Source organism: Cryptomeria japonica, chromosome 8 (genome assembly GCF_030272615.1).
Source record: "Cryptomeria japonica chromosome 8, Sugi_1.0, whole genome shotgun sequence".
Classification (NCBI taxonomy): Eukaryota; Viridiplantae; Streptophyta; class Pinopsida; order Cupressales; family Cupressaceae; genus Cryptomeria; species Cryptomeria japonica.
In genome coordinates, this window is record NC_081412.1 from 466,594,678 (window position 1) to 466,666,766 (window position 72,089).

A 72,089-nucleotide genomic window follows, 5' to 3' on the forward strand; every position below is an offset into this window, starting at 1 on the left:
GATGCCACATTCTCCATGGATCATTCTACCTTTTCTTGTCTATTAATTTATGTTGACATATCTCTGGCCCTCCCCAAGGATGTGGTTCTTATGGTTGGGGAGAGGCCTTGGACTCAGCCGCTGGATTATGAGGGCCTCCCCTTTCGCTGTTGAATGTGCTTCTCAACAGGTCACTTAGCTTCGGACTATTCTCTCTCTCGCTGCAAAGGTGTTGCTACTTGGTGGAAGGGTGCTACTGAAGATCACTTGACTATTAATGCTTCAGACTCTATTTCGGTTGAATCCTCTCGAGATGAGGTGCCCCTTACTGTTGATGAAGCCTTTGTTGATATTACTGCTATCATGGACTCTTCTTCCCCCTTGGCTCCTACATCTATTGCTCCTGCACCTCTGCTTCGCTCTTCTCTTGGCGATTCTGGTCTTGTTGTTCTACTGCAACATTCTACTATTGTTCTACAACAACAGTCTGGCAGTGTCTTTGCGGGGTCTTCCTCACCTGATTATTTTTTGAATATTCCTAATGACAGTGGCTTTACTGATGGTTTACAAGTGGGATCCTTTCCACTTGGTCAATCCCCTGATGGCCTCGAGAGTAGTATCGCATGGACTATTGTTTGTCGTAGGCGGAAGGGGAAGTCCTCCCCGCCCCCCATGGATTGGGTGTCCACACCCCTTCCTGAGTTGGGTTTGAGTTGTTGAAGTTGGACAAGTTCCCTTAGTTCGACCTTGTTGGTCCTGAGCTTGCTCCAATGTGTTGTTTTTCGTACCTATGGGATTTTTAATTTTTTTTTAATAGTCTCTATCTATGTTAAGGGTCAATGTCCTAGTTAACGATGTTGTTTTAATCAAAAACAATATAATTTTTTATCTTTAGTTCTAAAAGATGTCATTTCCTCAAGTTTCTATTAGTTTAGAAATATTTGGGTTAAGAGATCAATGCAAACTATGTAATTCCTAGAATCTATGTCTCCATATTACAACTTGGCTATCAATGCCCATTTTCTTACCCTATAAGTGTTCTCCTCATCTGATGCAATGGGATTGTAGACACCATATTCCATACTTTTCATTTATATATGCTCATGAATACAAATAGTGTTCCAATATCCTCTCACACATATACAATGCTACATTAATCTAACCCATAGCTATCATCATATTCTTCAAGTTCTATCTTTGTATTATACATTATATGAAGAATCTATGGTTACACCTTCTTACTCAAGGTTGATAAGTGATCTAGTTGTACTAATGAGCTTCCTTATAATGTTTACATTAGATGAACTAAACTATGTTCCCAATTCATATGTATACAAGTAATGTAAATTCATACTTCTATAATGTCTTTAATAAAGATTGAGTGATAGCTCCAATACCCCCACTTAAATGATAATAATGAATTTATATTCTAATTCTTACATCAAATAAAAGTAATCTCATTATCTATGACTGAAATAGTAAATTACTTATGAACCTTATTCAACCCCCGAAATTCCTTTATATAGGTTAGGCTCTAAAATAATTCCCATTAACTATGTTGCTTACTCCAAATTTATAGCTAGAAGAAAAAGAATAGTGACAAAAGTGTTGGATTAATGTATAGAATAAATGGACTATAACAGTCATACAATGCTCTCATAGTTCTTATGAGAAGATTTTGGGAGGAGAGTGATGGTCTATAAGACTATATATAGATTATAATAGTCTCCATAGAAGCTAATTCTCTTTCTTTTTTTTGTCATGCAAGAATACCTTTGTTCCTCTGTGAAATTGCATTTCAATATACCACTCTACTTTCTCATGCAAACACTGCCCTAAAAATATCCTCCATGCATTGCTAACTTTGCGCACATAGATCTCTCAAACTGTATGTTAGATTTCAAAATTTTTTTGGGTTGTTTGCGTATACGACTTAACTGCTTATAACTAAGGATCCGGCTTCTAGGTAGTGACGATGCATGATGTGGAAATCATTATGTGTCGAAAGGTCAAAATGTGGTCATTTCAAAGTGTCTACCCATACATGAACTCCTTTGCGCCAATAGTAGATAACTCATAATTTCCATTAGTAGTCCAGTAGTAGTGGACAAATGCCCCAGTAGTTTTGCACAAATGTCCAATAGTGGTGCACAAATGAGCTAATAAAGGGCCAAAAAGTTAAAAAATTATCCACTATTGGTACATATGATATTCACTACTGGTGCACTATTGCTACATTTTTGGGGCTCCTTTACAATCTACTATTAGGAGGTTGGGTTGACAAAAAGGTGCCCACTGTTGGAATTATGTCCACTACTGGTACCCTTCCCCTAAGTTCATTTACTCACTCTCTAAAAAAGTCAAAACTCTAAATTAAAAATTCAAAGCCAAAATATGTGATTCCTTATTTCATTTGCTTTCTATGCTTAAAAAGCATTATGCCTTAATATAGCAGCCAAGTTTTACTTTATTTTTTAATAACATTGACTTCATACAGTTTACCTCGTTGGCTCAGCACCTGAAGTTGAAGAAATTGATGAAGTTTATCGGATGAGAACAACTGTTTTTATTAAAAAGATCTCAAAAGTTTTAGTTTTAAATATTGTTTTTTTTTAAAACAAAAGTGGCAAGCCACTAATATATATATATATATATATATATATATATATATTAATAAGAAAACTAATTCAAGAGCTCAATAGGGAAAGAACCAGGAAGAAAACCCTATCTCCTTGCTCAGATACAATGAACAAAGAGGAATCGAGGCTATAAGAAGGAACCCCCCAAAGATTTGAAGAGAAAGATAGAACCCGCCCATAGTACAAACCTCATAGAGGCCAAAATTGAGAGAAACGAGGCAGGACAAATCCAAAAGAAACCTTAAAAAACCACCCCCTCAACTGGTTGTCATGGAGACTTGGGAAGCGGAATACTGGTTGCCGGAACACTGTAGAGCTGCCACAACTGGTTACCGATTGTGTTATACCGGAACTTTGCTACCGGTATGTTGTCCTATTAACCTGTTCATAAAAGAGGCTCGATTATCGGTACTACCTTGCTGATTAACAAGATGTCTCCACTACCGGTTCTGTTATACCAGTGGAAATAAACGAAAAGACCAACATCGGTAATAACAAGAAGCAGTCAAAAAAATTTGGGCAATCGGTTGCCAACATATTTCCTTATACATCAAAATGGAGCATATTCTAATCAGCAAAAAACACAGCCAGAGTCATTTTACTCTTCCATGGCAGCATCACCCTGGATTTGATTTTCAAGGGAAGGTTGGAATATCTACCTCCCACCACACCGGCACTGCATCTTCTTGAGGGTGACGAAGGACCTCCTAGAAATTGACCTCCATGTATTGTCGCATTCTGGCATCTCTCAAAGGAGTTGATGCGATATTTTCCCACTCCTCAGCCACTTTGGGCTAAGAAGAGCTAGTCCATCTTGAGGCCCCATCCTGCACTAGTGCATTAAGGTCTGGCACCCTATTTGAAGCCCGTCCCCTTTCCATCGGTTGCTGAATTGGCAGACAGGGATCAACATTTTCTAGTTCTAAGATCACCATGAGAGCCCCAACTTTGATTCTGATTCTATGCACAATATGTTAATCCAATTATCTGCCAAATTGCTGCAGACCATTCTTCACATGATGAAAGTTTTGCCTTTCGAGGGTGTGCTTGATTTGGTCATAAAGAACCATGTAAGCATGGCTGGATTGAATATAATATCATGGAAACAAGCCCCTAGGAGAGCCAACCCCTGCCATAGATTATAATTGACCAGGGCTTCATGGAACGAGGCAAGTGCAAGCACATTCTGCCTTACCAACTTAAAAACACTAGTTCAAGCAGGGGAATCGATTGCAAGAGGTCAAGAGCGTTATTGAGAAGTTGATAGGGAAAAATAATTCTTTTGGCTTGAGGGGACAAAATCTCCTCACCAATGAAATCTTTGACTGCTCTTCTTAGTTGTGTCTTATGCAGAGGAAATAGTTGATCGAGGTCCCTATCATTGATTTGTCCATGAAAAGCTGTTGAGGGTTTTGTAATTCGTACTAGAACACGGTCGTTCCATGGCATGTACTCCCAATGCATTTGCCTGCACCCTTCGCAAGAGCCAATCTCCATATTGTTGAACACTGAGATACTTGAAAAATCAAAAACTTTGAAAACTTCCGCTGAGAACTGTGTATATAAAAACAGGCAAGTTTCCATTTATAAACAAAAACGTAATATCTCAAAATGCAATAATTAATCGGTCTTTAAAATCAAGTTCGAGATTTCTTGCATTAACATGTGACCGTAATGCAGTCGAGAGGATGTGTGAGAGGCCAAAATTTGTTTTACCCCGTGTGAAATGACATCATGAAAATCTCAGAGTACACGCACTAATCTTTCATTCATACCATCCGCAAACTACATTTAAATGCATAAATGCAAGTTTCCTGTCAGTCATCCTGTTCGCAGGCTTCAGGTTAAATGCATACATGCGAGTACTTATTAAGATGTAGTTTATAATTTAAGTGTTGTACTTTCCTTTTGTACCAATTCAAGCAATTCGAGAAGAGAAGTCAATTTGATGGGAGATGCAACCGACTCAACTGAAATGCCATCGCAAACCATATTTGCTAATTTGTCAGCTACAGCGTTGCCCTCTCTTAATGTGTGGCTGACAATGTAATCCGAATTTTTTTCAAGTAAATCTAAGATATTCTTTAAAACATACGATAGGTGCCAAGTCTTAGATCTTTTTAAGGTAATTGAATTGATGATAACTAATGAATCCCCTTCTATATGTATGTTGGAGAAATTGCATTTCCTTGCTAGACTAGGCCAGCTAGTAAGGCATTTGCCTCCGCCAAGTTATTGGTACCTGAAGGGATGGGAGAAGCTTGGAAAACACACATTTTGCCAAATTGATCTCGAATGCAAACTCCAATTCCCGACTTCCCTGGGTTTCCACAGAAAGAGCCGTCGAAGTTGATCTTAAAGAAATTAGGTGTTGGGGGTACCCATTTTATGGAAGACCTATCTCTAACATGAGCTAAGGACAAATTCAAAGGAATCCCTATTGGCAAAATAATACTATTCCATGTTTTTGCAATTACCTTATCCCACTAGGTGAATGACTGGATGTCCTTGGAATTAGTGAGAGAAGAATTTATAATTTCTGCAATCAAATTTTCCAAATTGATCAGAACTTGATCCAGAGAAGAGGATGTTTTTCTGAAAATTCTTTTATTCCTCTCCCACCAAATGGCCCAAATGATGTGAGCAGGAGCACATTTCCAAATGCCTGAGAAAGTTGATGAAAAAAATAAAAGAGGCCAAGAGTTAAACATATCCCAAAGTGATTTCGGGAAGGGCATCATAACTTGGAGTTTATTCATGATGAAGAACCAACATTGGGAGGCAAAAGTGCAATGTAAAAATAAGTGATCAGCTGATTCTTCCTCTAGGCCACAAAGTACACAATTAAAAGCTTGTGAAATGCCCAATTTTACTAGTCTATTTGTTGTTAGGATTCTTTTTTTCAATGTTAACCATGCAAAACAACCCACTTTTGGCAGAACAATATCATTCCAACAGAATGAGTATGCCTGACTATTGACCTTACTGCTGCAACCCTGTTGTATGGCTTTGTAACCTTCTTTAATTGAATATTGCCCTGATTTAGAAGCTACCCAAATTAACACATCTTCTCTGTTAGACATGAGAACTGTCCTATTCAATAAGATAGTTTCCAAGGAAGAAGATTGCTAGGTGGATATTGGGAGAAGAGTTGGGTCTTTCCAGATTATTTTACCTGAAAATATTTCTATAGTGGACACAGAGTCACTCAATTTTGTACCCCAATGAGCTATAGCTATAATCATAATATCTTCCATCTTTTCCATTTGAGCGATTGGAGGATGCCCACACCATGAGTCTGTCTAGAAGTTAGCACCGAGACCATTAATGACTTCCCATGAAACAAACTTAGATATTAGATTTCTTGAATCCATCATAAAATTCCAAATAGCTGACCCCTTTGGAGGATCCAAAATTGTCAATACTCTGGATGGTTGATTGTTGTCTAGATATTTAGCTTGCATAATCTGGCACCATTTGGAAGCAGGATTAGTGTACATTTTCCAAATCAGTTTCCCTCCAAAAGCCTTGTTGCGATGCTTTAGATTATGAAGACCTACTCCACCTTGGGATTTTTTACATGACATATTTTCCAGAGAGGCTAAGGGGATTTTCCTTTCATTTGTCATATTACTATTCCATAGAAAATCTCTAACATGTTTCTGCAATTGTTGAATGACAGATGAGGGAGCTTTGAGAAAAGACATATAATAGTTCAGAATAGCTGTTAACACTAACTTAATAAGAAGAATTCTACCTAATAATGAAAGCCACCTTACTTTCCAGGCTGAAATTCGAGCCTTGATTCTACCAATAACAACAGACCAATAAGAAGATTTGTTTGTTCCCATAAAAAAAGGAATGCCAAGGTAAGAAGATGGCAATTGATCCATTGGGAAGCCCAAAGTCTTGGATATTCTTAGTGACAAGGTTGGAGGTGTGTTGAAGATGAAAATCTTAGACTTAGCAGCATTAATTTTCTGGCCCGAAGCAGAAGAGTAGATTTCCAATGTTTGCTTAATGTGTCTGGCTTCTTGTAGAAAAGACTTACCAAATAACAATGTGTCATCAACAAAAATAGAGTGAGTTATTGCTATTGAAGTACTTGGAAGACTGGCTCCAAGCCAAAGCCCATTTGAAGACTGAAAATTGATGTATCTACTAAAGGCATCTGCCATAAGAATGAAGAGAAAAGGTGATAAAGGGTCACCTTGTCTTACTCCCTGTGTATCCTGAAAAAACCCTGAGGGATGTCCATTTATTAGAATTGAAAAGTGTGTACCTGAGACATAAGTTTTGATCCATTTGCACCATTTGTCTGAGAAGCCAAATTTAGATAATACCTTAAAGAGAAAATCCCACTTAACCCAGTCGTATCCTTTCATCATATCAAGTTTGACAATAAAATTTGCTTGTTGGTTTTCATGGATAGAGTGCAAAACCTCGTGTGCTACTAAGGCTCCTTCCATAGTCTCCCTACCTGGGACAAAAACCCCTTGTTCTTGTGAGATGATCTTAGGTATAAGATAATGCAATCTGAGGTAAATGGCCTTAGTTACTATTTTATAGATTGTGTTACAGAGTGAAATAGGTCTGAACTCTGTGAATGTTGATGGGGAAGGTGTTTTTGGGATGAGAACAATATTTGTTGCATTAAAACTTTTTAGCATTGCTCCCCTTTTCCTGGATTCTTCCATGACTGCCAAAAGGTCAAAACCAATCACATCCCAACACTTTTGGAAGAAGAGGGCGGTGAACCCATCTGGACCTGGAGCTTTATATGGGGAAAGAGAGAATACCATTTTGTGAACTTCCTCCAGAGTGAAAGGGGCCAGTAGGAGTCTATTATCCTGGTCGGAGATCAAAGGAGGGATAGACTGCAATAAAAGCTCAACATTATCCTTCCAAGAAGGATCTAAATCAAAAGGTACATGGGCTAATAGATTCTTGAAAAAATTTACTCCTTCATCTTGAATATCTACTAAATTTTTAATCAATACCCCTGTGTCCACATGCTTGATTGAGAATATAACATTTGATGCTTTTCTTTGTTATGTGGATGCATGAAAGAATTTTGTGTTCTTATCTCTCTGCTTCAGCCAGAGCTCTCTTGATTTCTATCTCTAGTATTCTTCTTCTCTCTTACAAGCTTCTTCCCACTCACTTTGAAGACCCTTCTATGTAGAATGTAGAAGCTGATTGAGTCCCTTGGATATTATATTTTGGTTAACTTCTTCCAATTGTTGTGCAATGATTTCTTTTTGAGCAAAAACATTCTTGAAGACCTTTATATTCCACTCCTTAGCCTGAACCTTAATAAATTGAAGTTTCTTAAAAAATTGGAACATCTTTGTTCCACTACATGCAGGGGAAGATACCCACCATTGTCTTAATAAAGCCTAAAAGTGTGGATTTCTAAACCACATGCGCTCAAATTTGAAAGAAGAACCAAAACACGGCATGGGGTTCCGATTTTGCCATTCAAGAACAATTTGAACTGGAAAGTGGTCTAATTCTAAAATAGGAAGAATATTTGAACAATAACTGAACTAATTAACGCGCCATTCCAAAGGAATAAAAAACCTATCAATTCTCTCTACAATCTTGAGGAAGCCCGATCTCCTGTTAGTCCAAGTGAAGAGACCATTGTTGGGAATCACATCCAATAAGTTGTTTTCTATGGTGAAGCTTAGAAAATCCTGCATAGTTCATGGGGGTGGGTAGATTCCTCCTCATTTCTCATTATGAGACAAGATTGCATTAAAATCTCTCCCAATGATAAAATTATGTGCTTCTTCTTGTTGGAGCAAAAGAGTTAGTTTGTCCCATAGATCTTTCTTTTCCTAATAGGGGATGGGGCCATAAACATTGAATACCATAAAGGTCATGTCATAGCATACTAATTTCAACATTTTCCAATTATGATCTTGATCTAATAGGTGAGATTGAACTTTTTAAGGATTCCATAATGTAAGCAATCCTCCCGAGGCCCCAACACCTTGCATATGGGCAGATCCGAATTGTGCCCATTTAGCCACTATTTTGTGATGCAATTCCTGTGATAACTTTGTTTCTTGAAGTATAAGGATGTCAGCCTTTGAAGAATAAATATGTGACTTGATTCTCCCTCTTTTGTCAAGAGCATTAATGCCCCTGACATTCCAGGAAATCATTTTCATTGTGAACAAGGAGTGCATTTTGCACTCCTTGTAATTATTTTTGACACCTTGAATTTTCTGTCTAAAGTATTCTGAACACCTACCTCTATTTCTTCTTGAATCTTCACAGAGTTTGGTTTTCTACCTCTCTTTTTAGGAGTTGAAAATACTTCTGATTTCAAACTGGGGTTGTGCTCAACTGATAAGGACTGTGCATAGTCAAAATAAATTTTCTTTGTCTCACCATCTCGTGGAGGGGCTTCCATTTCTTCCTGCCTAATTTCATGCAAATGGAGATCTAAGTGAGGGTAGATCAGAGAGAAAATTTGGTGGATCTTGTTTGGAGGATTTAATTCAATAGGTTTGCTCAGAACATGAGGTTCATTCACCAAGGGAAGTTTCTATTTATCTGAGAAGTCAATAGTTGAACAACAACACCTTGCCTTTCATAAGGGACACATTACATTTGTCATACTAACACCTTCCACCTCTGCGATTTCCTCAATCATAGTGGTAGCTAAAGTGGACAGGATATCATCTGCTAATTCCTGAATATGACCTTCCTTATTTGAAACAACTACCCCTCAAACTGATAAATTCTGCATTAAACTCTGAATATCAATCGGGGATTCATTAAACATTAGGTCTTGAACTAGAACTTCTTTGTCATCAGATGTTTTATCACATAATTGGAGAACCGATGTGGGCGTGAAGGAAGATTTATAGCTATATAGAATCCAGCTATACATGATAAAGAAATTGGTCAACTAAAAAATCCACTGAATGTAAGTTGGCTCAAGACTTAAGTCATCATGAAGCTCAAAGGGGACATTACATGGTTGTACAGAGTCAGAAGACAAAATTGTCTCGTGCTAGTGGACAGTTCATAGTAGAGGGTCTAAGCAATGATTTTTACAGACTAAAAGTTCTGAGCACTCGAGACCACTACAGGCATTAGTAAAATCTCCTAGTTGGTGTTGATATTTGCAAATGACCTCTGTGTTATCCATAACAATGTTTTGATACCATGAACCCCATTTTGATGTGATAGAGAAGTGCCTTGGCAGGGTTTTATCTGAGGCAAGAAGAAGACAAACTCTAACATCTCTTTGGATTATTTCAAAGGGTATAAGATCATGAGAAACAAAGATTCCTAGTTGATTAGCCATGATCTCAACAATATCTGGATCTCTATATTCCAAAGGCAAGCTCGGTAAAGAAATCCAGTGAGGGTAAAATCTACATAGATTAGCATCTAGTTTAAAGTTTGGAATCCAGGCCAAGGTAAAAAGACCAACCCCTTGACAAAACCAACCTTTGTTTTTATGAACTACATCTCTATCTTTAGATGAAGAAAATAGAGCAATAAAAAACCCCGAGTGGCTATCACTAAAGAAAAGATCACAAAGACCCGACCAGTGACTGCTAGCCCATGAAAGCAAAGTTTGAAGAGGGATCGATGAACTAAACTTACCGATGAGAGCCTAATTTTGGAGAAAACAGACATACTAAGAGAGAACATGATCAGGAAAGGTTATCTTGATGGCGGAAGTATTCTCTGCTAGGACCAGTTTGGGAAAAGAGGTATCCGCCTCTTTGAAATTTGCCTATTTTCTTTTCCACACAAGGTGCACTGGTTTTAACTTGAGGGGGTCTCCATGATCACCTTGATGATCTGCTTCATTATCCCCTTCGGCAAAACAATCCTTGAGAAAAGATTGTTGGGATACAGATGGAGATGCTTTACAAATGTCAAAAATCGGTTGTTTTTCTTGATGTTTTGACCGAAATGCCGATGAAGGTGGAAACTTTTTGGCAGGGTTTTGATTTTTTTTTTCCCGCCCAAATGATTTTTGAAATGGGCCAAGGTTTTGAAAGTTTCCTTTGGAATCCTTACGAGCCCCATGGTTGTGTGAAGCTCCCCAAGCATAGGTGTTGAAGTTCAAATAGTTTTGCGGATTACCTTTTTCTTTGTGGGGTTGTTAATGAAATGAGTGGGCCGGTTGAACAAAGGGTCGATTGAAAAAGTGTCGGGGCTATCTGACTGATCTTGGAGACATGCAAAACGATTCAACCATTGGTTCCCTGGAGGTAAGTCTGAAACCGGTTTGATAAAAGGTTTGTTTCTGAAGATTTTGGTAAAGGGATTGATATCAAAATTTGAATATTGGGGGGATCAGAGGGCACCCTTAGTCCATCCTTGACGATCCTGCTGAAGATCACTGAAACCTTGTCGTCATCTTCCATTTCCTACAACCCTACTTTGAAACTCTGTTGCTCCCTGCAACCCTGCACTGACATCATGCTGCCATCTTCCATTTCTTGCAAACCTGCTTTGAAGCCCTACTGTACCCTGCGACCCTCCTCCCATTTCAATCCGAGATTATTTAGTTTTAAATATTAATATACTTCACTTTAGTTTTAATAAAAAAAAACTTACCTCCTCATTAACTCGATTCTTTTACTTTTATTTTTTTTTATTTTCCTTTTTTAAAGAGAAACCTTAACTTTTATTTAAAGTTTATTTAAATTTAAATTTTATTTTATTTAAAGAATGCAATAAAGATATTGATGTATATATAATATAATTTATAACATTTAAGTTATAAATTTTGTTTTATTTAAAGCATGCAATAAAGATATTGATGTATATAATATAATTTATAACATTTAAGTTATAATTAAAATATATATTTTAAAACTAAAATTTAAACATGCATATATGAAATATATATACATGTGTAAATTTATTTTTTTACGGAAATATAACATATTATTTTTATACAGTTTATGAAATAGGGTCATGACATATTCAGGGGAGGGATCGAGGGGGTTGCATGAATTAGGGGTATCTTCTCTATTAGGATTTGGCCTTGTTTATCATAGGTTACTATCTCTAAAGTGTAAGAAGTAGTTTCCCCATCAATAATTTTGTAATGTCAACCATTATGAGACCTAAAGTGTAAGAAGTAGTTGAACCCCATCAATAATTTTGTAATGCCAACCATTATGAGACTATTACTAATCACTTTTATCCTACCTGTTTATTCAATTTTTTTATACAAACCAATTTATGCATTGTGCAAATTTTTCATTCATTGTAGCAATGATTATGTTGGTATGTGTTGTGGTTTAGCGAATCTCTACTCAAGTGTAATGTAGGAAACATGATTATTACTATTAAGAAATTTAACATAATTCTCTTTCAATTTTTTTTACTTGGGAGACTATTTGTTCTTGTAGTTTGTCATATGTTTCATATTTAAATGATGTGTTTATTTAAATGACTAAGTCCAAGAACCGATTCCAAGATTGGGTGTAAGCTTTAATAATTGGATTAAATTTTGAAGGTCCTGATATGATGATTTAATTTATTTCATAAAGGGATAAGCATTAGAGTGACATCCATCTTTACATTAATGAATGTACTACTACATTTAATGTTTTTTGATGAAGATGCTACTTGAGAAGAGGGGTTGGGATCTTCAATATTTTTCTTGAAGTAGTTCAAGGACATTGGTAGCGAAAAATACAAGTGAAGGTAACCTTATTTGGATAAAATATAAACTTCAAGTAATTAGAACTGGTAGGTTATATGCAAAAATAAGGCCTCTCACCTCATTCCTCTAATCTTGGCCAAAAAAAATTAGGTGAATAAAAAGTTGGAGAGTTTTATATTATGTGAAAAAGTATCACTAGTATGCTAGGAAGTTTGAAAGCCTTTGGTGGTATAAAGGGGAGGGGAAAAGGGGGTAGAAGAATTGGCGGCATCTTCTCTATTAGGATTTGGTCTTGTTTATTATAAATCACTATCTCAAAAGTATTAGAAATGGTTTCCCCACCAAGCATTTTAATCACTAAATAACTCAAAATATAGAGAGTTTAAGATAGATAAAATCAAACCTTAAGGATAATGTGCACCAATTGATATCTTCTAGCTTTTATAGAAACCAACAATAAATTCATCTCTGAATTATAAAAAATATCTTTTTATGATGGTGAAGTTCTGTATGAAAAATTTGTAGTTCATGTGTTCCTTAAACAACAAGATGAAATACATTTCCAAACTATTTTCTATTATAGATTAATATAGTACATAAAGATGTATTGTCACTAGTTTATCATGTCTCTTATGTTATTATTCAATTTTCATTTAAAAATTACTGGTCTCTTAGAGTTCATTTATTCTCTTCAAAAGAAATTCCCTCATACAAATGCAATAATTCTAAAAAATGTGACTTTTTATCCCTTTAATTGGGTGGGTTACGAATACTTCAAACAATATTGTTTCTCTTCTACTTTCCCACTAAAAACATAAAATATGGGACTCAAATATTGATTTGTTGGATAAATAAAAGTTTTGAGGCATTAAATGGGTCCCAATAGGAATGGAAAAAAATGTGTTGCTTAAATAATGCAGTCACCAATTACAATGGAAGGATGTACTAGGTGTCAACGACATATAGAGAGGAAACAATTTTAAATCCTATGAGTGTGGGATTTGACTCAAAGAATAATCAATGGGGTTTAAAGGTTGAACCCTTGAAAGATATTCAATTATCTATCAAATACCATTTGTGAAGGAAATGGGAAAAAATAATCACATGCATAAATGTAAACCATAAATTATAGGTAGTGATGCAACAAGAGAAAGAAGGTTTTCCATGGTATAGGGGTTAAAAGATATTATTTGATTACTAATAGGAATGAAAGATACATATAAGATGAAAGAGAAGAGTATGTTTGGTTACTACATTTATTTTAGTTTAGTAACAACATTAAAATAGACTAGCACATTTTACAGAACCAACTTAAAGCTACCTAAATGAAACAAAAACTAAAAGTGGAGAAGACAACTAGAGAAAACATGAAAATAGAAGGAATTAAAATGTGATTGTAATTCATTCGATTTCAAACAATTATGGTTAAATTGACCTAATTAGGGAAATGTAAGTGTAACTTTGATGAAGGCTATAAAGGAAGTTAAGGTTTTCATTTCAACGCCAATTCCTTGCAACTCATTCAAGGTAATAATTAGGGATCAAAATTGAATGAATTACTTGAAAATCTGAAGTAGATGCCAAATTAGATGAAGCAAATTTTAATTAGACCTGTCAACCAATTTAGAAGTAGATCACTGAGGTGAAATCTTGTAGAAAGATGTGTGAACCAGACCTGAAATGGTCAATTTCCAAGTTGTACAGAGGGTTTTAGGAGGTTCCTAAGGAGAAGTAATTATTGACCAAGAGTTGTTATGCATATTCTTTAGAGGTTTTTAACATTAGCTAGGATCGCAAGCATTTGAATTCCATATTTATCATCATAATCCCTTTGCATTTTGCTAATATTGGTTCTCATCAGTGATTAAAATTTATAGTATTTTCTTTGTCCTTGTAGGTTTGATGTACAATGAATGATTTCAAGGAATTGAATGGAAGGATGAAGAGGGCTCAACCAAGTGGATGAAAGATTCAACAATTACATGAAGATGAAAGTGCAAAAGGAATCCAAGTTCATGAATTTCAAGATAACCAAATCATGCAAATAATGAAACAATGAATGAGCTCTATTTCTTCACCACCTTGCAATCTCACCTTACAACTTTGTAGTTTCCCTTTCAACAATTGAAATTCGGTCAAGTGTTTATGACTTGCAAGATGCAAAGTGATATTGCATAGGGGGAGAGCACAATCACACCTCTACGTTTCAATTTGGTCGTTAAGACATGCAAATTTCCTTTCCACATGGGAAATGAGCTCAAGGTTTTCAATAAAAAAATTTATTCAAATAAAAAAAGGCAAAATTCCTTCATTAGCTTGCAATTGTGATCCAAGAGAGTGATAGGTCAACATATTCTTGAGATATCACCCATTAATGAAAGTATATTCAATTTGAATCAATCAAGTTGGTCTTGGGAGAAATTAAAATGATAATGCAGTAGAGTCGGCCTAACCCAAACATGTAAACAACATCGTCTGAAATAAGGAAGTGAAGAATGAAAACCAAAACCATGAGGAGGAGGATGTAACTTGTAAGGATATCAATAGATCAACACTTCAAAATATTGCAGTTATCCCTTGAAGGAATCATGACAAGGAGAAAGTAGATGAAGCAAGTCCAACATGAAGAAGGACTTAACCACTTATAGGAAGATTCAAGATATTACAACAAGAGAAATATTTGACATTGCAATGATGAAAGATATTTTACAATAATATTGATTTTTCTTTGACCTAAAGTCAAGGTCAAGAGAAATTCAAGGTGAAGGACTTCATAACATGAGAATAAAAATGTGAGCCATAGGGGCATCACAAAGAGGGATTCCCAAGCATAGAGATGTGAAGATGAAACTTGATCATGATGATGTAATTTGGGAATATGGACCATCACAATTAGTCAGAGGATTGGATAATGTTGAGTATCATGAGATATTAATTGCAATAGGATATCATGTCTACAAGGCATGCAAGTGGTTTAGTTGGGGCCCAATAATGATCAAGCCAATAAAATCATGACACTGTCAACATGTCCAAGTTTAATGAACCTAACTCATGTTACGAGGCAGACAACTACACAAGTGACATCTGGCACTACATCAAATATTGTTCAATATACCTAATCTCATTTTCCATTGGTCTATATTCTAAGAAGGACATGTATCCACAACATTGAATATTTGCAATAACAAAATCATTCACTACCTTATAAAATCGCTTAGTTTTGTGTAGTTGTTATCATGATGAATGAAAGCTTGGTTTGAAGGAGTTTGTGTATCAAAGAATTATTCATTATCATCATTGTCCTTAGGTGTTAACAAGATTAAATTTCCCTAAACCTTATCCATTTTGATCTTTCTTTTTTTTGAGAGAAGTTAGTTTTCAAGTTCTAGCTATTATTCATAAATATAAGTTCCTTTGTGATACCAACATATGGCATCATTACAACTAAGTCTATCCATTGCATTGTTAGAACGTAACTAAAGAAACCTTTGGATATCCTTACTTGATCGTTACTATTTTTAATTTAAGGTTTCCTTGTTCAAGAGAGGATAAAACACTTATTATTTTATTTTTTATTCAAAGTGTCATAAAAAAATACATTAACAAATAGTCTTGTCCTTGTCAGGAAGTACAACCTCAATGCACAAAGTGGAAGACTAGGGGATTGACACAAATGGAACACTTGTCACACAACCAAAACTAGGAGAGGACATCATAAGAAATTCCTCCACACTAGTGTTCCTAATAGACACAATACAAGAACAACATGTGTACGCTTCTCATTGACCACACCCCTGTTTACCCAAACGAGCTTCTAACACAATCTCAAGGAGAAGCTTATCCTCCTCAATCTACTTATTCTCTCAAGCTTATTCCTTTGTGTTATCATAAATGTCATTTCCTCCATCTTTAATAACAATGCCTCCATCACCAAAAGATCTGCAAATTTTATAAGAATTGTTGTTGCAAAGGAAATCCATACCCTTTGAGCTTTAAAAATTCGACACCGCCACCTTAGAGCCTACAATCTCATGCACCCAAATTGCTAGAGCAAAGGAGCCCTCAACATCAACACTATCTGTAGCAAAAGTATTTCCAGCACCATTGACATGACCACCATCACCATTGATAGAGCCTAGATGTTACCTTCTTTAGATCTTCCATAGCCATTATATGAGGAGGAGGATGTGACTGGGAATTTTTTCTTCTTTTCAAATTCCTTTTCCTTTCCCACTCTCGTGCTCATTTTTTATTATAAGAATACCTTTGTTACTTGAAATATTTGACCAAATTGATGATATATTCAAATTTATTATTAGGATCCAAACTTTCATAAATGGAAAACTAAGTAAAACATCCATTCATCTAGATACAATACACTCAAACATTTAATTAAATCTCATTTATAGAATCCAAAGAAAGAGGCTAGAATTTTAGCTCATATATAAATTCAAGGATTGTCGATTATTATCAATAAGGAGTTTTATGTACACTTCAATCATTTGATTTATTCGCAACTTGCATGCTTCTATTATATCTCAAATATATCAGTCAATATACATTTAGCTATAAATAAGAGTTTCGTTTAACATTATATTTATCAACATCAAGAACAAGCATGTTCTCTACAATCCACTCCCTCGTACAACCTACTAGAGGCCTATCATGACCATGATACGAAAAATTATTAGATGAAACATTGAAATAAAACCATTTAAAAAAAATAAAAAAAACATTACTGAACAAAATAATATCAATTCCAATAATAAGGCATAGAATGAGCTTAGTTTCAATGCTAAATCAAAGGTGAGAAGATAAACAATTTCCAAATTTTGGTATCCAAAATTCTAAAAAATAAACCAAAATCATCCTTCATGAATACTCAAAGAACTCATTAAAGATAAGAAGGAATATCAAGATCCACAAGGCACACTCAACATGTACCATGTGACTAACTCTAGCCATAAACAAGGAAATAAGCCCTTGCACTACATGTAGATCTCCAAAATCTATAATGAATTAGAAAATATTTTCAAGATTTACAAAGCAAATTAGCCTTTCAATCACACTTAAGAGATACATAAATGTCACATATTTCTAAAATTTCATGATTAAAAATTATGACAAAATAAGGTTAAATCGTCATTGATTATAAACTTACATTTTTCTTTTAGTAGAATTTCCTTCATGATGTGCATTAGTTTAGGCTTTGAGGTCTAGTGTTTGAACCAAATACTCTAATGTCACAATGTATGAACCATCCAATTTGATCCTCAAATTTAATGCAACAATGAAGGATAACAAATTAATAACAATTTAATAGTATATGAAATCAAGAACGATAACACGTTAATAACTAGGCCCAAATAATAAAAATAATTTTTTAATCTTTCAATATAAAACAATAATCCATGAAACTCTAAAGTCCATCTAGCTAGTTCATCAAAGAAATAATTTTTTATTCAATTATTCTCATCTGAAGACTACATCATTACATAATATTATTTAATTGATAAGATAACTTTTAAACTGGACTATTTTGAAAATTCAACTAACCAAGAATTTAAACTATATCTAAAATAATTAGAATATCGTGAATACTGACCATCCAAGAGAATCTTAAAGAGATTCCTATATAAAGGAGGAAGTTTTTTCTTAAGGTATATTCTAGTAGGGAGATGTACAACACTATGAATGCAAATGGGAATGGTATCTACAACATTGCACAACAAAACTTAATTGAAAAGACATTAGAACTTCCATGCAGAAAAAGAAGAAGAATAAAACTAATATTTACGCCCTATAAACCTCTTGTCTAGGTGAGATAGAAGCGTCATATAATCATAAAAGATAGAGAATATAGATAAAAGTGATAGAGAATATAGATAAAAGTGCAGTGTTGTAGATATCTACATATGTTATAGCATTGCACAATAAAACTTACTTGAAAAGCCCTTAGAAGTTCCATGCAGAACAAAAAGTGCTTAAATCATATTTATTCTACCTTTCCTAGATTATCATAATAGATAAAAAATTTAAAACGTGAGATTATATACTTACGTCTATATCACTTTGAATTGAAAACTCTGGACTATAATAGTGTATATATAAATATAGGGGTTTTCTAGAATTCCTAAAATTATTAAATGCTTCTATAAAATTAAAAAATTTGAAAATTCCAACTTTCTAAATTTTCTTAGTAATATATAAGTAAACTATAATAGCAAACACTTAGGAACTTTAATAACTTATTAAGGTATATTTTCATAGAGCTAGGTTTTTGAGCTATTATAAACATGGTAACTTTAATGATCAATTGTATACTACTTCAATTATTTTATCACTATATGATACAGACTGATTGATGGAATAATTATTTTCTGAGAAATCATTAGGACCAATCTTACAAAAAAATGATAACTTAATATCCATGCAAAATGATAATTCAAGTTTATCAAAATGACAATGAATTAACAACCTAATGATGAACAGTAACAATATTAATATTCCTAATTCAATTCACCATTTATGGTCGCTTCTTTAGTTCGACAAGAATCTAAAGTTTCTCATTCACTTGAATAAGAATCCCATCAACTTTTTATGCATAACTTTGATTGACTCTACAAGCCTAAAGTGATCGTTTCTCTTTTATCTATGGTCATTCTAAGAAAACAAGATAACCATACACGGTTGCAATGAAAGATATTGATATAAGATATCATAAATTCAAAATTATACTAATTTCATTTCCTTCTAACTTGAATAATTTATGCAATAATAGATAACTCTAATGTGAATGACTTCTAGTATAAAAAGATTATATCTAGACAAATCTTATCCCACAAATCAGTAGAATTTTAATCCTTGAGCTCTCTATCATCCTCATGATGGTTCACAAGAGTGTGATCCGAAACGTCGATGCAAAAAAATTCAAACACAATCGTATCCAGAAAGAACAGCGAGAAACATTATTGCAACGAAAAAAATCATATTTTTAATAATCTAGTCACTCCCACCATATAAATCATGGTTAAGTAATAATAATAATAATATCGAAATCATAATAAATTATTTATTTGAGAAAGTTGAAGATTTTCTCTGCCAACAGCAACGTCCCATTGCAGCAAACAAAGGGATTGAATAAGAAGACTAATTGCAATCTCCCAACCCTGGACCACACAGTCCGATACTGTAGCATAAGCCCAGAATCTGTTCGAGACAAATGTTATCGTCCCTGCACAGAATAACTCCAGGCACTGTACACGGATTCTCCTGTGCATTCCACATTGAATGCCCACTGCCAATGCCAAAAAACCCAATGCTATTATTAACAATTTCATTGCCATTTTCTTTTATGTTGTGAAGAAAAATGTTGTGGGCAAGTCGGAATTTATAGAGTGGAATTGCAGTGGAATCACCGTCCATTTTGGACATTATTGATTTAATCGAGATACTTGGACGAGGTGGAATTAGAGTGGAATCACCGTCTATTTATAGACTGGAATTTCTAATTATAAAATGCTTCTACAAAACTAACAAAAATGGGTAAGTCGGAATTTATAGAGTGGAATCAGTGTCTGTTTGGAATTTATAGAGTGGAATCAGTGTCTGTTTGGAATTTTATAGTTGACATTATTATTGATGTAACATTGAAATATTGATAATGGTAATTTTTTGAGAGGATTGTATAATTCTCTTGTGGGTAATTGTTCTTCCAAGTTAATATTATGGGCAACCCCCATAGATGACAAGGTGTTTCAACTCTAGGTGAGCATGGTTAACATTCTCCTTATTAGCGTCGAATCTTCTCTTGAAATACATATTTATTTCCATTATTATCTTAAAAGCTCAGGGGAAAATTGGCAATTCAACTACCTCTTCCCTCCCAATGGGGTACTTGGGAGATGATACAATAAAAAATACATTTTGTCTTACCCTGGTAGTGCCTTCTTCTTTGGGGAAACACATGACATCATCAAAAAGGCTCATTACATGATTCATCTTTAATATTTCAATAATTTACATTCATAAGATCTCTTTCGAGGGAATATGTAGATTCCTTGAATACTTGGTTAGGTGCTCAACAACATCTAAAAAATTGTCCATCTTTAGATTAAGGGATACGCATCAGAGTGGTATCCATCTTTAGATTAATGAATGTACTACTACATTTAATGTTTTTTTGACAGAGATGCTACTTGAGAAGTGGGGTTGGGATCCTCTAGATTTTTCAAGTAGTTGAAGGAGATTGGTAGCCAAAAATACAAGTGAAGGTAACCTTATTTGGACTAAATGTAAACTTCAAGTAATTAGAACTGGTAGGTTATATACAAAAATATGGCCTCTCTTCATTCCTCTAATCTTAGCCAATTTTTTTTAGGTGAATAAAAAGGTGGAGAGTTGTATATTATGTAAAAAAGTATCACTGGCATGTTGGGAAGTTTTAAATCTCTAGGTGGTATAAAGGGGAGGGAAAAAAGGGCGTAGAAAAACTAGCGGTATCTTCTCTATTAGGATTTGGTCCTGTTTATTATAAATCACTTTCTCAAAAGTATTAGAAATGGTTTCCCCACCAAGCATTTTAATCACTGAATAACTCAAAATATAGAGAAATTGAGATAGATAAAATCAAAACCTTCAGGATAATGTGCACCAATTCATATCTTCTAGTTTTCATAGAAACCAAGAATAAATCCATCTATGAATTATATAAAATATCTCTATATGATGGTGAAGTTTTCTATGAAAAATTTGTAGTTCGTACTTTCCTTAAACCACTTATAAAATATATTTTCAAACTATTTTCTATTAGAGATCAATATAGTAGTCTCTACCTAAAAACCAAATAATAATTTTGCATTTGAGGGATGTGACTAACAAGCTAAAGGTATAACACTCTTAAAAATAAAGATGTCTTGTCTCTAGTTTATCCTATCCATTATGTTATTATTCAATTTTTATTTAAAATTAATTGGTCTCTTAGAGTTCATTTATTCTCTTCAAAATAAATTCCCTCCTACAAATGTAATAATTCTAAAAAGTGTGACTTATTATCCCTTTACTTGGATGGGTTATGCATGCTTCAAACAATATTTTTTTATACTTTCCCACTAAAAACATAGAATGTGAGACTCAAATATTGATTTGATGGATAAATAAAAACTGAGGCATTAAATGGGTCCCAATAGGCATGGAAAAAATGTGTTTCTTAAATAATGTAGTCACCAATCACAATGGAAGGATATACTAGGTGCCAACACCACATAGAGAGGAAACAATTTTAAATCCTATGACTATGGGATTTGATCCATAGAATAACCTATGGGGTTAAAAGGGTAAACCATTGAAAGATATTCAATTATCTATCAAATAACATTTGTGGAGGAAATGGGAAAAGAGAATCACGTGCATAACTGTAACCCATAAATTATAGGTAGTGATGCAACAAGAGAAGGTTTTCCATAGTATAGGGGTTAAAAGATATTATTTTATTATTAATAGGAATGAGAGATACGTATAAGATGAAAGAGAAGAGTATGTTTGGTTTAGACATTTATTTTAGTTTAGTAACCACATTAAAATGCGCTAGCGCATTTTACAGAACCAACCTAAAGGTATCTAAATGAAACAAAAAATAAAAGTGGAGAAGACAACTAGAGAAAACATGTGTAGATACCTAAAATTAATTAAATCAATATTTAATCAATTTAAGCCTGTCAACATAATTAATTGATTTAATTATGTTATCCTTATTCCTCTCAGCGTTAGTTAAATCTAATTTAATTAATCACGTCACTATTGTCCAATAATTAATTTATCAAATAAATTAATTACTTCCCTATTCTTCTAAAGTCCCTCCAATAATTATTTCCTCTAAACCCACTCAGTTAATTAATTTTAATTAATTGACCTGGTCATGTGCCTCCTACAAATCACTTTTTCTAATCCCTACTCATCCTAGTTAAGTCCTCTAGAATCTCTCATAATCCCACTTATCATTATTCTCCAATTTTAAATTCCCCACTCATGTCACATCAACATTGGGCCTCTCAAAGAAATTCAAATTTCTTTGAATCCCCCTATGCATCCTCATTTTGAAATTTCAAATTACTTTCCCCCCCCTTTCCCCGAGGAATTTTATATTCCTTTTTATTCCTTCAAGGTATCCTTGATCCATGCCCACTACCTCAAACCAATCCTAGCCCTTCATGATCAAATCAATCTTGGCCCTCCATTGGCATCCTCCAATCTATAAATTGGAGAATCATTTTCTCACCAAACAACAACATCATTATTCTAATCTTATGCCACCCATTTCTCTTCTATCTTCTTCCTATCATACCATCATAATGCCCTCATAATCCTTCAATTTTCCAATCTAAATCTATCCAAATCCATCATAATCCCAAACTCAAATCCATATCCAATCAATAACCCAATCTTGTTGAGAAAAGGAGATCAATCTATATCCACATCAAAGGAGCCAATCCAATCAAGTGGAGCACAAGGACACCTCCACTTCATCCAAGGCTCAATCTAAGGAAGGAGTCAAGCTCGGGAAGGTATACTTGGTTTTGGTAATTTATGTGCTTGTGCTTGTTTCTTGTTTTATCTAACCATTCCATCCCTTCTCACGTTTGCACGTCTTCATTCTGGCATGCCCAGTGGGACCCACGTCCCTCATTTGACGTTGTGTCTTGAAAAGTTGCAGGCTACGTCTCCAGCATGAAAGCTCGTACGAATCTATGCTACTTACATAACGATTATGTTTCTTATCTCGTATGGGCTACTAGGAATTCTCGTATGAGCAAGTGTTCATACTCGTACGATTTTCTGTTCCTACCTAATCTTTTATTTTGACATTGTTCTTCCTTATTTTTGTCTATCTTTCTCTTTTGTTTGCAGAATCTCGTACGAGTTTTTGTACTGGCTCGTATGGTTAGGTGAGAAAACTCGTATGGGTATGTGAGAAAGCTCGTACGAGTTGTTGTTTCTGCTCACTCGTATAAAAAACAAAGGGGAGTTTCAGGGGTTTGCTGATATCAGTTTGCTAATGCTAATGTTGACCTCTCCTTGTTCTCTATTTTTTTGATCTTTTTGACAACGTAACAAGTGTTTGCATATTTCGCTTGTCAAGGAATGTATCAATCAAACCAACGCTTGTCAAAGAATCTAGTGCTTAAACTACTAAATCCATCATTCTTCCAGGTTGCCTAAGGAGACACAAGCAAACATTGTGGCTTTTTAATCATTTGCTTAGGCACTTAGATCTAATTAGGGGTAAAAGAACAATTTTCTTGATGTGTTTGAGAAAAATGTAGAGGTAGGAGAGTATGCTCTTGTCTATATAGACAATCAGAAATCCAGACCCTTGAAACTTTTATAATTTGTTGTGTGTATACCCTTAGCGGGCCTGCCCTCCCGATTTGGTGAGAGGGGGACGACCCAAGTGAGTACAGATAAAACCCAAGCATTCCAACTCACTTTAATAAATAAGCCTTTTGAGATGAAAATCTCGGAGGATGGAGCTATTTGAGAGTTCACTCTCATATTGGGCATTTTGTAGGGCCTTTAGTTCTCAATCACACTTGCGTGACTACATCTTTCTTGGTACTTTTTAGGGCCATAGGCCTCTATTGCGCTTGTGCGACTACAAAGGGTAGTATTCAAACAAAAATCCTTACTAAGAACCCTAGGAATAGAAACTACCTGGTTCACCTCTGAAAGGTGGATAATCTTTGTGCAAGGGAGCTAGTAACTCCCCCAAGAGACTTGCCATTTCGTGCCCCCATTAGAGTTTGGAGTCGGCTAATATGGCATTGAGAATCCATTACATGAGCCTCGGTGACTGTATTCTGATTAACTATTGGGTGTTTACTTGAGTCAGTAAGCAAAGTTTTTCCTCCTCAACCAACTTCCTAGGATAGTGCGTTGTATGGCCAACATGTATTCATTGCTTGATATCTCTTGCCAAGTTCATTATTCCTCGAACCAATAAATCCTCCCTCTTTCCAAATTCCATCTTGTCATCATCAAATCCCTAATCCATTTCTATCTATCCAAACAATTCTCCAATCCTCAATCCACTTTCATCCATCCAAACAATCATCCTTCCCCAACCAACTTTTTTGTCCAAATCATTCATCCAACTTTGGGTAGCCTTTCCCTTTCTTCTTCCATTCTTCCATAATCATTCTCCTTCTAATCCAATCAAATCTCCAAAATCCCAATCAATCAATCAATCCATCTTTCTAATCCGGTAATCCAATCCCTCATCAACCAATCATCCAATCCTTTAATCCAATCATCCCCCAATCAATCATCAACCCTAATACAAGGTCAATACCTTGTGAGAGTTTCATTTAGACCTTTATTTTAAATCAAATCAATCATCTTGGTTTGTGTGCTTAGGAAATCATCTTCCCCAAGCATATTTTCTCAATCCTTTTGTGGTTGATCCAGACCACTATCCTTTTATCTCCTCTTTACTTAGGGTCATAAGTTTGTCCCTAGTACAAGGAGATTTGATCAATCTTCATAAGGTCTAAATTTTACCCTACCTTGGTCGACACCTAGGTTTGTGGTCTTTATCATCAATCCTCCACCCAAAATACTAATCTAAAGAAGGGTGCAATCGTCATCAATCCTCAATCCAATCCAATCCAATCCAATCCAATCCAATCCAATCTAATTCAATCCAATCCAATCAAATCAAATCAAATCAAATCAATCCTCAATCCAATCCGAATTTGTTGTCCTAATCCTCGTCTTCATCATCATTCCAATCTAGTCCCTCATTCTCAACATGGCTGCCCAGAATTTCAAAGCTTGGTATGAGCAGATGCTCATGGAAGTTCACAAAACACCTCAACCTTCCTACCAAGTCAATCCCATAACCTCCCATCTGTCTATCATATCCCCATCCATTTCATCTCAACACACTATATCCAATCCCAATCTATATCATATTTCTTACCCTTCATCTACCTTTGACAAGGGAAATCCATCTTATTCCCCATCTGTATCTCCATATTATCTCTCATATGCATATATACCTTCATCTCCCCTCCCATCCATATCACAATCCCCATCCTTTTACAACACATTCATTACCTCTACTCCCCATCAAAATCCTTTACTCCATAGTCCTCCAAGCATTAATCCTAATCCCCCAATCCATTGTCCCAATCCTCCATCTAATCCCAATCCGTCATCTAATCCCAATCCTCCACCTATTCCTAATCCTCCAAAATCCGTATTATCCACATCCTCCAAGTCCATCATCCATAATATTATCCAAGACATGCTATCAAAGGAGACAAAATCCCCACCTCAAAACAAATCCCAATCCCCCATACTTCATGATAACACCATCCCTCCATCTGCTTACATCGAAGCCTCTATATCCTCCTCCATCACACAATCCCCACAACTCCAAAAATGCCAAAAGCTTGTTCCAAAGCATGCTAGCATAGAATCCTCTCAATCTCATCATACATCTCCCTCCACTCCATCTAATGATCTCATCCCCTCCACCTCCTCTCATGATCATATGATCCCTACATCCAATCATGTCCTATCATCACATGATCCTCTTACATCTTATGATCCAATCACCCCTCCCACTCCATCTCATGATACCCTCCCTAGTCAAGATCAAAGTATCCCTTCATCTTCATGTCATGATCCCAATCCATCTAAGGATCCCAATCCTCCTTCCACAACCCATCCCCCTCAAAATGGACTCGCATCTTGTTTCTAAAATAATAAGGGTCCTCAAGATAATTCTCAAGATGTTGGTACATCTCCTATTCCTCCTAAATCCAAAGGCCCTTCATATAAATCAAAATCCCACCATCCCTCATCTTCCACATCCATTTTGTCACCCTATATTCCAAAGTTAAATCCTTCATTCCTTCTATCCATTTTGGGTCCTTACATCCCTCCATCCACCACTCCATCACCTCAAATAATCCTCAAGTAAGATCAACAAAGGCACACATCATTGAATGCCTCCCAACACTCTTCTTCCATCATCCCACCATCCAGAAAATCTTTAAGTCATTCATCTTCATGCGCCCATCCCATTGCTATTGGAAGAAATTTGGATGCCCAATCTAAAAAGCATAAAGCTCAAAATGCAAAAAAATCAAAGGATCAACATGTCCCCTCAAAACTACATGCTCAAAAGAAAAATATGATCCGAAAGAAGGAAAAATCAAAAAGGCCATAAAGGCCCCGAAAGAAAAAATCAAAAACTATGTGGATTCCCAAACTACTCAAAGAAGCAATGCATCTCAAAGTAAAACCAAAATTGGCATCCAAACTTGCTAATCCAAAAGCTCCATCCATTCATAATTCCTCCAATCCTCCATCTAACACTCCTCCATCTTCAAAATTCATTTTGGGTCCTTATGTCCCAAAATCCACCATCCCAACTCCATCATCCCCTTCTTCTATTTTGGGTCTTCATGTCTCGAAATCCGCACTTTATTCTCCATCTAATTCAAAACTCTCTCCTCCACTACTCCACCACCCTTCAAGATGGGTGCCAATGTTGATCTTCCACAAATTTTTCAGAACCCCATCCATTATCCACCATCCATTTTTCACAATCCCATTCCATTAGTCTAATCCTTTGCAAATCCTTATCTTCCATCCCCTATCCATTTCATCTCCCCAATTATTTTTACCAACATCTATGAGCATACCTCCAGTTCAAAGAAATACTAAGGGATACCATCCATGGAACTAGATGCTTGAGTCCTCCCTTCCTCCTTCACACATCCACTATCTTCCATATCCACTCATCATCATCCTTATCCATCCAAACTATTCTAAAAATTCAAAAAAATCAAAAAATCGAGAAGAAAAAAAAAGAAAAAAATCAAAATCAGAAAAAGTAAAGAAAAATAATTTCATCCAATGGTGAAAACCACTTCTTATGGTGCCTTGGGTAAGTACCATGATGAAAAATTGGCAAACAATTGTCATGTGTAATCCCTTCATCCTCTTGCACTCTACACTTGGGGGAAAGCTTCATCCATGAAATCCTCCCATCCATCTGCATGCTATCTAAGTCCATTCTTCTTTCCTATCTTTGATCTTTACTATCCTATCCATATCCTCCATCTCATATCCCTCATCCTATCCAAATGCAATCCTTCATTTTTATCCTTGGTCTTCATCATGTTAGAGGCAAAATAATGTATATGCATGCATGCTTTGGAAAAGTACAAGCCTAAAATCCTCTACCATCCATATCCATTACACATTATCTTTCCACCTCATACATTATTATCCACCATCTTTCCCATCCTTAATTCCACTACGTCTAGTGTGGGGCATTGCACTCCTTTGCAACATAGTCCTTGGGTCTCCATCATCCTACCATCTATCCTTTATTCCTCCATATCTATCCACTCACTCAATCTATCTCCTATCCAAACAATATCTCCATCCATCCTTTTACCAATTCTTGGTTCTCCCTTGTCATTGGCTCCAGTCCATCTATCCTATATCCACTAATCCACCCCATCCTATCCAATTATATTTTTAATCCAAACCTATCTCATCCAATCATATTCTCCATCTCTTCCAAGTCAATCATTAATCCCATCCCCAATCCAATGCTACTCAATCATCCATCCCACTTTTCATCCTATCTAATCATTTATCCTTCTTCCATCATATCCAACTCCATCAAATTGAGCTTTTCCCATCTACATGAGCTTACACTGACTTGTGCCTAATCTAGAAACCCATCCATATTGTGCTAATCAAATCCAAGCAACAATCCTCTCATCTGCAGACCTTGCACATCCAACTTGTCTTTTGCCAATCATCAACTTGTATCCAAATCCATCACCTGCCCATCGGGATGCATCCTTCCCTACTCTCCATGTCCTACTCTTGGCAAGAGATGTCAGTTGGTCATGTGCATGCTATTTGCATGATTGGGCATTTTTGCTTTGATTTTCATCTTGTGTCCCAGGACTATACTTGTTCAGGATTGCCTGTATCATCCTATATCTTGGTATGTCTTGGTTGGTGTATAATGGGGCATAGTTTTCATGGTATGTTGTGTTTGAAGGTTTTCCTTGTACAAATCGGCAACCCTGCATTAGTGTTTATCAGCACTTGCATGGTTATGTGCAAGAGATTCATGTTTGTCTGAGTGTCAATCAATGCCTCGGATATTCATATCATCCTGGTTCTTATAATCAGTGGTGTAGACTATCCATGGCAATATCAAACCTAGGTTTTCTCTCTATATTTTCTCAACAAGAAATCACATCCATTTATCATTTCATTCATAAGACTCCATCCATTCCGGTTTCCCTCTTCATCACTCTCATTCTTTTATCACCTCATCTTCTCATCCGTTTCGAGAGCACATCCGTGTTCTTCGAACCCACATGTCCTCTCGAGGGGGCATACAACTACTTGTCATCCTTCCTCCTCATCATTCTTCCTCGTCTTATGACTTGGGCATCATGTTACTAGTCCTTATCCTTTTCTTCCACTATGTTTATTTTTCTTTGATATAACACCACTTCATGATGCTATATCAAAGAGGGGCAAAATGTAGACACCTAAAATTAAGTAAATTAATATTTAATCAATTTAAGCCTGTCAACATAATTAATTGATTTAATTGTGTTATCCTTATTCCTTTCAGTGTTAATTAAATCTAATTTAATTAATCCTGTCACTATTGTCCAATAATTAATTTATCAAATAAATTAATTAGTTCCCTATTCTTCTAAAGTCCCTCCAATAATTATTTCCTCTAAACCCACTCATTTAATTAATTTTAATTGATTAACCTAGTCATGTGATTCGTACAAATCACTTTTCCTAATCCCTACTTAGCCTAATTAATTCCTCTAGAGTATCTCATAATCCCACTTATCATTATTCTCCAATTTTAAAATTCCCCTCATGTCACATCAACATTGAGCCTCTGAAAGAAATTCAAATTTCTTTGAATCCCCCTATGCATCCTCATTTTTAAATTTCAAATTCCTTCCCCCCCCCCCAAGGAATTTTATATTCCTTTTTATTCCTTCAAGGTATTATTGATCCATGCCCACTACCTCAAACCAATCCTATCCCTTCATGATCAAATCAATCTTGGCCCTCCATTGGCCTCCTCCAATCTATAAATTGGAGGATCATTTCCTCACCAAACAATAACATCATTCTTCTAATCTTATGCTGCCCATTTCTCTTCTATCTTCTTCCTATCATAACATCATAATGCCCTCATAATCCTTCAATTTTCCAATCTAAATCTATCCAAATCCATCATAATCCAAAACTCAAATCCATATCCAATCAATAACCCAATCTTGTTGAGAAAAGGAGATCAATCCACATCCACATCAAAGGAGCCAATCCAATCAAGTGGAGCACAAGGCCGCCTCCACTTCATCCAAGGCTCAATCCAAGTCAGGAGTCAACTTCAAGCTTGGGAAGGTATAGTTGGTTCTGGTAATTTATGTGTTTATATTTGTTTCTTGTTTTATCTAACCATTCCATCCCTTCTCATGTTTGCACATCTTCAACATGAAAATAGAAGTAATCAAAATAGACTAATATCTAAGGGGAATCCACTTAAAAACTATTTTAAAAAAAAGTTGTATATTTTATCATTAGTAGAAGATTGAGAGAAAAGGAAATATAATGGAGGTTAGGCTATAAAAATAAGTAGCTCTTACAAATAAATATTCATATGCCCTAACTCAAGTTATCTTGTTATATTTATAGAGAAAATAGAAGAGAGAAGGGAAGAAATTACTAAGAATAAAACTTTGGGTTACAGATGCTGCCTACACCAAATTTAATCAAAAAGTGTTTCCCCATACTTGCAAGGCACCTGTTATGATCTTTAAGTCCTTTTGACATTAAATTTCCTTTGTAAGTTAGAATGGGGATTTTTTATTTATAGTTAAATTGGACATCACCTACAACAACTACTCTTGTTAACTCAATAAAGTTGGGTCAATGGTGGAGTGAGTATTTTTAGCCTCAATTTTTTTAATTCAACCACACACTTTCTCATTTTAATTTTTTAGTACATTTAAGGTGGTTATGTTTCTTAGAACAAATCATTTAAGATTTTGAGCATGAATACTAGTGAATTTTATCCCCAAATAACCTAATAGATATCTTGTTAGGAACCGGGAAGGACAACTGAGAGGGGGGGTGAATTAGTTGTCAATAAATTGCAACCCAAAATAAATTATTCCAACTTAAAACTCAGTGCTGGTAAAATAGATTAACAATTATAGTATTAATGGTACAAATTAATGCATGAAACAGAAAGAGAAACAACATCCACAACACATGACACAAAGATTTTGATGTGGAAACCCAGAAAGGGGAAAAACCATGGTGGGAAACCTTACCCACAATCAAATGATACTACTACAGATAGTAATTGAATACAATAATGGGGTTTGCACATGCAGAAAGGCCAACCGCCTAGAGCTCACTGCTCAATCACAAAATTAGGAGTCACACTGACTACACAGCTGGATGGTTATATCCAATAATCAATGTATTGCTTCAATTTAGCATCTTCAATGCCGGATTCAGTACCATTTTAAGTTCTGCGCATGAGGACCAAACACCTTCATAACCTTTAACAACCTTCCTTCAACCTTCAAATGATATCTGCGTGATTCGCACAAGGATCTTCTTGTTTTTTCTCTTCAATTATCTTCAATATACGCACACACACACACACACACACACACACACACACACACACACACACACACACACACTCCTTCCAAATAAGATCTTACAATTATTATACAAAACCTAAGACCTAATCATTAGGTCAGCTCCCAAAAGATTACATTTAAATCAATTACAAAATAAGTCTTGGTGCAATACAATATGTCAGCCTCGATATATTTACACATTATCCAATCAATAAATCATTTCCAAATCATGTTCTGCTGATCTAGAACATGTTTTCCTATGTCGGTTCATAACCTGGACCTATCTGTCGGTTAAGGCAAATATGTGAACCTGATCAGACCAATCTGCAAAATGCCAAATGCAAACATCCAATCCATGTCTTCAACATAACCAAATGATCTCCAAATGATAACAAGTCATCATCAACTTCCTGAGCTGCCGGTGAAGCATATACCGTTAACTGTGCATAAGCCAATATCCATGTCGGGACCACAATGTGTTGGTTCTGTTGTCTTCAAAATCTGATTCTCTTTAACATCCTTAAAATAATATGATTGAACTCAGTGTAGAAGAGACATCAAAGATAAGGAAATTCTCAAGACAACATATGACAAGGTTTGATTGAACCTTCTACACTTCGGACTTACTCAGAGCCCAGGTGGGTATACCTTTGTGAATTGAATTCACACGTTCAAACATAAACCCATAGCAAACCAGTCTAGAAAACTAGTGGATCTATTCACCTTGAAATTAACTGAAAACAAAGAATGGAAATTATACTTAAATTCAGCATTTCGATCAACAAAACATGCAATAAACAACTTCAATCAATACCAGTGCCTTATCCAAGGTCACAGCGTCATCTAAACTCAGATGATACTCCTCAAACAAAATATCTTTAAGCATATTGTTGGCTTGGTTTCTATTAATCCTTGTATATGCCTGACACCTACAAGAACTTATGCATTCCAAATTAAGCTTTGATCATCAAAATTCAAAGTCTCTTCCAAAGAGTTTACTGGTATGAGTGATCCCTGCATCTTTAATTTCCCTCCTAAAGAGAAAAGCTAACGAACACTTCTACTAAAATTGCTTTGCAATTCCATTCAAACAGAACAACCGTGGATTATTCAGAATGAAAACAGTAAACAAATTGTAAACACACTTGAAGACAACACAAAGCTTCATTCAAAACCGATGGTCTGTATATTGATATTAAGTTTCAAGAAATATTACAAGAAGTTTTTGAATATTCTCCATTAGACTTAGAAAAGCTCAGATAAATTTCTGCAGCATTTTCTTACAATTCTTTTGCAATGCCTTTTCCTCTAGTCCTAGTATCCATTTATAACAACATGGATGCACAAAGCTTCGGACTTCTCGAGGAGAGTTTGTTACAATCATTTCTTTCAAAATAAAGAGGTTACAAGCTTTTCGCAAAAATAGTTACAAGCTCTTTTCGGCCTCTGCAGTTTCTTCAACAGGCTGTTTGGTTGCAACCTCTTCTACCTTTTCAGGGGCGCTCTCCAACTGTTCCGAATCATGGGTGGAATTTTAGTTGTCCACTCATCATACACCTCTTCTGTTGGCCATGAGAAATTAATCACTTTATCCTTGGTCTTAGTCAACCTTTTCCAAGAATTTCTCATTTTATTAACTTCTGAATTGAGAAAACCATAATGTGACTTAATTTTCTCTATCTCTTGTATTGTCAAAACAAAGAAAGATGCATCATCTAGATCAATAATTCCTTTAACTCTTGCTGACAATTTAGCTTCTATCTCCTTAAGCCACATTTGTTTGTCCTTTAATTGATCCAGGCTAGCAAAAACTCCTGGGAGCAACTCAAAAACTTGATCAGTATACTCCTTTTTGCACAAACTAACCTTCCTATCAACATTATCCACCTCTGATGCTAATTGTACTAAAACTTTAGTGATGTCAGAAGTGGATTTAATGATGGGATTGGCCCTTTCTTCATCGCAGGATACACACATAAACTCTAAATATTGCTCCCTAGGCCTCCATTTGTCAAAAATAGGTGTCAAAATGGCCTTGTCTCCCCTGAGCTCATTCCATATGTCCACAATTTTACCTACATTGTTGTAGATCAATGAGGCATTCATTGTATCTGCAAAACTGGAAATTGTAGCCCTTACTCTCTCCTCATACTTCTTTGCATATAAGGCCTGAGCCTATTTTAATTTTTCTAATTCTTGAAGAGTAATTTCAACCATTTGAGAGCTAGAGGGTGCTGGAGATGGTGGAAACTCCATGATAGGGCTAGTAGGTGGAGGTCTTGCAGGAGAAGAGGAGATCATCAGTGTTGAAGACTCACCTTGATGGTATTGTCCAGTCAACTGGCTCTGTAGCTTAGCAATGATGCTATCTTTACCTCTTATCTCCTCCTTAGCATTGTTATAAGCCTTCAAAAATGTTTCCAACTTGACTTGGAGGGCCTCTTTCTCTTTGGCTTCCTTTTCTGCTACTGCAACACTAAATTTTGCAGTCTCTAACATAGTGCTAGCAGCTTCCACTACCCCTGTACTCTGCACTCTCTTCACCATCATCCCACCAAGATAACTTGACCTTGGGGTGTCTTTGCTTTTCTTACTCTCATTTCTCTTGAGAGACCACATGACGAGTGCAGCATTATCCTTATTGAAAGTAATCCCCTCCATAGGTTTGGTCTCCTTCCTCACTGCGTCTAGTACCAGGGCATCTGCTATATCCCACCTGGGTAGAATAAGCACTCCAGCTTGTGCTACCATATCTCTCCCTTGCTCAGGGGTGATGGTTTTGAACTCTTCCATCATCTCTTGCTTTATTTCCTCTTCTATCAGGGCTAGATCTTTATTAGGCTGCTCAACCTTTCTCTTTTCACATCTAGCATTATATTTATCTATGTTCTATTTCCATATAAACTGCATAAATGCTTCTGATGTGACAAAATTGTTGTCAGCCAAGAAGGCATTAGTTGCCTGCTTTATCTCAGGATCCCACTCCTGGCCTTTGAGTTCAGTGGTGGTAATATCCATTTTAGCAGCAATGGGTTCTTCTGGCATTTCTTCTTCCACCTCATCATAAGTGTAGGCAATTTCCCCTAGACTACCTAACTGTAGGAGTTGCTCAGCTGCTGCTTGCTCATTTCCTATATGGATAGAGGATTGGGATGGGGAATACAAAGGTGTATCTGATTGTACTTCTTTCCCTACCCTTTGCTTCTTTGGGATTTCTTGGATGTCAATGACATCTTGTATCTTCCTCTTTCCTTTAGAGGTAGAGGGCTCCCCTGTTGTAGGCATCAGCACACTATAACTGGATTTCTTATGTAGTGTATAATCACCAAGAGGGATTGCTTTGTTGGAAGCTGACCTACTTAGGATCATTCTAGCCTTTTCAGGGTTGTTTTTTATTACATCTTCCCTCTTCTCCTTCAGGGTCTGCATCACATCTTCAAAGCAAATAATTAAAAACTTTATTTTTTCCTCCAAAGGGAAAAAGCTAGACAATGGGTCATAGCTGGCATCAAACTGATGCACAAAATCCAAGGCTTTCTTATAAGCCACCCATTTCTCTTTCCTTAGCTCCTGCTCATCTAGATCAAACTCATTTCTGATGAGGTCTTCAGGAAACTGAAATTGATGGGGCCTACCTCTGCATGCTGCCTTCTTTCTAAACATGCCATTGAAGAAGTTTTCTGGATCAGCACACCTGGATACTGCAGTGGAAAAATGATAAGGCTTGAGAAAATCCTCAAAGCAATTCCAACCTCCCTTTGTTATTACAAATTGGTGGGCTATGGTAGCTATAGGGAAAATAGTCTCTTTACCCCTGCCTGTCAACTCTACCTCTTGTACACCACCAATTTGTCTAAGGATCTCTGCAATTCCCACTTTGAGAGGGACTTGGTAGGGTAGCAAGAATGGGGTGCCTCTAAAACCAAACACTCTGAAAACTGTTGAGACTGGATACAAGTAAATGTCACCCCAGTTATGAACAATTTTTATGTTCTCTGCGAATTCTTTTGGTCTTATGAATTCTAGAAGAACCTTGGGGATTCTTGAGTTCTCCAAGCAGAGGAGAGTCCTGATCTTGGATGCAAAGTATTTGTCAAACTTCAAGAAACTGGCATCCTCTCTATCCCATGACAACACAGTACTCCATAATTGTACCAGCATTTTTTCTCCTTCTTTCTCCTTGACAAGGTCCAGTCCACTGGCAAAGTAATCACCACCTTTGAAAACAAATAGATGCATCAGGAGTGAGTACCATCCAAAAGGCCTATCCACCTTTCCATTCTTTATTCCTATTAACCCTCCATGGATAGCATCAGCAATGAAATAAGCATAATCAAATGTAATTGCAAGAGAAGGATTCAAAATCTGAGCAATCATTAACAGGTAATGATTTGGCATATTTGCTTAAGCATCTTCTCCCAAAACTTGGTAAAGTGCCCAATACATTCCTTTAGCCCTTAGGGTGAACATACTCAATGAAAAGGGCTCTTGTGTGTTGGGTCCTACAACTGTTAACCCACCTATCTTCACAAAAAACTCCTTGATAGGCCCGTTTCTGAGATGACTCCTCTGTGCACTGTAAATTTGAGCTAATGATGTGAAATTTATGGGTTCTAGAAAATTGGTAAACTCATTAAGCCCAAAAGCTTTCCTAAATTCTTCAGCATTAATCTCAATAAAGGTTTTCCCATTTATATCCCGAATGCTTCTTGTGACTAGATCATAGTTGAACGCAATTTGGGTCAACAAATCTATGTCCATAAATACCCCTGGGACTACCAATTTCCCAACATCTAACTCCCAAATACTATTTTGCGGGCCGGAGAATTTCTCATTCCGAATCCAATCTTAAATAACCCCAACCCAGACAATCCAACCTGTGGGTCTCTCAACCAGTTACCCTTGTCATACAATCCTTCTCCTATTTTTAAACGGGGAGCTCAAAGCACTAATTCTTTTGCCTTCGATGCCTGATTAGTTGACAACGTCAACTGTTTCAGAAAATCATCATAGACACTCCTTTCTAAATAATTAACTTTGCCAGAAAATTCTCTTTTAGGAGCCATTTAGAAAACGTAAGAAATGAATACCACTCTTAGACAATTCTGTGATGAATCAATTATCCTATCTAAAACACACCACACAGGAATTTCTACACAGGAGTACGAGAAAACCTGTTCTTCACTTGAAGGAATTTGCTCTGCAATTGAACCGATTTTCTCTGTACTTGAAGAAAATAGCTCTGCATCCGCTCCTCTACAAAATTCTTTAAAAGATATCTTCACCCGATTGATAGGAAATCAAATATTGTACTCAGGGTCTTAACTACAACATTGATTCTACATGCTTCAGCCGTCCCTTCAAAATTGAATTCATAGGAGAATTTGTGTTTTTCACTCCAACGGGTCACAACGTTCCTGCAAGTCTTTCATTTTGCTCTTTCACAACTTCGCGAAGCATAACTATCGGGCAGCTTGGTCCTGCGAAATAGCGCCGACCGTCCAATCAAAAGAAACTTGATCGAGCGTTATACTAACTAATAGCTTTGGCTCTGCGCTGGGTCCCGCTTTCCCTATTGGCTACATGATACCACGTGGCGCCCAACCACTGGCCTTGAAATGTCTTTCACATTCAACTTAACACTGGTCACGTGTCTTTCTTTTATACCGCTGGTTCCACCTTGGCGGGCCCACAACTTTCTTCTTAGACCACATGTCACCAGACATGTTGCCATCTATCACGACACGTGGACGACTCTCGTTCACTCTCGCTATTTCACAGGGTATAAAGAACGAGCATCTTACCCTTGCGAAATAGCGCTGGCCATTAGATCATCTTTTAATTTGATCGGCATTTAACCATCTGAATAGGCATTCGGGAGTGGTGGGCCTGCTGACTCACTTTGAACACCTGGTATCTAGTCACCTTCAGAGCTGACTCATCACTTTTTCATACGCCGAGAGAAAGCACTGGGCTCCAGTTAATTCTTGGCAGCTGTATCCGCCAGGTCATCTATCATGACACGTGGACGGCTCTCGTTCACTCTCGCTATTTCGCAGGGTATAAAGAACGAGCATCTTACCCTTGTGAAATAGCGCGGGCCGTCAGATCATCTTTTAATTTGATCGGCATTTAACCATCTGAATAGGCTTTCGGGAGTGGTGGGCCCGCTGACTCACTTTGAACACCTGGCATCCAGTCACCTTCGGAGCTGACTCGTCACTTTTTCATTTGTCGAGAGAAAGCACTGGGCTCCAGTTAATTCTTGACAACTGTATTCGCCAGGTCATCTCCTAACTGGCGACCTAACTCACCTCTGGGGCCCGCCTTTTAGCCTTTAATCCTGACCTGTTGACTGTTGTGACTTATGCCGCATGCCGCCATTTTATTTGCTTCCATCAACCAGCTAGACCGCCTAGGTGGTTTGCCATGTCATTTTCGCAACTTCGCTGGTTTTAAACTACACGCAACTTTGCCTAGCGAAATAGCGAAAGCCATGGATCCATCAGCGAGATGTACACTAGTTACTGGGCCCAACAACTTTAGGAGAAAAACATATAAGCATAAATTTTGCGATTAATTAACATGACCGCCTAGGCAAACAACAAGGGGGGACACTTCCTACGATCCCATGACCCATTACTTAAGTGAATAAAGTAACGAAAGAATAGAAACCAGAGGGTTTTAAACAAACATTGGAGGATCTAAAATCAAAAACCCTTAAACCCTTAAGGCCCAAAACAGAGCTGAAGTGTTTGAAAAAGTGCCCTACTCAAAATTTCAACAAACCATAGCCAATCATGGGAAAAGAAAAACCCATTTTTAATCAGTGATAATAGGTTCATCAATAAACCAATATAACCAGGGTGCCAAATCAACAATGTAGACCTCCAGAAATATAAGTGTTGACATCAATGACAAAACCAATACAACATGTATGACGAAGTCATCCATAATACCAACATATATTAAATTCACTTGACTTGTGACACTCTTCGCAATATTCATTTTGAGAGTGTAGAGATGAAAATTGCATACCCCTTTACAATTCCACCTATACTTTTGTAGTCATTTTATTGTCCATTCCCCTAGCATCTAAGTAGGCTCATTTCAGCCCTTGTATTAGTCTTTTCCCTCTCAAGATTCTTAGGACATCTTTTTAGTAGCTACCTTTCAACAACAATTTTGTATTAGTCACACGTCTCTCTCGTCACCTATCATTTTTAAGCATAATTTGTCTAGACACCAGTATGTTGCATGAATGTCCATGTACTACGCAAATGTCCTATGACATATTAACATTCATATGTTGGTTTGTAATGTTTGGACACTTTTCAGTGGAAACAAATTAGATTTTTCTAAAACAACTCACCAACCCTCTTTTTTCCCTCTTCTTCTCTCTTTTTGAATCCATATTTTGGCTTCTAGCAATATCTCTAACTCTTTATTGGTTCTTCTAGCAATTTATGGATCTCTCCCAATTCTCATCACTTTCTCTTTCTCTCTCTCATAACAATCTCTAGCTTTTTACAATAGTCTTTGCATCTCTCTTGGCTTTCTCAAGCCTTCGTGGTAATATCTATCTATTTATCTTGTCTTTGAGCATCTTGCAATTTATCACATCCATTACCTATCTGTATACGGTGAAAATGGGAATGATAAAAAGATATTATAAAACCATAAACGATCCAACCACTTAGAACCCTAGCTTTACAATAAAAGATCCACCATACACCAATGAAGAATCTAAAACATGCAAATCAACAAAATAGAAAGATTATACCATTCACATGCTTGGTAGGGTTTGATCTCCATTGTCTTCTATCACCATTTCCTCCTATTACCATTGTCCCCTATCACCATTGATATTTATTTATATGATTTATCTCATATTTTGTAGATGGACAAGACCTCAACAAAGAATGGATTGTGGTTGTGTAGATGTTTGATTGATCGCATATGTCATTAGCGAACTAATTAGGTAGTTGAATTAGTTATGATTTTGAAAGGAAGGAGGAGTCCCCTTATATAGAGAACACCTTAGAAAATGGGGGGATAAGATTAAGTGGTGAAAGGATAAATGGTCGACTAGGATTAAAGGGTAGGTGGAGAAAATAATAAAATAATAAGAGGATAGTTAGGATAAATGAAAAGATAAATGACAAGTGTCATGGAGGGAAAAAGATAATGAATTAATTAAAATAATGAAGATATATTTTATTAATAGAGGAAGTGGGATCAATTAAATAAATATTTTTTTAGAGAAAGGATAATTTAAATAAACAAAAATATTTGTTTAAATAGGTGATGTAGAGTGATCAGGATGTTCAGTCACTTTCTTTGGTTTTTGCTCAGTAAGGGTCTCCACTAGGTGTCACCCAATGGACCAATGTCCTTAGCCTTCCCCAGGTTATTATAGCCTTCCCTAGATCCTTCCCAAGGACCTGTCCACTTAGGACAACTCACAATTGACAAGGAGTCTCCTACCCCTTAGGTTCCACCCCTTCAACCAAAGACACCTAACAACCCCACACCCCAAGCAACAATATCTTTACTCACAAGGTGGAATTTGGCCTATGTGAATGTTTACAAATGTTTTATATGGAATTTTCATAGATCTTGACCCCTCAAATAGGTGTGTATTATCCTTTTGTAACATTTCCCCTTTTAGACCTAGGAAGTAGGGATACAAGCAATTAGCCCTCCCTTCTTAGTTTTCTAGATTTGTCTCACAACCTACCTGAAAAAACCCTTGAATAAATTGTATATTTGGATACCCTTTTTGTCCTTCTACAATATTGCAAACTTCTACATCTAGGTTTTGAGTATGGATGGTCAAACCCTACTGACCCTATTTTGCCTCTTCTAGCCGGTATTGGGGTTTAGGCTCTCAAAAGCTTCACCAGTCATAAAGGGATGCAAGAATGACACTTGCAAAATCTCTGAACCTACTCAAGAGTCCTTCACATGCCTAGTTTGACCATCCACCAATCTTTTGTTTAGGTTTTCTATCTCCTTTTGCTACTGCTCAAGCTTGCCACATGACCGATGTCAAGCCTAGGACCTCATCTTAGGGTAGTCAAATGATACCTCCTATCTTCACAACCACTAGGAATAGTTAATATACATTCCAAATCAACATACTCCCAGGTTTTAGATCGATCCCATGAAGAGATGTTGATTTGTGCCCCTATTAGCATTCAAACCCTTGGTTTGAGGGTTTTACCAGACTAGTGGGATTGAAAATTCTCTTTCTTTCAAGCCTGAATGTTTCAAGGCCTCAGAATAACTCCAAATGATCAGCAAACCTCTGCTACAACTTTTTAGATTCTTAACTCATGCCCACCATTCACAAGGAATCATGCAAGAACAGGAAACTCAAGGAAAATGCAAAAAATCTCAGTAACCGTTTTGTTTGAAGACAAGAATTCCATTCAAAATCATTTCTCCAACTTATCTAACTAGAAGGCATCATTCCTCCAAGCTTATATCACACCAAGGAACTCCTCCAACTGCCTCAACGCATACAAGCAACCAACCAACCATTGGAGTAACCACATTTTGAAAATGTTGCAAAAAAAGTTGCTTGACAACAATTGTAACTTTTGTAACTTTTGATAACTTTTTACAAATTGATCTTGCCTACACACAAAAGGTCAATAATGAACATACTACACATTTTAGACCCCTAAAAAACAAAAATACCTATATAATTCCCATACAAGGCCTTTGACCAAGTTGACACACTTTGGGGCCTTAGGGCTTATTACATTGCCTAGGCCTAATCAATAGGCCTACAAACACACACATTGCACCTTCTATTCCTAATCATAAACATGAATCAAAATGTTGTAGACACATAAAAAAATGAAGTAGACACATGTCCTAGTGCTTCTGCACCATACTCCCTTGGACAAGAAAACTCAAGTCCCTTGAGTTGCCAATCGGTTGATTGTAGTTCCATGCTTGAGGATATCACTTTCACTCATCCAAGTAGCTTCAGATTCAGGAAGTCCCTTCCATTTGACCAGATAGTCTTTGTACACACCTTTCCTTTTTTGTTTGATCACTTGGGAGTCAAGAATGCACTCCAACTCCAATGGCTTGCTAGGCGGTAGATCCTTCATCCATTACACATCCTCTTCCTCAAGAGATGAATCAAGTGTTGCATCTGTCAAGGATCCTTTGAAGGCTGTCAAATCACAAACATTGAAGATGGGAGATATTTGCAAGTCTATTGGAAGTTCAACTTCATATGCATTGTTGCCAAATTTATGAACCACCCGATGGGACCTATCTTCTTCATGAGTAGTTTAGAAGGTTGGCCTGTAGGTAACCTTTCTTTACTAATATAAGACATCACTAAATCTCCTACTTTGAACTAAACATCTCTCCTCTTAACATCTGCTTTGAGTTTATATTTATCAGCACTTTGTTGAAGTGAAGCTTTACCTTGTTCATGAACCTCCTTCATGGTGATAGCAAAATCTTCTCCTTGGACACTCTGCTTGTCCATGCCTCCAAGATCTCTAAGTTCAAGTATTCCCCTAGGGTGTAGGCCATACACAACCTCAAATGGACTTCTCCCTGTGCTCCTATTGACTGAATCATTGTATGCATATTCAGCTTGTCCAATCACTAAATCCCAACTTTGTCCATTCTGCTTGGTAAGGCATCTAAGGAGATTGCCAAGGGACTTATTAACCACTTCAATTTGTCCATCAATCTAAGGATGGTATGCCGATGAAAATGACAAATTGGTACCTAATTTCTTCCAAAAAGTTCTCCAAAAATTACCAACAAACTTGGAGTCTCTATCAGTGACAATAGTGAGTGGCAATCCATGGATCCTTACAACTTCTTTGAAAAATAGACCTGCTATATGAGATACATCATTGGTGCATTTACATGGTACAAAATGAGCCATCTTGTTGAATCTATCAACAATTACAAAAACACTATCAAACCCCCTAGGAGTTTTGAGCAACCCAAGTACAAAATCCATACTAAGGCTTTCCCAAAGCCTAGTAGGAATCGGTAAAGGCTGATACAAATCAGCATTGGTTGAAACACCTTTTGTCCTCTGACAAATAGGACAATGCTCCACAAATATTCTTACCTCTGCCTCCATCTTGGGCCAAAAATAAAACCTTGATACCTGCTCTAAAGTTTTGTCCAAACCAAAATGACCTCCAAGACTGCCATTGTGTTTCTCTCTAATAATATTTTCCCTCATAAAACATTGAGGAATACATAACGGATGCCCCTTGAAGAGAAACCCATCCTACAACATAAAATTAGAAAACTCAACATGAAAAGAGTCAGCAAACGATGTACATACATCATAGGCATCTTTGAAATCATGATCCTCCTTATACATGGCCTTGAGAGAATCAACACCAACACTTTGCAACTAAATTTCTTGAACAGTAAGGGTTCTCCTGCTCAAAACATCTGGAACCTTTTTAGTCACACCCTTCTTGTGCTTGATAGTGAAGGTGTAAGGTTGGAGTTGTTCAACCCACTTGATGTGCATTTGGTTCAACTTCTCTTGCCCATTTAGAAAACTCAATGCATGGTTATTGTATACACATAAAAATTGGCTATGAGCAATTAAATAAATATTTTATATTTATTTAATAATTATTCTTCTATTAAATAGTTAATTTGAAAAGATTAATTTATTTAATTCATTTTTTCTTTCTATTAATTAATATTTTATTAATTAATTCATCTATCTTACTCCTCTAATTTAATTAAATATCTAATATTTAATTATCTCCTCCAAAAAATTAAATATCCAATATTTAATGGTTATTTTCCTATCCCATAGTTTCAAATATTAAATAATTATTAATCCCTTTTCCAACTCACCCTCCATCTCCACTTCATCTTCCCTTTGCCAACTCACCCATCATTTGGCTAAGGAAATTAATATTTCTTAATATTAATTCATGATTTATCTTCAACTTCCAAATTCAATGAAAATTGTGTATGTACACATATTTCATAACCATTTCCTATATTCTCTCCAACACCCCCTACATCTTAGGAAAGACTTGAGTCCACTTGTTCTCTCATGCCTAAATTTCCTCCAACCATCCCTAGATTCCCTCAATCAGCAACCCAGTCAAGGTGAGATGAGTGACACTTGTCTTCTTCTTCCCCCTTTCTCTCAACCTTCACCTTTGCTCATAGCCATTCAAATTTGTAGATCTGATCATGACCGTTGATCTGAGCCACGTCATCTAAATCCTCTCAAAGTCTATAAAATCAAGAGCTTCAGTTGAGAGAGGGTTAGTCTTCAAAATAGTTTTCAAATCAATCATATGCATCAGTGAGTTTTTGAAGCAATTAGCAAATAGCAAATATCATTTTAGCAATTATCATTTATCATATAGTATTTTAACATAATCATGTAGCTTTGCATATCATACTATCAGTTAACTACAAGTTATTAGTCCATTCTTCATATGCCATCTTGGAAGCCAACAGTGCATTGTCTGAGAGCACACCATCTACAACTAGGAACAGTGGAGTTAGGACACAATGAGACATAAGCCATGAAGGTAAAATAATGTTTTATTTTAGTATGTATTTCATGCAGTTTCATTGTTTAAATTTGGATTTTCTGTATGCATTTCCATTGTATTTTGTGAAACTAACTTATTACAGGTAACATTCTGAGGATGAAATTCAAGCTCACACATTTTGGTGCCCACCGTGGGGCTGGACCTCACATATACCTTTAAAAATCTCATAAAAATAAAATTAATGTATTTGTAATACAGATTCACGCATGTGTGAATTTTAACTGCACTTTTGTTCGATAGGTTAGCACATTTGCATCATAGGTTAGCGCATATGTCATGTAGGTTAGCGCTTTTGTCTGTAAATCAACGTTTTCGCATCATAGGTTAGCGCTTTTGTCCGAAAATCAGCGTTTTTGCATCATAGGTTAGCGCATATGTCATGTAGGTTAGCGCTTTTGTCTGAAAATCAGCGCTTTCACATCTTAGGTTAGCACTTTTCTAACGCAGGTTAGCGGTTTTGTAACAGGGACTAGCGCATTTGACAGATAATTTAGCGCAATGAAAAATTTGTAACTGTGATTTGAAATTAGGCTTGTGGAAGCCCACCTAAGGTTTTGGATTTTCACTAACTTCTTTTTATTGCAGGTTTCTAACAGTTTCTTGCAGATTTGGAGGAGTTAAGTTAGGATTTAGTGATTTCTTTTCTAGCTTTTTTCAAAGTTGGTTAAAAAGAACTCATATTTCCTTTTGGGTAAAAAGAACTTCATTTTTCAAATTGGTGTTTTAAAAAGTACCTCACTTGTTTTTTGGGGCTCTAAAAATAATCACTTTTGCAAGGTAAAAATAACAACAAATAAAACATTTACTTTCTTGCAAAGTTAGGATTGACACCTCAAATTTTGGGCTCTAAAAAGGACAACAATCTTTTATTTTCTTGCAAAGGTAAAAAGCACAATCAATCTTATATTTTGCAAGTTAAAAAAAACAATCAACTTGTCCATTCTTACAAAGAAAGTTACTTCTTGCAACAATTTTCTTTTTGTTGACCAGGCTTTCCAATTCCTAGATTATAAAATCATTTGCTATGAAGGGCTAAAATAAACACCATGCTTGTTGGAGCAACATCTCCAAGGAGAGGATAGATCACATTTCTATGGAAAGTTAAGAAGAACACTTGTATTCCATGTCTCAAAAGTGGTAGGTATATGCTCTCTCCTTAATTGGGTGACCAAAAAGCCAAACCCACTCTTTTACGCTTTCTTTACTTTCAAGCAATTAATCCTTTAGAGGGTCTGCCTTCCCGAGCTACCTTGAGGGGGCCAGTGACAGGAGAATGACCTAAAGTGGAAACGGGCTAATGCCGAGTCCTTCCAATCCACTATAAATAAATTGTGTTTGTGACGAAAGTTCAAACAACATGTATGGCCACATGATCGGAAGCCTTTACTAAAAACTATTTGTACTAGTTGCCAAAAAAACCTTCTAGTTGTTGGCATAGGAGGTCGGACCTCTGAAGCGGCTCACACACATACGGTTCCTAGTAGAGATATAAAGTTTGCCATGAGGAGATTTCATGGAAACTGGTGCTTGGCTGCTCCGAAGAAGTGAGTGCCAAGGGTGGAGCCAGTGGGGTCAAGCATCTAAATATCCGCTTTGAATAGTGTAGCCTCAGGGGAAGCTCCATGTGAGATTCAACAACTATTGTCTTAGCCTGCCATAGGGATTTGTACTTGCTTGTGCTTTTCATTTATTAAAATTTGTGTCTCCGATGTCTGTAACATGTTCCAAATGGTCAAAAATTGAAGAAAATTATCATCTACAAGAGATCAAAAATCAACAAATTTCTAAAAAAAGTGTGATCAAAAGGATAAAACAAAAAGCTTCCAACGCTTGAAACACCAACTCAAAATCAAAGTATCAAAATATCAAAATAATTCTTGAAGTAGGTTTGTCTCTAAACCATCATGTATTTTCAAGATAGCTCAAACAACTAGGTTGCTAATCCTACAAGTTATTCCCAAAAGGTTCTATAAACATCAACATCCAACAAGCTATTGATTCAAACATCTTAAATTGCAAAAATCAACATCTTTGTCAAGTTTCTCATCAGGATAATCAAATCCTCTATCACGAAGCTTAATCAAATCTATACTAGGTTCCTAATCTTGGATATATCTTTCCTATTTTGAACTTAGGTTACATCAAAACCAAAATTGCACCAACATTGGAATCAAACTTGTAAACTGTCAAATGCTTATATGACTTTTAAGTATCACCTTAAGAAAACAAAACCCAGTTACAAAGCTACTCAGAAGAGAATAGGATTCTTGTATATCAATCGCAAGATCTTGCTGAAACATAGGACATTCCTACACCGTTTTCGTCACTACTTACGTGGCTGCAGTATAGAATTTGATGGTGAAACTCTACAAAGACGTGCTTTTCAACAAAGAGACGCTTTATCCCAATGAACAAACAATAGTGGTAAGATCAATAAATCATATCTTCCTAAACCAATAATCACCTATTGACCTTGTCCTTGGGAACTTTTGACAACTTTGAAATAATTACATGCCAGTTTGGACTAGAGCCCAACACGAACAACTTAGAAAAAAACAACAAATGGAGGAAGAAGATACTCATGTATTCCACACTTTTGGATTTACCGTTGTTGACGAAGAAGCAGTCAATAGCACCATCAGAGACCTTGAACAAGATTTCAAATTTGATAGGCTAATGGAAAAATTGTTGGCAAAACAAAAAGAGAAATATCTCTTGATGTTGGCAAAATCTGGAGCTAAACTACCACAAGACTTTAACATAGAAAGCTTAAAACAAGACGCAGAAGCAAGTAACACCCAAAACATAGATGAGTCGAATAGCGAAGATGCGAATAAAGAAAGCAATGAAGAAATAAGGAAAGAAAGGGATGACAAAAGAAAAGAACGTAATGATAAAAGAAACAATATGGATAATCCATTATCAAACCTTACTCAACAAATACAAACCCTACAATAGCAGATACAAGACATGCAAAATGGGACAAGTTCCAAGAAGTATTCATTAGAAGACATATGCCCATATCCCTTTGATAAAAAGCTAAATATGATACCATTTCCGCAACATTGCGAGATCCCTACATATGACAAATATGATGGAAAATCTGATCCTCAAGATCACATTAGGGAGTTTTGTACTATGAGCATGGAATTTGCTCACGAGGAAACTTACCTTATGCATCTTTTTCTTAGGAGTTTAAATGGACAATCAATGGAGTGGTTTTCAAGATTGCCATTCGGAATCAAATCCTTTGAAGAACTTGTAAATAGATTTATTTCACAATATTCTTACAATATAAGGAATGAAATAACAATGCTAGATCTTTGCAATGTTAAACAAAAGAATGGTGAATCCTTTATGATCTTTTTACAACGATGGAAACACATGTTTAATAGGTATCCCCAGGATGTACCTGATCAAGAAAAAATGGACATATTCATTGATAATCTTATCAGTGAAATGAGTTATTGACTAAGGATGCAATGTCCTCCCTCTTTTGCCAAAATGATCGAAAATGGTCTGAAAATAGAGAATGCAATGGTAAAGAAATGAGAACTAAAACTTTACAATAATTCATATAACAACAACAACAACAATGACAAACCCAAGTTCTAGTCAAAGAATAGGAATGTCAGCAATGAAGGAAATGATGATAACAATATTGCAAAACAACAACAACCAATTTTCAATCTATCAAGTCAAATCCCAAGAAACAAAAATCTAGAAAACAATAAAGCCAAGTCCTTTTTCTCTAATCCTCAGAGAAAATTCACAAATATTGGAGAATCTTTAGAATCAGCTCTAAAAACTTTGCTTGCTAACAAATTGATTGTTTTACCCGAAGCAAGAATTTATGAACCACCAGTCAAGCCAAATTGGTGGAATGACAATCATTTTTTGCAATTATCATCGGAATAAAGGACACCTAACAAATGATTGCCAAAGATTGAAACACATTATCCAAGATCTAATTGATAATGGAACCATCACGGTGGCTAGCCATAAGATGAATGAATCACACTTGGCTTTTAGAACTCCGCTTCTAAACTATGATAAAGGTGAATCATCCCAATTGGAAAATGACAAAGGAAAAACCAAAGTAAATTACACTTATACATACGATGATGTAGTAAAAGTGATCATTGTTAACAAAAATCATCTTCAGAACCAATCAACATTATCACAAGAAGCAAAGAAAAGGTTATCTTTCCAGGTATAGCAAAAGACTCAACATCCACATCACAACAATACAATTTAGTAGAGCAATTACAACGAATACCCGCTCAAATATCAATTCTAGAACTTCTCAAGATTTCACCTATGCATAAGGAAATTTTTGAGAAAGCTTTAGTGGAAACAACAGTTTCAAAAGATTTGGATATAGATCAGTTCCAAAACATGGTAGGACATCTTATAGCCCCTCATTGCTTATCATTTTCTGAAAATGATGATGCATGCTTACAACATCCTCACAATGCTCCTTTATATGTTGAAGTATCCATTAATAAAACTCGTGTCAAACGTGTACTCATAGATGGAGGAGCTGGCTTGAATATTTGTGCATTAAGTTTGATAAAAGCTTTGGGATATTCAGAGAATGCAGTGGACCCGAAAAAAAAATAACCATCAAGGCTTACGATGAAGAAGAATGTTCTTCTAAAGGAACTGTTGTGCTACCAATAAAGATAGGACCCATGGAAAAGGATACATTATGTCAAGTTTTAGACATGAATCTCTCCTACAACATTCTTCTGGGAAGACCCTAGATTCACAAGATACAAGCGGTTCCTTCTACATATCATCAATGTGTAAAATTTCCTCATGAAGGGCAAGAGATCACTATAATGCAGATTCTAGTCAATATTGCAATAATTTGAAGCCAACACAAGATACAAGAGTTCCACATAACAGAGAATTAGTATATCCTACTAAATAAGTTCAAGCAAAGTTATGGGAAACTTTTGAAGAAAAGCTCAAGTTAAATGATGAAGGAATGGGAAAGTATTCTTTGAATAATTTTCCACTCTCCCCTAAGTCATATGGAAAACCTGCAGATATTCAATCACAGACATCAAGCAAATCAAAACATATGTTTAAAGGAACCTTTGTTAGTGCTGGAACCCTTGAAGAGGAAAATGAAGACAAAGACATTCTTGGTTGGTTATACAAAGATGAAGATAAAACTATAGCAACAGCAGCAGAAGTCAATATTCCCATAAAACAATATGGCAAAGGATATGAAATCATGCAAAAGATTGGATATGAAGGAAAAGGACCAATTGGTAAGCAACATCAGGGTATTTCAAAACCTATTTGTCCACACTCACAATCCACAGAAGATAAATCTGGTTTGGGATACCTAAAGTCTAATCAAAAGCAACACAATACTCAACAACAAAAATGGAGAAAGAAATCAGTTTCTAAAGGAGACAATTGGCAAGAAAAGCTACATCAAGCAGCCGAAATAGTAACCAGTAAGCAAAAGAAGCAAGAAGAACATGAAAAGAAAGAGGAAGAAAAATCTTGTCAACAAGTCCTAAAAATACAAACAAAGGAAAAATCTGAACGAGATATTCCAGAAGTAGTAAAAATAGAAATGACAGAAATCAGAGAACTTTTTGCACCATACGACATTCCAGTATGGTATAGTGGAGTAATCTTAGCTCAGGATTCAGAGACAGATTCCAATGAGTATGAATGGAGACCAGATATCTTATCTACTACATCAAGTAAAGAACACAATGAAGATCAAGCAGCTATCACAAAAGAAGACTTGTCTATTACAGAACAAAAGATAAAATTAGAAAGAAGACAAGAGAAACTCGGAATTTAGAGAAAAGAGGCATATGCAAAAAGAAAAGAGAATGACAAAAACAACAACACAATGCCACAAGAAGCACAAACAAGGATCAGATATGCAAGAACCATAGAAGAAATAAGAGATAGTCAAGTTCGATTAACTATTAGTCTAGAAGAAGTTGAGTTTGAAAGGAGACAAAATCTATTAAAAGAATCCTCTTTATCATGTACACAAGTCTATCAACTCCAAAATGCAAATGAAGTCAATCAAGAAGAAATTTGCAGTACCAAAGACGTGTGTTGATATAATCCATTCATTCAAGGGACAAGCGTCAATTGAAGAACCACTTGAGTATGAACTACAAAATGCTAATATTAATCTTGTTAAGACTAATTCGGAAATGCTTGAGAAAGACAATCCTCAAAAACATCTAATCTATGATAATACCTATTCTATGCTAAATTATGATCATTATGTCATGAACATTGAAACACCTAATGATGACAATGATTATGATTTACCCCTTCTTCATCCTGAACTAATTGATTGGGATAATTTAGACAACCTCGAACTAAATGTCTTTTCCAATGATCATGACTTAGCTATGTGCCTTAACGCTATTGAACCCATCCCACCTAAGATATCTTCCACTACAGAATCAAGTAATGTTTCTCATAGTCAGGAAAATGCCAGACTTTTTAGTCGCAAAAGTGAAATAAAATAAGGAAAGAGACCTATTGTTGAAAACCATTACATGGCAACATTAGATCAATCAAAAGAGAAAATAAAGGGCATATCTGATGGTGAAAACCTCCTTGAGGCACCAGAAGATGGAAAGTTTGACATTTTTCCTACATATTTTCAAGAAAGATCTGCTATCCTGATAGAACCAATAGAAGCAGTAAACATTGATACATCAAAGGATCCTAAAATACTTCATTTTGTTGCCTCATTATCAGAAAAAGAGAGGAAAGAATACATGGAATTCTTTAAGCAAAGACAAATAAATTTTTCTTGGTCTTATGCAGATATTCCAGGGATTAACCCAGATCTTATCATGCATCATCTTAATGTGGATTTAAAAGCAAAACCTGTTAAACAAAAGCTAAGAAAGATGCACCCACATATTGCTCTCCTTGTAAAACCTGAGCTCAAGAAACTATTGGAAGTGGGTTTCATAAGACCAGTGGCTTATCTAGAATGGGTTTCAAGTATTGTACCAGTATCAAAACTAGATAAAAGCATAAGGGTTTGTACAGATTTCAGAGATCTGATAAAGCATGTCCAAAAGATGATTTCCCACTACCAAACATCGATATCATAGTGGACTTATCAATAGGACATGAGATGTTTTCATTAATGGATGGCTTCTCAGGATATAATCAAATAAGAATCGCACCTGAAGATCAAGAGAAGACAACTTTCACCTATGCATGGAGAATGTACTGCTAGAATGTTATGCCATTTGGGCTTAAGAATGCAGGAGCGACATATCAAAGAGCTATGACGACAATTTTTCATGACATGATGCATACATTCATGGAAGATTATGTCAATGACATACTCGCAAAATCTCACACAAGAAAAGAACATTTGAACATTCTAAGCAAGATTTTTGATAGTCTGGAAAGATATCAATTGAGATTAAATCCAAAGAAATGTGCATTTGGGGTAACCTCTGGAAAGCTCCTTAGGTACATTATATCAGCTCGTGGCATTGAAGTTGATCCTGGGAAAGTTAAAGCTATCATGGAGATGGAATCACCTAAGAACATAAGTCAATTATGATCTTTACAATGAAGGTTGCAATCAATCAGGAGATTTGTGTCCCAATTGGCCGATAGATGTCTTCCATTTACCCATCTTCTACATAAAAATGTTTCATTCAAATGGGATCTAACATGTGAAGAAGATTTCTTGCAAATAAAAGAATATATTATGAGTCCTCTAGTACTGATATCACCAACCAAAGGGAAACCATTGTTACTCTATGTCTCAGCAGCAAGTGTATCATTAGGCACTCTCCTAGCTCAGCATGATGATGAAGGAAAGGAAAGAGCAGTTTATTATATCAGCAAAACACTTGTTGGATATGAGTTAAATTATTCATCAATTGAAAAGATATGTCTAGCAGTTGTATTTGCAACTCAGAAGCTACGACATTATATGTTGATTCATTCTGTAAAACTAATAGCAAAGATAGATCCTATCAAATATTTGTTGAGCAAGTCAACAGTGACGGGGAGACTAGCTAAATGGGTTATGATACTGAGTGAATTTGACATAAAATATGTTGACCGGAAAGCCATCAAGGGACAAGTCATTGTTGATCAATTGGCTGATGCACCTTTACAAAATAACATGCCTTTGCACATCAAATTTCCATATGCAGATATCTTGATAGTAAGTACAAACTTTTGGGAATTGTACTTTGATGTTTCTTATACTCAATATGGATTAGGTGCAGGAATCTTTTTTATCACACCTCAAGGACATACAATTCTGAAATCGTATAGACTACGATTTCCATGCACCAATAATACTGCAGAGTATGAAGCATTGGTTATAGAGCTCAAAATGGCCATTTAATGGAATGTTAAAGAACTACATGTCTATGGTGATTCACAACTTGTCATTTATCAAATAAATGATGAATATCAAACAAAGGATGATAAGCTTATGCCATACAAACAGCTAGTGGAGGAATTTAAAAGACATTTTAAAGAAATCACATTCACCCAGATTCCCAGAAATGAGAATAAAGCAGCAGATGCAATGGCTACAATAGCATCTCTCTTGCAAAATAAAGAGAATCAACAATGTTACAAATTTCTTGTGGAAGATATCTTAACCCCTACCATTCAATCTTAGCATACCTATCAAATTTGCTATATATCAGGAACCAGTCAATCCTTATACGATCAAACCTACCAATATTTGAAAGATCATACCCTTCCTTTGGAATTATCTTGTAATCAATGAAGAAACTTTATCCGTCAGTCCTCTCGCTATACCATTATTGCTGATATCCTATATAGGTGTGGTCTAGATGGTACATTGTTGAGATGTCTTAAAAAAGATGAATTTGAGAGAGTTCTTAATGACATTCATGCGGGTATTTGCAGTACACACTCAAGTGGTTTAACATTGGCTAAGAAACTTATTCATATGGGTTAGTTTTGGCCTACTATGGAAAGAGATTCATTCACCTATGCTAGAAAGTGTAAACAATGTCAAATTCATGGAAATCTAATTCATGCATCAGCACAAGAGTTATATCCTACGACAGGATCATGGCCATTTTCACAGTTGGGCCTGGATTTGGTAGGAAAGATCAATCCCTCATCTTCTAATGGACATAAGTTTATTTTGGTTGCTACTGAATATTTTACTAAGTGGATAGAAGTAGTGCCTTTAACAACAGTGACAGGAAAACAAATATCATCATTTATTCTAAATTATATAATCTGCCGCTATGGAGTTCCTATGACCATTATCACTGATAATGGAAGACCATTCAAAAATCAAGATGTAAAAGAGCTATGTGAAAAGTTTCATATCCAACATAGGTTCTCTACTCCATATTATCCACAAGGTAATGGCCAAGCTGAGGCATCAAACAAAACTATTTTAAAAATCTTGAAGAAAGCAGTCAATGAAGCTAGAAAAGACTGGCACATTCAGCTAAATCCTTCTCTTTGGGGATATCAAACTAGTGTCCGCACTCCAACAGGGGCAACTCCATATTGTTTGGTCTATGGATCAGAAGCTATATTACCTATAGAAGTAGAGATGCCTTCTCTACGAGTATCCTTGCATGGTCTTATACCAAAAGAAGAACAAAGAGTCTCTCGACTCCATGAACTAGAACTGATTCAGGAACATCGCCAAAATGCAACAGATCATTTAAAAGTATATCAACAAAGAATGGCAAGAAGCTATAACCACAAAGTCAAGCCACACATTTTCCAGATTGGAGACATAGTTGTAAGGGAAAATCCAAGAAATCAGCAAGATCGGGAAAAGAAGGGCAAATTTGAACCAAATTGGCTAGGACCTTTTGTCATAGTAGCAACATATGGATTAGGAGCATACAAATTATCTACCCCAAAAGGTGATTGGTTTTATGAACCTATCAATTCTATCCATCTCAAGAAATTCTATGCTTGAGATGTAAAGTCCTGAAAAAATCAATAAAAAGCATATAAAGTCCTGAAAAAAATCAATAAAAAGCATATAAAATCCAACAAAAAAGCAATAAATTTAGATGGTGAAAACCTGGTAAACAGATGCTATCTAAAAAGTGAGTTCCTCCATCTATGAGATCGCTTTTACGCACCTATCCGCTCCATCCTATCGCATCTATTGCTTCCATATATCCTAGCTTATCCATTTCTCTGAACCATTTAGCAAGAAAAATGCAGCTTACCAGTAGCTATCAATCTTTGACATACTTGTCGTAGTCACCATCTTAGATTTTATCAGCATCTATCAATCTGTATTTCTATTTTGTCATGGTTTGGATCTTGATCATTTTATATATCCATAATAATTTTTGTTTCCACTGGGGGCAAAATCCTAATTCCTTATGCTAAGGTGATCTTTTGAATCTTTAAAAAATCCAAAACATTCAAAAAACTTAGAAAAAACAAAAACACCTAGGGTTTTGAAATAGATAATGAGCAAACAAAGCAACGAAAATCAAGGCATTTCATCAAACAACTGAATCATGAAACTCAGAAACCGAAGAATCAATCAACAAGCTATAAAGGATTATCAAAAATCATTCATTAAAATGATTATATCAGTTAATGACCATTAGAACATGTGAATGACATACAAGATTTGGTGTTTATATCTTGATTTTATTGCTAATCATGTACTCTATGTGACTCAAGGATGTCCATGACTAGAGGAGCTATGATGGGGCATGATTATTTTCTTTGATTGTTGTCTGTGGTTTATCTCTTACTACGGTATGAACTTGTCTCAGGATATGATTGGCAAAAGACTAAGGAGGACGTTCCAAGTCATGCATGAAAAGAGAATCCTTGTCTGTTCTACAAGCAATACTCAGGTCAACTTGATCCATTATATCAATTTGCTTGTATTAACTTGCTATATCAAAATCCATGTAAGAAATACTCAGGTCATCTTGAATCATTATGTCAAGTTGCTTGTATTTTCTTACAACATTTTTAAGCTCAATGATGAAATCAAGCACTGTTACCCGATAGCATATGAAGAATGGCAGTATAAATTTTAGTTAGATCCTTTCATTAGCTCATTATTCAGTTGCATTATAAGCATTCATTTGTCAGCTGCATTATAAGCATATCATTTCATTAGTAGATCAACAGTCATAAATAAAGATTGAGTATACTTGGACAAACAAAAACAATTTTGCATTTAATCATTGTAGGTGCATTCATTTTTAATCAATATCCATTTCATTTTAGTTGCATTTTATCATTGCATTAATTGCATTTCATTAACCATGTAAAGTATCATCATTATTATCTACATTATCATTTCATAAAGATCATTTTAGTTGCATCTTTTTCACTTAGATTCATAATCATTATAAGCATAACATATAAATCAAAAACAAATCAATCATTCATGTGCAAATCCGTATAAATCATTGCATTAGTTTGCATTAAAAAAAAGTGCATTTTTATACATCATATAGTATATCATCATTATTCCATTTATCATTTAGTTGCATGCATAAAAATTCAAAAAAACATTTCATATAGATCATTTGCATTGCATAATTAAAGTTAAATAATCATTTTCATTTGCATCTAGGATAAGTAAAATAAAAAATAAAAAACATTTATCATTAGCATCATGTAAATCATTATCATCATATCATTATTCATCTACTCATTGCATCCATAAAATCAAAGCATATAAGCATATAGAACATCATCAAATAGAGTAACATGCATAATAAAAAGCATCATCATATAGAATCCATGTCTGCATATAGATCATCATAAAACAATAAAAGTCCAAGTATACAATGATATCAAATAAACAATACAAATGCTCCAAATCAAGTCTTTGTGGTTGTGGGTGAGAAGATCCTCCAGATGCCTGTCACCCATGCTCACCACTCCTCTGAGGAGGTCCCATGACCCCACCACTGCTAGTGTCCATCAACACGGTGATCTGATAACTACCTGCTCTCTGGCTCTCTGCAACTACCTCCTCATATCGTCGTCGCTAGTAGGAAGTCTCCTTCCCAGCTTGAAATAATGCTCTAACAGTGTCCACTGAGAGAGTACCTGATCCAACCTGTTGAATATGATCAATAAGACCCTGAGTATCCTGATGTCTCCTAACAGTTGTGTCTCTCTCAGTCATAAGAGTCTGTATCTATGCTTGAAGCTGATCAATTTATGCTCTCAGATTGTCAATAGTATCATGCCCTGGCACATCATGCTCTGGTATAACTACATCTGGCATATCCTGCACTAGTGCAACCTGCTCTGGTAGATCCTGTTGTGGTGCATGAACCCCAATCCCCTCACCACCAACATATCCAATTGCTAGAATCTCAGTCCGAGTAACTCTCTGAACCCGTCGTCTAATCAGGGGAACATGATCCTCAGGATCCTCATCATCACCACCATGAGTTGCAATAACTCTAGGATCTGGTTGAATTTGTCCAAAATCAAGGCCTCTCCCGCAACCCCCATCCAATCTAGTCACCCTACCTCCTATCAATGTAAATCCTCTAGGTGATCTCATCCCTACCCTACCAGTATCCCTCCCAATCTGTCCAACATCTCTCCCACCCATAGGACGAGGTCTCTCAATCCTGCCAGTCGGTCCAAATGGTCCTTCGTAGATTCTCAATCGACGTCCTCTCCATCCAGGTCCACCACCTCCATCCCCACCATCATCTCCACCTCTCCCAGCCTCATGAGAAGCTCTAAGCTCTCATCTACATCTCCGTCTCCTGATAACAGGATCATCAGAATCCTCATCATCATCTCCTGAGCTAGGAGGAGGATCTGCTGGATCCATAATCTGAGGAAATGGATGAGCTAATATATACTTAGCATACTCTGCAGTAACCCCAGGATCCAGAATGTGTAATCTCATATCATATGCCACTCTTGGAGTAGTAATAAACTCTGCACAAGCAATCTCAAATGACAAAGACAGTCCCCAATCTCGCCTATCTCTGTATCACCGCGCATATATCGTCACACCAGTAGGCATAGGTTGAATGACACCAAACTGTCTCAAAATCTGACCAATCAACTATCGCTCAACAATGAAAGGTGTCCGACCAATAAGATATCTTCTCTGCATAATAAGTGGTAATGTATGTGCATCATCCATCCATAGCTCACAATCAACATATGGTCTCCAAGTAATGATATCTAAAGAATCAAGCACCCAACGCCAATACTCCATCTTACCTAGCTTATGCTGAGTAAAGATACCTGCATAAAAATAAACATATGGCTGCCTCTCTCCATGAACTCTATGATGGATAGGTCATGTAATAGCAATGTGCTCCCAACACCAGATCTGTAATAAAGTGCATCCTATAGATAAACTAGCACTCTCATCATACACAACCTGGTGAAGATCATGATATAAATGTGCCAACATGAAAACACCCCAAGCATATCGCGTCTGTCGCTGCATCATGCTCAGGAGAACCTCACCCCATCCAACAGAAAAACCTCGCGATTGCCTATCAGGACATATGAATCCTCCAATCAAACCAGCCAGAATAACAAGAAGAGTCTCGTAGTACATCACAATATCTACCCATCCGTCCCAACTCGATCCTGATAAGCATACTGCACTAGCTCGCCAGTCACCGGGATGTGTAGAATCATGTAGACATCCTCAAGAGTCACACTAATCTCACCCATCGACAGGTGGAAAGTATTATGCTCATTGTGCCATCTCTCGGCTAATGCAGTCAACAATCCTCTATTATGTGTAATCTCAGGCATAAATAATAAATGGCGTAAACCACAAGCATCTATATGTCTAATCTCAGCCTGAGACAACTCTGGAACTAAATGACGTATGGCCGATAATTTCTCCCGACACTGGAGAACATCAAGTTTCTCCTATTTTTCAAGAGAAATTAATCAATCAAATCAAAATGAAGCAATCATTATCTATCAATCAATCAAATCAAACTGAAGCAATCATTATCTATCCATCAATCAAATCAAATTGAAGCAACCTAAGCTATCAGATCATTTTAAACCTATCAATCCTGGTTTACTATCAGTCACTAAGTTTAATCAAAAACTATGCTAAGCTCTTGCATCAGAAACTAAATCGGTTTCTTAGAGCTACTCAATCATCAATCTATCAATCAAGCTAATCAAAGCTACTTAATCATCAATCTATCAATCAAGCTAATCAGAGCTACTCAATCATCAATCTATCAATCAAGCTAATCAGAGCTACTCAATCATCAAATCTATCAATCAAGCTAATCAGAGCTACTCAATTATCACATCTATCAATCAAGCTAATCAAAGCTACTTAATCCAATAATCAAAGTTATCTATTGATCTATTAATCATACAATCACTCAATCATGACTCTATTTCATCATACATGCGTATCAAACATGTTAAATCTAAACATCAAAGTGATTTTTAGCTTTTGTATCAATCAACAATCTCACATTTACGCAAAGCGCTATCTTTTTTATCATATGCGCTAATCGGCCATGCATATGCACTACATTTATGCAAAAACACTATTTTTTTTTATCATATGCGCTAATCAACCATGCATATGCACTACTTTAAACAAAAGTTCTATCTTTTAGAGCATATGCGCTAATCGACCATGCATATGTGTTGCTTTATGCATTTGTGCTATCCTATTGAACATAAGTGCTAACAAACAAAACATAAGCGTTTGCGCTAACATCTTCAACATATGCACTAACATACAGAGCATATGCGCTAAACAATTCATTTGCGCTAAACAAAATTGCATATGCACTAAACCAAACTGCAAAAGCGCCAATCTAAAATCGAAAAAATCAAAAATTTCAAAAATTCAAAAAAAAAGTGCCTAAAACATGAAATTTTGAACGAAAACTTGAAAAAAAAAGCTCAAGATAAGATACATACTGGATAACCATACTTGGTTGGCTGCTGATATCGCCGAACTCGCTCAAATCGATGACACTCCACTGGAATCACCATTTTGCCACCTCAGCAAGAATATTCTCTCCAAAAGCTGACAAGGATAACAATGAAGTTAAAATTAGCCTTGGTTAATTTTATATTTACTATTTGAAGAGTAATTAATTTAAAAAATGGAGCAATTTAATTTGTTTTTTTTACAAATGAATTTAATTGACTAAAGTTTGATCACATTATCACGAGATTAATTATTCAAACTAAAATTTACAATTTCACGATCAATCTCCTGAGGCGGCACACAATCAGGATTTTCAATCTTTATCAGGCACATTATCAAGAGTTGATTTAATCTTTGAAACAATGTTAGCTCGACATCATTTCAAAGAGGGGCAAAATGTATACACATAAAAATTGGCTATGAGCAATTAAATAAATATTTTATATTTATTTAATAATTATTCTTCTATTAAATAGTTAATTTGAAAAGATTAATTTATTTAATTCATTTTGTCTCTTTCTATTAATTAATATTTTATTAATTAATTCATCTATCCTATTCCTCTAATTTAATTAAATATCTAATATTTAATTATTCATTCTAACCAAGTTAATTAAATATCTAATATTTAATTATCTCCTCCAAACAATTAAATATCCAATATTTAATGGTTATTCTCATATCCTATAGTCTCAAATATTAAATAATTATTAAATTATTTAATCCCTTTTCCAACTCACCCTCCATCTCCACTTCATCTTCCCTTTGCCAACTCACCCATCATGTGGCTAAGGAAATTAATATTTCTTAATATTAATTCATGATTTATCTTCAACTTCCAAATTCAATGAAAATTGTGTACGTACACATATTTCATAACCATTTCCTATATTCTCTCCAACACCCCCTACATCTTAGGAAAGACTTGAGTCCACTTGTTCTCTCATGCCTAAATTTCCTCCAACCATCCCTAGATTCCCTCAGTCAGCAACCCAGTCAAGGTGAGATGAGTGACACTTGTCTTCTTCTTCCCCCTTTCTCTCAACCTTCACCTTTGCTCATAGCCATTCAAATTTGTAGATCTGATCATGACCGTTGATCTGAGCCACATCATCTAAATCCTCTCAAAGTCTATAAAATCAAGAGCTTTAGTTGAGAGAGAGTTAGTCTTCAAAATAGTTTTCAAATCAATCATATGCATCCGTGAGTTTTTGAAGCAATTAGCAAATAGCAAATATCATTTTAGCAATTATCATTTATCATATAGCATTTTAGCATAATCATGTAGCTTTGCATATCATACTATTATTAACTACAAGTTATCAGTCCATTCTTCATATGCCATCTTGGAAGCCAATAGTGCATTGTTTGAGAGCACACCATCTGCAACCAGGAACAGTGGAGTTAGGACACAATGAGACATAAGCCATGAAGGTAAAATAATGTTTTATTTTAGTATGTATTTCATGCAGTTTCATTGGTTGAATTTGGATTTCCTATATGCATTTCCATTGTATTTTGTGAAACTAACTTATTACAGGTAACATTCTGAGGATGAAATTCAAGCTCACACATTTTGGCGCCCACTATGGGGCTGGACCTCACATATACCTTTAAAAATCTCATAAAGATAAAATGAATGTATTTGTAATACAGATTCACACATGTGTGAATTTTAACAGCTTTTTGTTTGATAGGTTAGTGCATTTGCATCATAGGTTAGCACATATGTCATGTAGGTTAGTGTTTTTGTCTGTAAATCAGCATTTTCGCATCATAGGTTAGCACTTTTGTCCGAAAATCACCATTTTTGCATCATACGTTAGCGCATATGTCATGTAGGTTAGCGCTTTTGTCTGAAAATCAACGCTTTCTCATCTTAGGTTAGTGCTTTTCTAACGCATGTTAGCGTTTTTGTAATAGGGACTAGCGCATTTAATAGATAATTTAGCGCAATGAAAAATTTGTAACTGTGATTTGAAATTAGGCTTGTGGAAGCCCACCTAAGGTTTTGGATCATCTCCAAATGCTTCCTTAGCAGTTCTAGGCTCAATAGTGGAGATCATGCAAAAATTCTCTCTGATTCTTCTTCTGGTCAATACTCCAGAATCTGTGTCTCCAATAATATGCTTAGGATTATGATTGTGTCTAACATACCTCGGAATAACATGATCATTATCTTTAGGTTCTTCTTCATTGTTATCAACATCTTCTTCTGAATCTACCTATTTCGGTTGAACTAGTACAAGAGCATTCTCTTTACCGATTTTAGGTTCTGGTTCCCAAAACAAAATGCAAGGATCTTCATCCTTTTTCTCCACACTGGTTTCCCCTGAGACTTCAGCATACTCATCCACTCGAACATCAGCACTCTCAATGATTCTCTGTGTCCGATTGTTATAACATTTGTAGGCTTTACTCTTGGTGGAATAACCAAGAAATATACCTTCATCACTTTTAGCCTCAAACTTGCTAAGATAGTCACCTCTCTTAATAAAACATTTGCTGCCAAATATCTTGAAATAACTAACATCAGTTGATCTACCATACTAGTATTCATAAGGAGTCTTTTCCTTACCTCTTTTTTCCAAAATCTTGTTCACTGTGTAGACAGTTGTGCTAACAGCTTCTCTCTAGAAAGTCTTCGCTACACCTCCTTGTATCAACATTGTCCTAGTAGCTTCAACAAATAACCGGTTGTTTCTCTCTGCAATACCATTTTGTTGTGGTGTCCTTGGTGCTAAAAGTTGTCGTTTGTTACAAATCTCTCTTCACAATATCTAGTGAATTCATCAGAAGTGAATTATCTACCTTGAATAGTCCTCAAACACTTTATTTTCTTACCACTCTCCTTTTTGGCTAAGGCCCTAAATGCCTTGAAATTACTAAACACCTCTATTTTATCCTTCAATAATGTGACCCATATCATTCTTTAGAAATCATTAGTGAAGATCATAAAATATTTGTCACCTTGAATAATTTTAGTCCTTATTGGTCCATAGAGGTCTGTATGAACCAAATCTAATAGATGTTCCACTGAAAAAGATTTCTCTTGAAAGTTGAGGATGTCATCTTTCCCAACTGACATTCCTTACGTAGAGTATTAACCGGTTTGTCCAACTGAGGCAAACCTCTCACTGTTTTTGACTTACTCACTTCAACAATGTTATCAAAATTTATATGACAAAATCTCCTATGCCAAAGCCAACTATCATCTACTTTAGCAATTAAACAGTTGTTTACTTTAGGATTCAGGTGAAACAAGTTACCTTTAGTCTGCTTGTCGGTTGCAATCAGTTCACCTTTTCTCCCATAGATTTTGCATATACCATTTTTAAACTCCAAAGGATATCCTTTATCATTGAGTTGTGCAACACTCAAAAGATTGTTCTTTAGAACTTCAACCCAGTAGACATCATATGCATTGCTCTTTCCATTAAGAGAAATAGTTCCCTTACCTTTAACCATGCAGGGTGAGTCATTACCAAATATTCCAACTCTGCCATCAAATTCCTTCAAGGAAATAAATTTTCTCTGATCACCGGTCATGTGATGTGAACAACCACTATCAATGATCCAATCATCCGAATTATCCATTCGAGAAACTAAAGCCTTATGATCAGATGTTTTTTCTTTAATGTCTACAAACACAATGTCTTCATTAGCATCACCATTAGATTCCTCATCAGTGATACCACCATCAACTTCAATAAGACAATCTCTTTTGCCTTTTCCCTTGTACTTCTTGAATTTCTCTTGCTTATGCTCATTACCACCATTAGGATAGTTAGCAGCTATGTGTCCAATCTTGTTGCATGCAAAACATTTCAAAGGTAATTTACCTCTATATTTATCGGTACCTCTGGGCAATAGCTTAGCCAACAATGCTTCAATCTCAACCAAACTGTCTTCGTCATCAACTTCTCTGGTGGATCTAGATTCATAACTATGACTGACATCTCTATTTTTCCTCATAGATGGGTTAGAAATAGACGCTCTAAATGTTGATTTAGATTTATGAATACTACCATCATAACCATTTAATTCAAAAGCAGTAAGCTTACCAATGATGGAGTCAAGGGTTACCTTGGTTTTCATAATAGATTTCAACTCCTGAATGGCTACAACTCAAATAGCATAGACCGGTAGCAAAATTATCAATACCTTACTAACCACAGTGGAATCTTCCACTTTACCACCAGCACTCTTGATCTCACCAACTATCTTTTTTATCCTCTAACGATACTGTTGGATATTCTCACCTTCAGCCATCTGTATGTCATCAAAATTTCCTCTTAGACTCTCTTCCTTGGCAATCTTTACATGTTCATCATCGCTATAAATCTCTTCAAGTTTCTTCCATACCTCATATGCAGTCTCCAAACCATGGACATCTACATACTCTACATCAGACAAAGAACTAATAATAGCCTTTAGTGCTTGAATCTTTTCTTGTTGCTCTTTCTTCTGATCATCAGTCATAATCCCACTAGGTGCAATATATTGAGTATTAACATGTTCCCAGTATTTATTTCCATGACTCTTGATATAAATTTTCATTCTATCACTCCATATCCTATAGTTCTCTCTATTAAACTTCAAACCTTCCTTCTTCATCATGTTCTACAAGATCTTTACCTCAAGTTGTTAGGCTTAGACCTTAGAGGACCTAAGATGCTCTGATATCAATTGATGGTATGATGAAATAACAAGGATCCGATCAACTACTAAGAGGGGGGGTGAATTAGTAAATAGAAAAACTAATAAACTTCACCAATCTCAAAATAAATCTCTCAAAGTAAACATAGAACTATCAATGCAATATCACTGTCAATATAAAACTATAAAGTTTAAACCGGTTGACTGTTATAACAGATTAACAATAAACAACTTGTAACTCACAAACATTCAAATACTTTTACTAACATAAGTAAAACTTCATTTCATATTGCCAGCGATTATCATGACTTGTCAAAGTGGATTAAGTAGTTAAGCAAATCAACCATAGAAAACATAACCAAAAAAACATTCACGACTCGACACAATATTTTTGACGTGGAAACCCAAATGGGAAAAACCATGGTGAGATGCGACTCACAAGATAATTTTCTAAACTCTTTTGAATTTTGCCCTGTTAGGAGCCAAGCCTGTTAAAACTTTACAAAAAGTCATGTTAAGAATAGATCCTGTTAGGGACCACCCGGTTAAGGGATTGAATATAATGCCTTGTTAGAAGCAATACCCTGTGAGGACTAACCTTTGTAAAGGATTTAAAATCCAAGCTAATGGATCACCTTGTTAGAGGATGTGAATAGAACCAAGCTTGTTAGAGCTTACCCGGTTAGGGGATTTCAATCTGCTGTAATTGTTAGAAAACAACAGGAGTTTGTTGATCTATTTGAATAGCACTACACTTGCTTGTTCATATCCTTTTCATGATCCTGTCTACCTTTACTCAAACTGCAGATACATCATCTGGTTTGACAACCACACACTCAACTAAAACTTTGCCAACTCTGAAACTAAACAACTCATCGACCTTATAAACAAATCAACTAGGTCAGTAACACAACAAAAAAGTAGTTCACGTAGAGATTACAAACAAGTCAGTTCAAGTATGACCATTGGATTACATAACAATCTCTACATATCATTCAAGAAAGCCTCGACCACTCCTTGATCACTGCTTCATCGAAATTAGTAACGCATCCCGCGCTTTGCATTACATGCAATATACTTTCCCATTCCCAAGACAAAAAGCATTACCTCAATGCACCAAAAACACTTTGAAACTCTCTTCATACAATATGGATACGTGTCATAAGCCTTACCTCTCACCATCAGATCATAAACCAACATAGCCAATTCACCAAACTTAATCGGTTAGGGTTTATCAAAACAACAGGTAGGTTTTACCAGTTCATCTCTCCAATACTTAGCAATACCGGTTCACTCCACAAACTTACCCACCAGTTACAGTTTCCTTTCACTAGTTCTTCCAGCCGGTTGCAAAACAACATTACAAGAATATCATTACCGATTTAATTAACATCAATGACAACATAACATATCATTAATGCAATCTTCATGCAAATGCCAACAATCTCCCCCTTTGGCATTGATGGCAATACAAATATCAATACCATTGATTATCGTGATTGTGAATAGGAATACTAGTTTATATTTTACCATGTACTCTACTTGTCTTCAGCTTGTCACTGGTTCTTCTCCCGTAATCACATAGTTCTTCTCCCCCTTTGACAACAATGCCAAATTGAAAGTAAAACATGCAATGTAAAACTTCATTTTTTAGCATTAACAATCTGCAACTTGATGCTTCCCCTATGGAATAACTCCACTTCTACATCAATCCTGCTATAAAATTTTGCAAGAAGCTCCGAGACTAATGTACTCTACATCATGCTCAATTTACCTCATGAAGGGGTACAACCCCTAGCTGAATTCTAAGATACTCAAAAGTAGTCTTAGGAAGAGGTCTAGTAAAGATATCTGCAAGCTACTCCTTGGTAGAAACATGCTCCAAGATAACATCTTTACTTTGCACTTTTTCCCTCAAGAAATGATACTTCAATTCAATATGCTTGGTTCGTATGTGCAAGACAGGGTTCTTTGAAATATTTATGGCACTGGTATTGTCACATAAAATCTTTACAGATTTTGTAAAATTCATCTTCAAACCTTCTAAAATGTGCCTCATCTAGATAGCCTGGGTACAATTCATATGAGTTGCAACATACTCAGCTTTAGCAGTAGACTATGAAATACAACTCTGCTTCTTGCTACTCCAAGAAACAAGTCCTCCTCTACGAGAGAATGCTCCACTGATTGTGTTTTTCCTATCATCAACATTACATGCCCAATCTGCATCTGTGTACACCTTCAAGTCAAAGTTTCCTTCATATGGATACCATAATCCATAGTCAACTGTACCTTTCAAATATCTAAATATCCTCATGGTTTCTATCAAATGTGTTCCCTTCGGATTCTTCTGAAATCTAGCAACTAGACCAACTGCATGAGCTATATTTTGTTTGTTGTGAACAACATAGTGCAATTTTCCAATCATTGACCTCTACTCCTTCTCATCAACAGATGTGGCCTCATCTTCCTTAGATAGCTTACAACCTATAACCATTGGTTTCCAAATTGGTTTACAGTCACTCATACCAAATGTCTTTAATACCTCCTTCACATACTTAGACTATGTAATGAAAATACCACTCATCATTTGTTGTATTTGCAAACCTATAAAAAAAATTATCTCTCCAACTAGAGACATTTCAGACTCACTTTTCATTTCATTTGCAAAGTCATTGCTCATGTCATTATTCCCTCTAAATATGATATCATCTACAAACACTTCACTAACCAGTATCTTATCTCCTTCAGATTTGAGATATATGTTGCTATCTTCACTGGTTCTCTGAAAAACCTATCTTTATTTGGTGTGAATGAAGCCTTTCATACCATGGTCTTGGTGCTTGCTTTAATCCATATAATTCCTTATGCAACTTACATACCATGTCTTTATCATCAGTTAGAGAATAACCATCTGGTTGCTCAATGTATACTTCTTCTTCCAGTATTCCATTCAAAAAAGGTGACTTTACATCCATCTAATATACTTTGAATCCCTTCTGTTCTGCAAATCCAAGTAAAGTTTTGACACCTTCCAGTCTAGGAACTGGCTCAAAAGTCTCACCATAATCTTATTCTTCTTCTTGTGCATAACCTTTGCAAACCAATATAGCTTTGTTGTGAACTACAACACCATCTTCATTCATCTTGTTCCTAAAAACCCACTTAGTACCTATCACATTTTTATTTACTGGTCGAGGTACTAGGGTCCAAGTGTTATTCTTCTCAATTTGTTCAAGCTCCTCCTCCATATCTTTAACCCAATGATCATCTTCAAATGCTTCCTTAGCAGTTCTAGGTTCAATAATGGAGATCATGCAAGAATTCTCTCTGATTCTTCTTCTGGTCAATACTCCAGCATCCTTATCTCCAATAATCTACTCAGGATTGTGATTAAATCTCACATACCTCCAAATAAAATGATCATTATCTTCATGTTCTTCTTCATTGGTATCATCATCTTCTTCAGAATCTACCTGTGCCAGTTGAACTGGTACAACAACATTCTCTTTACCGGTTTCAGGTTTCACAGGTTTTGTTTCCAAAAACAAAATGCAAGGATCTTAATCCTTTTTCTCCATGCTGGTTTCCCCTGAGACTCCAGTATAGTCATCCACTCAAACATCAGCACTCTCAATGATTCTCTATATCTGGTTGTTATAACATTTGTAGGCTTTACTCTTAGTGGAATAACGAAGAAATATACCTTCATCACTTTTAGCCTCAAACTTGCTAGCATAGTCACCTCTCTTAATAAAACATTTGCTGCCAAATATCTTGAAATAACTAACAATAGGTTATCTACCATACCAATATTCATAAGGAGTCTTGTCCTTACCTCTTTTTACCAAAATCGTGTTCATTGTGTAGACAGTTGTGCTGACATCTTCTCTCCTGAAAGTCTTTGCTACACCTCCTTGTATCAACATCGTCCTAGCAGCTTCAACAACTAACCGATTGTTTCTCTCTACAATACCATTCTGTTGTGGTGTCCTTGGTGCAGAAAGTTGTAATTTGATACCATTCTCTTCACAATATCTAGTGAATTCCTCAGAAGTGAATTCTCCGCCTTGATCAGTCCTCGAACATTTTATCTTCTTACCACTCTCCTTTTTAGCTAAGGCCCTGAATGCCTTGAACTTACTAAACACCTTTGTTTTATCCTTCAAGAATGTGACCCACATCATTCTTGAGAAATCATCAGTGAAGATCACAAAATATCTGTCACCTTGAATACTTTTATTCCTTATTGATCCACAAAGGTCTATATGAACCAAATCTAACAGATGTTCCGCTAAAAAAGATTTACTCTTGAAAGTTGAGGATGTCATCTTTCCCAACTAACATTCCTTACACAGAGTATTAACCGGTTTGTCCAACTAAGGCAAACCTCTCACTGTCTTTGACTTACTCACTTTAACAATTATATCAAAATTCATATGAAAATATCTCCTATGCCAAAGCCAACTATCATCTACTTTAGCAATTAAACAATTGTTGACTTTAGGATTCAGATGAAGCAAGTTACCTTTAGTCTGCTTGTTGGTTGCAATCAGTTCACCTTTTCTCCCATAGATTTTGCACATACCATTTTTAAACTCTAATGGATATCCTCTGTCATTGAGTTGAGAAACACTCAAAAGACTGTGCTTTAGACCTTCAACCCAGTAGACATCATCTGCACTACTCTTTCCATTAAGAGAAATAGTTCCCTTACCTTTAACCATGCAGGGTGATTCACTACCAAATCTTACAACTCCACCATCAAATTCCTTCAAGGAAAGAAATTTTCTCTGATCATCGGTCATGTGATGTGAACAACCACTATCAATGATCCAATCATCAAAATTATCCATTCGAGAAACTAAAGCCTTATGATCAGATGTTTCTTCTTTAATGGCTACAAACACAATGTCTTCATTAGCATCACCATCAGATTCCTTATCAATGATACCACCATCAACTGCAATAAGACAATTCATTTTTCCTTTTCCCTTGTACTTCTTGAATTTCTCTCTCTTGTGTTCATTATCACCATTAGGATAGTTAGCAGCTATGTGTCCAATCTTGTTGCATGCAAAACATTTCAAAGGTAATTTACCTCTATATTTACCAGTACCTTTGGGCAACTGCTTGGCCAACACTGCTTCAAGCTCAACCAAACTGTCTTCATCATCAACTTATCTGCTGGATCTAAATTCATAACTCTGACTGACATCTCTACCTTTCCTCATAGATGGGTCAGAAACAAAAGCTCTAAATGTTGATTCAGATTTCTAAATACTACCATCAAAACCATTTAAATCAAAAGCAGTAAGCTTACCAATGATGGATTCAAGGGTTTCCTTGGTTTTGTCAATAGATTTCAACTCCTGAATGGCTGCAACTCGGATAGCATAGACTGGTAGAAGGGTTCTCAATACCTTACTAACCATTGTGGAATCTTCCACTTTACCACTAGCACTCTTGATCTCACCAACTATCTTTTTTATCCTCTGACCATACTGTTGGATATTCTCACCTTCAGCCATCTGTATGTCATCAGAATTTCCTCTTAGACTCTCTTCCTTGGTAATCTTTACATGTTCATCACCACTATAAATCTCTTCAAGTTTCTTCCATACCTCATATGCAGTCTCCAAACCATGGACATCTACATACTCTGCATCAAATAAAGAACTGATAATAACCTCCAGTGCTTGATTGTTTTCTTGTTGATCGTTCTTCTGATCCTCAGTAATAATCCCACTAGGTGCAACATATTGAGTATTAACATGTTCCTAATATTTATTTTCAAGACTCTTGATATAAATTTTCATTCTATCACTTGATATCCTATAGTTCTCTCTATTAAACTTCAGAACTTCCTTCTTCATCATGTTCTACAAGATATTTACCCCAAGTTGTTAGGCTTGGACCTTAAAGGACCTGATATGCTCTGATATCAATTGATGGTATGATGAAAGAACAAGGATCCAGTCAACTACTGAGAGAGGGGTGAATCGGTAGATAGAAAAACTGATAAACTTCACCAATCTCAAAATCAATCTCTCAAAGTAAACTTAGAACTATTAATGCAATATCACTGTCAAGATAAATCTGTCAAGTTTAAACCGGTTGACTGTTACAATAGATTAACAGTAAACAACTTGTAACTCACAAACATTCAAATACTTTCACTGGCATAAGTAAAACTTCATTTCATATTGTTGTTGGTTATCATGACTTATCAAAGTGGATTAAGTAGTTAGAAAATCAACCATGGAAAATATAACCACAAAAAACATTCACCACTTGACACAATATTTTTGACATTGAAACCCAAATGGGAAAACCACAGTGAGATGAGACTCACAAGATAACTATCTGAACTCTTCTGAAGTTCGCCCAGTTAGGAGCCAAGCCTATTAAAGATTTACAAAAAGTCATGTTAAGAACAGATCCTGTTAGGGACCACCTGGTTAAGGGATTGACTATAATGCCTTGTTAGAAGCAATACCCTATGAGGAGTAACCTTTGTAAAGGATTTAGAATGCACCAAGCTTGTTAGAGCTTACCCGGTTAGCAGATTTCAATCTGATGTAATTGTTAGAAAACAACAAGAGTTTGTTGATCTGTTTGAATAGCACTACACTTTCTTGTTCAAATCCTTTTCATTCTCTTATTTGCCTTTACTCTAACTGTAGATACATCATCCGGTTCGGCAACCACACACTGAACTAAAACTTTGCCAACTCTAAAACTAAACAACTCATCGACCTTATAAACAAATCAACTAGGTCGGTAACACAACAAAAACCTAATTCACATAGAGATTACAAATAAGTCAGTTCAAGTATGACCGTTGGATTACATAACAATCTCTACACATAATTCAAGAAAGCCTCGACCGCTCCTTGATCACCACTTCATTGAACTTAGTAACTCAACACGCACTTTTCATTACATGCAATATATTTTCTCATTCCCAAGACAAAAACCGTTACCTCAACGCACCCAAAACACTTTGAAACTCTCTTCATAAAATATGCATATATGTCTTAAGAATTACCGCTCACCATCAGATCATAAAACAATATAACCAATTCACCAAACTTAATCAGTTAGGGTTTATCAAAACAACAAGTAGGGTTTACAGCTTCATCTCTCCAATACTTAGCAATATTGATTCACTCCACAAACTTACCCACCAATTACAGTTTGGTTTCACTAGCTCTTCCAGTCGGTTACACAAGAACATTACAACTATATCATTATCGGTTTAATTGACATCAATGACAACATAACATATCATTAATGCAATCTTCATTCAAATGCCAACAATAGACATAAGCACTATTAAGATAGAGTCTGGCAAGAAACACCATGTGATAAACATAAGCACCACTATGCTAGGATGAGATAAGCAGCACTATGTGATAGACATGAGTACTACTAGGATTGACATGATTACTTTTGTATGATTGTAGGAGTATCTAATAGAGGATCAGTGGAGGGCTTCTAGTAGTGGAGTGATGGAGCCACCACCACCAGTTGCATTAGCAGGAGGGGGCCAATGAGATGATCCAGGGGTTGGGCCTCTGTGAGCTCAGATTTTGTTGAGGCCTACTAGCTCTAAGGGAGGGAGTTCATCATACCTCTCTCTGGTCCATTTTGTATCAGTTTTGTGTACGATAATATAGAAACCTTGGGGTGATTTTTTAGTCATGTGATTTTTGCAATCATTGTATCATGACAAATTATTTTTTGATATATATGAGATGACCTATCCTAGCAGCATTTATATGCATGTAATATTTTATGTGATGCATTTGTTATGTTGATGTTATGTTTATGATGTGATGATTCTATATGATTTATGAGATGTTCTATGATAAATATGGTGTAGTTCTATTATGTTGATGCAATTTATTTTATATGATGCTTTGATACGATCTATGATGCAAATGTGATGCATTTTATGATTCTATGATGTGATGCAATGTTGATGAGATGCATTTTTTTTGTTATTTTTATATTTACATTATGCACGATGATGTAATGTAAATGGGCTACTTATAAATATAAAGATGTTTAATGCTTATAATGATGTATGATATATGCATGTATGATAACTATATTGATACGATGTACTAAGAAGTGGTGTGCGATGAATGTAATTTTTCATGTATAATATGGATGATGCATACTAATATGTGATGATGCAGATGGATACTACATAAGATGCAGATATTTTTGGTGTGTCATTTTACTCAGTCATGTGATTCCAAACTACATAGGCATGGGATGTAAGATGGAGGACAAATGAGAAAGGGGGGTGGAAGGTATAAGATATGGAGGTGAAATGAGCTTCTTGTGTGTTATCATCATTGAGCTTTATTACGGAAAAAGGTTATAACCATCTAGATATAGGTTCAACCTAGACAATCATTGTACCATTTGCACAAAGATCAGACAGTCATAGAAAAGGAATGCCCCAGTTCACACTAGACTCATAGTGTCCTCATATCCTTGAACAAGCCATAGTATTACTAAGAGACAATCCACAAACAACAAATAGGTGAATATACCCCATCCTCGCCTTTCTATTCAAAGATATCTTGGAGATAAAATATTGTCAGAGAAATCATATAAAAGCCAAAAGACATGTCACCACAAAAGATAAAATCTTAAGAAAAACAAAGACGTGACACCAACATAAACTGAAATCCTCAAGTTATTAGTCTATCTTGCCACATTTGTTAACATGTTTAATCTGCTCACAATTTTGTTATCCTAATAAAGGACAGATGGTAGTGAAAAACACTGTTGTAGTCAAAGTCTACCGAAATATTGATTTGTTGGAAGTTCACTATTGCTTGCATCTCATCTGAAACT